The sequence below is a fragment of the Mercenaria mercenaria genome, chromosome 3 (genome assembly GCF_021730395.1).
Source record: "Mercenaria mercenaria strain notata chromosome 3, MADL_Memer_1, whole genome shotgun sequence".
NCBI lineage: Eukaryota > Metazoa > Mollusca > Bivalvia > Venerida > Veneridae > Mercenaria > Mercenaria mercenaria.
Window position 1 is genome coordinate 60,259,411 of NC_069363.1, and position 60,948 is coordinate 60,320,358.

Below are 60,948 nucleotides of genomic sequence, written 5' to 3' on the forward strand. Positions count from 1 at the left end.
ACACAGATAGATCTCTCTATTCATTTTCTTTTTCATACGTCTAACTGTAATGCGACGCTGTCGGCGCCGCTTCGCGGCGCCGGTAGCTCTGCTATTAACTTAAAGTCTATAATAAGTCGATTCTGCAGATCTAGATCTTTGTGACTACAAACAGTTAATTGATGATGAGGATAGCGACGTATTATCTCCTCTAATTTTTTCTTTTATTCGTGTTTTAGGAGAAATGAAGAAGGTCATTGTTTATTCAGTATATGCGGTCGGGATGCATCACCATGGCAACCGTCTTTTGACAGTTGGAGCAGGTTACTATTGCAAATGCGAACCAGATAATCCATTTGATAAACACGCAGTAGCAATTCATAACAATCAGCTATACACCCATTGTTGTGCATACTCAAAACGTTCAGACGCAGCTATGATATCAGAGATTTCTCTACAAAAACCTTATTGAAGGACCAATCCTACTAAAGCCCAAATTCGAACTACATGTAGTGTTCAGACGAGGGGCGGGGGCAGCTCAAAGATGTAACATTGGTTTCTATTGCAAAGATGTGAACGTGCCGAAAGTTGAGGAACTTTTAGAGAAGGGCAATTTTGCATGTAACATTATCTAAATATAAATTGAGAACTATGTAGATCACGGTGCACAATCACGTGACTTGTGACGTTTCAACTGGGGTATCACGCCAAGCAGAATTCGTAAACAAAACGTTGTTTTTGAAGGTAAAGTTTTTAAAGATATATTTTTGTGAAATGACACCTAGCTGGTGCAAGTCCTTATATCAATGTGTACCTCCGGGGATATAACATATGTCCGTGTCTGCTTTAGTTTTGCTGGTAACCTGGACAAACCGCAATGCTTCCACAGCCAGCGTATTTTCAAATGGCTTGAAAAACAAACCCAAGCGACTGTTCCTTGATAAACGACCAACTAGTTGTTACCGCTGCGTTCTGTTTGATATCTAAGATCATTTTGGTAGGATTTTTGCTCAGTAAATGGCGTATTTCTGGATAGATCGCCGAACTCGAAAAATGTCCGTTCTAAAGTCCAAAAGCTCTCACAGAAAGCACTATTTTAAATCATGATTTTCTCGTTCTTCTCGTTGAACGCAATGCCACAATTAACGCAGGTAACGTCTTTGCCCTACCAACGCAATACTTTGTAAAGTTTACTGCACGTGGATAGTGATATTTTCGAGAAAATGTGGGTAACTCAAAAACATGCTCCCACAGTCATTTACTTTAGACCAATGCTGTCACATGAAGCATAAATCTTTAGCTGACAGTTTAACCACTTCCTACTGTTAATTTTACCAAGAAGATAAAGCAAAATGATTCTTATGGAATCGTGCCACCGATTATTTACTGTATCTCGCACTTGTGTAAGATGTCGATAACATCCGTGGAGACCGATTGATTCTTCCATTTTCCCACCATGTATCCAACTGGCACGTGGCGCTTATAATGCATTGATCAAGAACTCTGTTTCGCATACGCACCAAAACTGAACTGGGAAAAGAAATAGAATGCAATGCAGCTAACGAGAGTTCCACAAATGGAAACGAAGCTGAAACAAAAACGTGCTTGAATTGAGAACAACTTCTCTGTATAAACATCCCTTTTTCCTAAAACTAGTCGAATTTTTCTTTGCTCATACAAATACAATGTAGTAAAACAATTGCACAGAATCCTCGTGACTCGCATGTTTATAAATCAGAAGTACCCATTTTATTATCCGGTGGCGACGTAGGGCCTTTGTATGATTGAATACCATGGCAGTAACATAAATATCACCGCCATCCATAGACAGGAATTTCTATAAATTTGTGAAAGCACTAGTCTCTTCCGAAACGTTTTTATAAGAAAATATATAAGTCGCTAGGAAACCCGGAATCATAATGATCCCCGACAGTCCTCGTTTATAAAACAGCTAACTTACTGACTGCAGTTTTTACACTCTTCTTCTGTGCAAAGATGTGACAAGAAATTGCTAGCCCAACATGTATTTAAGCTGTTGCGCACGTGTTTTGTCTTGGGTTTTTTTTCTGTCGAATTGTTTGGTTAGATTGCCAAAATCAATAAACTCTAAAATTCGAGAATATAATTTTTCTCTCAAATATTTATGTGAAGAAAACGTTATATTTCCATGATTGATTGATTTGCGAGGTGAATTTACCTTCTATTAGTTTCAAATCATATTTCGTCGCCTGATTAAAGCTAATGATAGGTAGCCCTGCAACTTTTTTTGCTTTAAACTATTATTGACAAAGCCAGCTATTTTACGATGAAGTAAAAAATTTGTGACGCGAAATATTTGATATCGTTTCCGAAGCATTACCCATCTTATTAATTTCTGTTATTCGTTAAGTAGTATGTGGCCAAAATGATCACAATGTGTTAATTTCGCATTTTAGCCATTTAATAAAAATGTAATAAAACATGATTATTAAAACGTGTACCTCGTGATATCATTATTCTAAACACTCGTGACTAATCTTTGATAAATCATGTCAAATGAAATGACAAGCCTTGTCGGCGTCTGGACATGATACATGTATGCTTTAAAATAATGCAGTTGGCTTAACAGGACTTTTCCAAAACCATATTTCTGTAGAAATTGTGCTAGATCAATATAGATCTTCTATACATTTTCGTCAACTGACCGGCCGATTTTCCGAATATTTGGTTGAGCGTGGGCTTAAGTTGTAAAGAGCCAGCCTAAACGAATGAAAACACGACTCAAATATGCGTAAATATCGTGCAATCTTATACGCCACAGATGGAGCGGGAAGCAGACGATCATTTTGGCGGAAAAACAGCACGTGCCTTCCGTGATGCTCCTTTTGTATTGACCGCATGTTAACAGCAAATTTAGTATTTGCGTTATATCTTTTTATTATTCAAGTGTTGTCTCGATACAACTAAATTCATGTGAAATCCAATACGGAAAGGACTATAATATTATGTCAAATAAGAATCATTTTGCTTTATCTTCTTGGCAAAATTAACAATAGAAAGTGTTTAAACTGTCAGCTAAAGGTTTTTGTTTGATGTTACAGTATTGGTATAAAGTAACTGGCTTTGAGAGCATGTTTTTGAGCTACCCACATTTTCTTGAAAATATCACTATCCAGTAAATTTTACAAAGTATTGCGTTGGTAGGAAAAACGTTACCTGCGTTAATTGTGGCATTGCACTCAACGAAAGGAACGAGAAAATCGCGATTTAAAATAATGCTTTCTGTGAGAGCTTTTGGACTTTAGAACGGGCATTCTTCGAGTTCGGCGATCTATCCAGAAATACGCCATTTTTTAGCGAAAATTATACCAAAATGATCTTAGATATCAAACAGAACGCAGCGGTGACAACTAGTTGGTCGTTTATCAAGGAACAGTCGCTTGGGTTTGGTTTTCAAACCATTTGAAAATACGCTTGCTGTGGAAGCATTGCGGTTTGTCCAGGTTACCAGCAAATCTAAAGCAGACACGGACATATGTTATATCCCGGGAGGTACGCATTGATATAAGGACTTGCACCAGCTAGGTGTCATTTTACAAAAATATATCTTTAAAAACTTTACCTTCAAAAACACCGTTTTGTTTACAGATTCTGCTTGGCGTGATACCCCAGTTGAAACGTCACTAGTCACGTGATTGTGCACCGTGTAGATCTAGACTTGAAACTAGGTTTTTGTAGAGAAATAAAATCGAAGAAGGTTCAGTTTATTCCAGACTTATGTTCTACGTGACCATTGTAACCATGATCAAAGTGGTCCTAAACAGTCCCCGGTTAATGCTTAATAAGGTTATATGACTTCCTATAAACATGACATACTAATACCTAGATCGACTATATTATACCAAAGTATCAATAGGTCATTCTTTATTTGAAGTCTTGTTGCCTAAATTGTATGAACCAGAGACTGTTATGGACCCCTTTAACCATGATCCCTTCAATAGGTCAAACTATGGATGCAAGATCAGCTAACTATCGTTATTTGTCCCCAAAATTATTAATTTTTGCAACTACATATTTTTTTCACTTATTTCATTAGTACTTAATCGATCAGATTGCGCTGATTCGCTGGAAGATCCAGAACCAACAGATCAGTTTTTAAAGTCAAATTGTTGGTTTTAGCATGACACGGCTCAAAAATGACCCCGGTTTTAAAAAGTAAATGCATATACGCGTTCACAGTAAGGTCGCAATCCTCATCAACACTTAACGCAAGTACGGCAGTTATGAAATGAACTATTGTGTTACAGATATGCCATCGAAGTATATCCATTGTCAAAAGGGGTAAAACGATGACGTATGACCAAGAATCCCTAGAGAAAGCTGTCCAAGCGGTTGAAAAGGGACTCTCCGTGCGACAAGCTGCTAGCCAGTTTAAAGTTCCAAGGTCCACAATTGGTGATCGCGTGTCTGGGAAACAATGTCTTAAACCGATCCATGGTCGCCCACCAGCACTCCCCGAAGAAGTGGAGTCCAAAATTGTTAAGAGCATTAAGATGGCGGCTAAATTAGGAGTTGGGCTAAACAGATGACAAATTCTCCAACGCACTAGTGTTTTGTGCAACAAAATGAAAATTCAGTCACGTTATACCAATTTTCATGCAGGAAAAGACTGGTTTGAGGGACTTAAAAGGGGATATCCGGAGTTGGTTCTCAGAAAACCAGAGAAATTGACATCAGTGCGTGCGCGTATGCTAAACCCAGAAGTTCTAGGTAAATATTTTGATGATCTTGGTAACATTATTGCGGAAGGCAATTTTAACATGCATCCAAATAGAATATGGAACTGTGATGAGACCAGTTTCAACATGGAACACACTCCTGTGAAGGTGTATGCCGATAAGGGTGAAAAGTCAGTTGTGAGCAAAGTAAGCTCAAAGTCTTCTAATTTGACAGTTATGGCTTGTTTGAGGGCAGGGGCTGACCGCATGCCTCCGATGTTTATAACGAAGGGGAAAACTCCAAGACCTGTACATGGGTATCGTACCGAGGATGCACCCGAAGGCTCTGTTTGGACATATCAGAAAAATGGATGGATTTCAGACGAAATCGGCGATCAATGGTTCGAACAAGTTTTTCTTAAGTGTTGCGACCCTGCAAGACCACAGCTTCTTCTAATGGATGGTCATGGTTCACATGAAACGCTAGCCATTATTGAAAGGGCCATTGAAGAGAATATTATCCTTATGGTTTTCCCCCCTCATTGTACACATTATCTTCAACCCCTAGATCGTACTGTCTTCGGTCCGCTCAAATCTGCATACAAACGAAGCCTGCTCGTCTTTTCTTAATGAGAATCCTTTGCATCAGGTGAATAAGTACACATTCCCATGTCTCTTTTCCAAGGCTTGGAACAATGCAATTTCGTACGTAAATATACAGAACGGATTCAGGGCTTGTGGAATTGTACCACTTAACAGGAGGGCGATTCCAGCGAAAGCTTTTCACCCGAGCAAACTGACGAATGTACCTGTATGTCCTCAGACAGAGGCCGAAACATTAACATCAACAAATGATCAGTGTGCACCTATACCGATGTCGCCCTCAATTGTTCCATTGTCAACTGACCCAGTCACTGATGCCCCAAATATTAGCTTTGATTCAGTATCGGAAATAAGTTTCGATACCAATATCTCTGTGCTCGATTTAAGTGACCCAAAGCAAATACTTGGTTTGCTGTCGTTTGGTGACGCTGTTTTGGAAGAGACTGTGGATAATGATGACAATGAAATTTCTAGCATTGTTAATACAGCCTCTGTAGACAGTGTTGTTGACTCAATTTTCTTACCACGTGTAATCAAAGAAAGGCCCGCTAGTCAATCTAAGCGTCCTTTGTATACCAGTCACAAAGTACTGACAAGTGAAGATGTTGTTGAACAGAAACGTTTAAAGCTAGAAAAGGAATTATCTAAAACAACCAAGCCGAAAAAAATCAAAAAAGAAAAATAACTTTAGAATATATGTTTAGTGCATCTAAATACTGCTACTGTAACTAAAGAAAGAATCCATGTTTTTTTAATGAACGATCTTTGTAGCCGGGCCAGTTCATAGCCTTATTAATTGAATGTAGTTCATACCTTTTTTACCACAAGATGTGAATGTATTAAACAGTATTTTTAAAAAAGAATTGACTGTCCGTATTTTCCCTATTGCAATCAGGATGTCCGAATTTTTCCGATTCTTTGTCCGTATTTTTACTACCGCGTCCGAGTTATACCGTTTTTGATTGTGGTTAAAAATATGCTGTTTACTATATTTTAGGTGCATGGAACGCTATAACCAAACTGTTATATCAAACATAAAGATATCCGAATATATATTTAATGTTCTTGTACCCGAGATAATGCGCGGTGGTAAGATGTGAAACGTCTAATGCTGGGTTGTACAAATCGTCCGTATTTTCCCGGCTGTACCCTACAAGCAATTGTGTTGATATCGATAGACAGTTCCATTTGTCACCTTTAAAAATGTTATAAATTTTTCTGAATTTCACAGGAATATTTCTTTATAATTATATTTTAGAAATCGCAATAAATATATGTGCGGTGTTCGGTCATTCATAATTTTATATTTTCTTCTTGATGTTTTTTTTTTTAATGAATTTGATATGTTTATTGTGAAATGCTTATTAAATATGTAATGTTTTACTGAAATATTTCTTTTCTTTCTTATTTATTACATATTTGAAATGCTACTGATAATCTCTGATGCCATGAGATATATTGTCTAATATTTTTGTAATTTTCCATCTATTATTTATTTTCAAGTAGTTCATGTAGAATCGAAGCCTGAACATCATCAAGATGCTAAGCGTTGCCGCTTCTTTGACCCATTTATATTTTGTTTTCCCAATTTGGCATTAATCAGTTTTTTTGGGAGTTTTTTTCGGTTTTTTTTTTTTTTAGATTTTTGGAATATCCTCGAGCTCGGTACGCTATAGCGCGCAATGGAGGTAAAGTGCGCAATGGAATCAATTTTTTAGGAACGATTATTGGGTAAACTTGTCGGCTATAGTTAAAAATGCTAAGAAATGAAAATGGCACACAAACAGCAGATACTTGTGCTAAGTAAATGGCGCGCAATGGAGGTAACGTGCGCAATTGACTCTTTTGACTTTTTAGGAGCAATAATTGGGTAAATGTTTAGAAAGATACTCCCAGCTATTGTTTAAAATCGTTTGACTTTATTTACTCTCGGTAAATGCTATTGCAATAAAATGATAGCTCATTAATTATAATTGTAATTATAACCAATTTTAATAACCCTTTTATTGCCCTATCTAAAATAAGCTGCCAATTCAATTCAATTTCTGTATTTCACTCAGATCATGCAAACAAACATGACAACATGAGGTAATAACATAATTATTAATAATATGCGAGGCTAAAGAAAACAGTCATTACAGTGCATATATATATTGCGGAAGAGCAAGTAATACAACAGTTTTCTACACACACACAGAGGTATATGATATTCGAGTTACAAATTACTTCAAATTAAATAGTAAGTGACTTCATTTGAACTTTATGATAATTTCTTTAACAAATAAACTTAGTTTCTTATATTCTGAAATGTTTACAGGATCCGCATTCATTAAAAAATCTAGGCTATGTACATTATTAAAACTAAATAAATTATTGCTATTGTATTGTATACTATATTTCTTTATATACTTAAGGTGTAAATAGCGCTTAATTCCAGCTAATAGCAAAAGAAGTACGTTCAAATATGTAATGAAATTCATCAACGATAGATTTTTGGCAGATTGCCGACTGATTAAGGTGTATAATTGGATTATCAGGATTATCACACCTATGCCAATTAATGTAAAGACAGTAAGTGGTTTGTTTCTTATAATGTGTGCCGAAAAATTCAATTTTTCACGGCTTCAAACAGAACATCAGTTATTAAAAACCACCACCTCTTACAAACTAAAATAATGATGTGAAGTAATTATTACTTTGAAAGTATAAAATGGCGGTATCTCTTGCTATTCTTACCATTTGTTCATTATCATAATGGACTGGTATACGCTCTGAATTCAGCAAGAATGAATCTACTGAAACTTATAAAATATTTTTTTATCAAGGTCAAGGACTATCTTCCCATCCGCACCTGTACATACGCTTATGTTTCTATCAGGGTTTTTATTTAAGATTGTACAGCATAAATAGTGTTCAGAAATTCCTGTTTCCGTTCTGTGGTGGTGGAATTAATAGTGTCGTGAACTGTGTTATATATTCAATTCAAGTAGATTTAAATAAGGTGCATGCATTCAACGGTTTTTCATTACCGGAGGGAAGATTATAAAGAAGAAGAAGAGTGGCAAAAAAAGTACGCTTGTTCAAGGACAAGAAAAGACTGATAATAAGTTAATTTCATATGAAAGCCATCCTCAAGTCTTTCATAACGCTGAAAGAATTTTTAAAATCGGACAACTATTGAAAAAGATATGGCAGATTGAAATTTAAGAAAATTGATGATCATGGAGGCAGCCATTTTGTGTGTTTATGACGTCATTTACACACTGCTAAATTTTTTATTTAGCAAATAACCTTTAAAATAGATTGATTTAATATGTTTCTTGAATGTAATATGTAAAACATGGTAATTTCTTTCATTATAGCTGGAAAAATAGAGAAATTATTTTACAGAAATAAGTAAATACAATTCAAATCTGTGTCTAGAAATTTAATAAATCCGCCATTTTCTTTTGTTGCCATGGAAACAAAATGGCCATCATTTTGATCAAACATTTAAATGCTTATAACTTTCTCATTTTTAAGCTGATTTTGAATTTTTTCACTTCTTTAAATGATTAAAGAAATCCCAGCAGATGGAATTAACAACAAAACAACATTGCCTTCCCTTTCAGTGTGTTCTGCTAACTGCAAAACGGATTGTATTTATTGTGAGGTAACTGGCTTATTTTTCTAGTAGTGTAACAATATACTGTCTCATCATTGTCCTTTGTATAACATATTTTTAACATTAAAACATTAACAATAATCTTTATTTTTCAATCAACAATACAAAGTATCAAGCATATATATTATTCAATTATTTTATTCACACAACTTAGGATTTCATTTGACGTAAGTTCTTCTAAAACTGTATCTTATGGATTCAAATCTATCAAGGGTCAAATCTTTGTATATATTGTTTTAGCATAATTTATATATTTTAATTCAGTTGTTTGTTGTTTTTAACATCATTTATATATTTCATTTCAATTCTCTTGTTTGTGTTTCAAGAAAATTTGATATAGAAAAACCCTTTTTATGATTTGTTGTCATGTTTGAAAAATACTTAGAGCCGCGTGTTTGTATATATGTTCCAACATAATTTATATCTTTTAAATACGTTTAAACTTAACAGAAAATTACCTAAATTTGTAAAAATATCTGATGTTTGTGTTTCCTTTTTACTTATTATCATTTAATTGCCATTCCAACGACATTTCCTTTAAATAAATAATCGTCCCAAAACAAATTGAGTCCATTGCGCACCACTGCACACTTTATCTCCATTGCGCATTATAGGGGTACCCGAATATCCTTAATTCTATTCCATTTTGACATAATATTGGTATGTACATGCTCATATTTATTTCATTAATATTGTAGCAAAAACAAATATTTTTAAATACAAAAGTCTAGCAATATTGCCTTGTTGTTGTTGTTTTGTAGTTTTCACCACTCCTGGAGCACTCAGCTGATTAGGATAAGACTTTTTTAAATCCATATTTTGTAATATTTCGTAATATTGAATAAGTAACTAATTTAACACAACCGTCGTCGTAACGACTAACTGCAACATATATACAGTCCGCATGTTTCGGCTAACAAGATTACATGTACTCATCCATTAGCGCGTTAAACACGTACGACCATCATTTTATAACAACTAGGTCATACATAGCCCTTTTAAGTATTTTGCGCGAGAGGACCTTTTTATATTTATGTAAAAGAAGGACTTGCATGTGTTAGATACCCACATTGCTGCAGGTGGTCTGGGTTCTTGTCATATAGACTCACAATAAAAAAACAATTGTGTTTTTCTTATACGGTAGGGCCTGGACCTAGGCATGAGCCGAACCCCTATGAGTCATATCTTAAAATATTTTTTCACAATTGAATAACCAATGTTTTTGACAACAGACGACATCATGAGTTTTAAAAACTTGCTGAAGATATAGTTGGTTACCTTTTATATTTTGTATGTTTATAGAGCCGATTCTAAGTTTACGTTCCGTTCTGTCAGTTCTGAGGCTCGGCCTCTCCCTAAAAAATGACAGGTTTGTTGTTTTTGTTCACTCGCTTCCGTTTGTACATTTCGCTCTTGTACGCACTGTGATTCATTAACAGGTGATGTCGTGACACGAGATTCTGCCTGAGTTGTACAAGTAAGATCAATAACCTTTTCGTGTATGTCCTGTCTATAGTGTTTTTCTACTGCGCTGTTATTGGTTGTCATTTATACTTGATTCAAGTTATCTAAGGCTCGAGATTGATTATGTATTCTCGGGAGATTTTGGCTAAGGCGGCCTGCTCTTGATATCTGCTCTTCGGCTCTTCGGCTCAATGTTCCAGTATCTCTGGTGGTAACCTACTGCTATCAAGTTGATCGCTCAGAATCTCAATGACAGTAATGTTCTGGATATTCGGAGACTGTATGGTGGTCTCTGCCGCAGGTTTTGGATCATCCATAGGCTGTGAAGACACGTGTACGGTTTGGTTCGGATCCTCTGTTTGCGTGGACTGCTTGGCTACCGTTCATGTATTCCATATACCACTTTTGGTGGCTGGCTCACCAGGTGGAAGAACATACCATTTGGCACTAGGTTGATTGGTTGTATGTTAGGTTGCAAATAGCTCATTGGCTGTATATGAGGCACATTTGGAATAATGGATATCTGAAATGTATTTGAACTGGCATTGGTAGTCGTATAGCGTGGTTCATCTGGCCGGCTTGTTGTTGGTACATAGTCGGGTTCGGAGACTGGAATGGCGTTTGTGGCAGGTATTGTTGCACTGGTAGTGTGTTTTGTAGTCCACTTGTTCGTAGCATCATGCCTTCCTTCTGTAGTTCTAGATTTGTACTTGAAGCTTAAGACTATGGTTTTCCATTTAATGTTGCACTTTGACTTCAATTAGATCCATCTTGTGCAGAATATTCATCTGGGTATTCATCATCGGATGGTGATTAACATCATTACACATGTAGGCTTGTTGTGGAAAGTGCGCAGATGGTTGACAATTATACTGTGGCAGGTAGAACCCAGGTGGTTGAAGAGCGTTGTACTGGTTTGGAAGTTGTACGCTATACTGCATGCTATATGGAGGCGCCGTAGGCTGGATGTTATACTGAGCTGGGATGAAGCCATCCTTAGGCTGAGAAGTATACTGGTTTGGAGGCTGGGTACTGCACTGTGTTGGAGCATAGGCGTTGTTTGGATTTGGCATTTGTACGTTGTCCTGTGTCGCAAATGAATTTACATTCTGTCTTAGAAGAGCAATAGTGTTTTGGAAGTCTTGTTTTTCGGTTTCTAGCATTTGTACTCTGGCTTTACACTCCGCTAATTGCGTTTCAAACACTGGTTATTTTTTTAAAAATCTGCTTTGGAGTTTTTACATTTGCATGACTATTTGAAGATCCGTCTACTTCAGTAGTTGTTTTAGAGTTCACATTGTCTTGTTTATTTTTCATTATAGTCTCAATATTTATTTTAGAGTTCATATTTTCATGCTTGCTATTTATAACACTGTCTTTTTTTTTGTTCACCACGTTTTCAGTTTGTTTGCTGTTTATTTTATTTTCACATAGAGTGTTATATTTTGTGATACTATTCAATAGGTCCCGATTGTCATGTCCATCAGCAAACAGTTGCACGTTTGCTCATTTATATGAGTTTTTTATGACTAACGTTCTGCTGCTTTGAGTTCGCAACCCTGCCTTTTTTTCTGATTGTCAAATTCATACTCTATATTTTTCTGTATTTCCATTCTTTTTTGTCCGGGATTGCATATACATGCGTTAGATACAAATGTATTGTCACACGATACCGAATTTTCACAGGATGCCACTTTTACATTAGTTTCAAAATAAGATGATATCAGCTGATTTTTGGTAGGTTTTCAGATACTAGTTCTATTTCACGAACCGAAACCTCCGTATGTTCATGTTAGGGATGTTTCCAGATTGAAATAACTGCCTTTTTCAAGTAATAAACACAATTCACATGTAAATTCACCTAGTTCATTAGAAGCATCATTGAGACTCTTCGCATTTAGGATTCCCGCAAAGTAAACATACTACACAACAGTTACCTTGTATGTCTTTGTTACATACTAGACAGAGGCGAGATCTCTGTCGTCTTCCTCAGTCGATCTACCGAAGGAGTCGTCTAGACAGTCAATATCTTCTATACAGCGTCTGTTAGTCGGATTCGGTACAATCAGCGCTGTGGGGTCCGCAGTCTCACTGTGTTGTTCCCCAGAGTCGTCCCGACTATCTCCTAGGTTTTTCTGAAAATATATTTCATTAACACTGGCCCTTGTATACTGGCCCTTGTATACTGATTACTGAGAGAACTACATATTTCCCTGATCTGTTGATTTAATTGGTCAATAAAATCGGTGTCTTTCAGGACTTCCCTGATTTTTGGAAAGTCATCATAAATAAAAATGTCATACTTGTGACCATTTACATCTATTGTGTTTGATGTGTTGAAGAAATTAATCCTAAAAAGTTGCCTTCTCACTGTTTTCCATCGCATTGATAGAGACTCCTCCACGACTAGGTCCGATTTCATACCTTTGCCTGTACTTGATTTATTGCTGATTTTGCATGTTTTATTTTCCGACATCAGATAATATTCAAATATTCACCAGGCCGCAGATGTTAGATTTTCTATTACAAGTGTTCCACCTTTATCTCTTACCTCTATTCCCTTCTTAGATTTTGTCGTACCTTCAATTTTCTTCTTGATTGTCTTGCCCGTATCGAGCTGGTATGAGACCTTCCGGGTTGTTGTTTCCCTAGTAGGTGTGAAACTTGTCTTTGGAAGTCGCCTTCTCTGCACCCTTCCTGCATGCGTGTACGTCTGAATAACCTGTTCGTCCGACGCCATGTCTACATAGTACTATAAAGAACCAGACAAGTAGCAACTTATTGTGGGTAGAGCTAATAGTGACCTAGTGAGGTAAGTAATACTGCGCGACAATGACAGACCCAATACAATGGGTTAGCGGGTAATTACTAGCAGCACTAGCGATGCAATCAAGTACTATTGTCTATAAATCTGCTAATATGTGATAAGTGTCAGTATAAATATACAACTAAGTGTCTATCGCAGTATTAAGCACTTGCTGATTCTATAGATCCATATTATGGTTTGATTAAGGCCAGAGCGCAAGATATATATCACAGTTCAGATTCTAGTCTAAAAGGCACACAAAACACCAGTATATCAGCTATTTCACAGTTAATTTGGTTAAATTTTTTGGCTAAAGTGACATTAAAATACACAGGATAAAAGTTCTATGTGTGTTACTATCTATGACACAGCACTTCTATAAGCATATCATGCACTCACAACAGTTACAGCACCGCATACATGACTATTTAAAAAGGCTCATAAACGTTAAAAACATATCTAAAATTTACACACGGTATCTATATCCTGTAGATAAAAAGCGATAAGATATCTTTGAGAACAGTTTAAAATTGTAAAAATCTTATTTGGTCCTCCAAAACGGTGGGTGGAGAAACGCGGTTTTCACGCTTCAAACCATGAATGTTCACTCTTTTCGGCTTCTGAATCCGTCAAACTGACGCCGCTCGTGTATTTACAAGTCGTTGACACAACAGTTATTAGTAAAAACGTCTATAAAACACTCTTAAACTATAAAACTTTGTTAAAAATTCTGTGCACAAATTTTGCGTCCACTCGCTTCAATGCCCGTATTTTCCCCCTCAATCATTGCGGCAGTTGAAATTGGGCAGCTTGATTTGAAATTTGATTTTAGATTAGCGCTAAGTGGGAGCTCCAAAGTGACTATTTCGCTCAAATCGCCCACTACTTCAAACCCTGGTTTACCATTATTTGCATAGGGTTTCCGACATAAAAGGCTAACCATCAAAATATTTCAACACTTTGAACCCTGTGTGCAGTTCAAAACGTACCAAAGCCAAATAAAAAATATCAAATTGTACCAACAAGAAGTCAAAATATACCAACTTGAGAAAGTAAAAATGTACCCACATTTTACACTACAATTCAAAATGAACCCATGTAATTATTTATCATTAATTTATAATTAATTATTAAACTATAGTTTTTAATGGGAAAAAACAAAATGTTCAAGACATGGGATTGATATGAATCAGACTTACTGACAACATCCAAACCTTAAAGGAAACCATCACGTTTATAAATGCACCTGTGTTAGAACAGTATGTTGTAATTTAGTAAATAAGAGTTATGCTTGAATATTTTTTTTTTGATATGGACAACTTTTTGCTGCAGACTTGTAAATATGTGTTGACCCTGTTCAGACTTAGGATATGGGTTAGGAGGATATGCGTAAGGTTGAATGTGGGACTTTATGTACCAGTCCACTTATGTACCAGCCCTTTATGTACCACTTTATGAGACTTTATGTACCACATATAAAATAAAATAAAATTTAAAAAAATCCAGCATTAATTGATCTCTATGAATTGTTCCTTATTCCAATTTTGTGAAATGCATTGTTAAACTGTTTAATCACTTTAAATATTTAATTTAAGTCAATTTAAAATGTTGGCCCATATTGTTGATTTAATCAACAATTTCACAGTAAATTATTTTTTCTTCTAAATTCTAAAGAAAAGGTAAAGATTATTTATGCTCCTCGTTCATGCTCATTTAATTTACATATCTCTTTATGCGTTTCCAATAATTGGTTTGAATTATATATTTGTTGACTGAACTTTTGATTAGATAATCTTTACCTTTGCTTTAGAATTTAGAAGAAAAAATAAACCGTTTAAAACAGACTTATGTTATTAATATTTGAAAAAATGACTTTTACATTGTCAAATTTGTGTAAGCTGTGAAAAGTACTCTGTTCAACTACTAATTTAATTAAGGAGGTAGGTTACCTTCATATTTGTATGTGCGCATGTCCAACCGGAAGCTAACGTGACGATTTACGACGACGTTTACGACAAACTAAATGTGTTTGTATATTCATTCTTCTGAAAACAAATCATGAACCTGTCTTCGATCTGATGCTTTATGGTTTAATAATGCAGAAATAATGAATAAATTGCCGCAGAAACGCTTCAAAACAATGTTGCCTTAAAATGACGTCACTGACGTCATGACGTTACGTGTCAGTTACCGCGCAAAATTAATAGTTTTTATCTTGAATGTACGTAATTCTGTGCGTTTTTTTTATTTTAACTATTTTCAAATAACCATTATTTGCTGGAAATATTTTTATGAGTCTTTTGCTCTGAATAAAAATCAATATTTTGCTTCTTTTATGTAGTTATATTGAAATGTTATGCGGAATGTAAGAAAATGGATGATGGTAACCAATGTTATTTGGAATATAGTTGGGTGAAAGGTTAGTTGTTACGGCCATTTTCAAATAAAAAATCTAGCAGTTCGATTTATAATACCTATTTTTCAGGTTCCGTTGATAATTTGTTACTTATATACTAAAACTAAGATCTAAAATTGTTCAAATTTCGGTAGAAAATTGTGGTTTCTTGAATTGAATTGATGTTACCATGGAAACGAAGCCCGTGACCTATGTATCTAAATGTAAAATTCAAAAGCGTTGACACTGGTCTATTTAAGAAACACAGCTTAGCTTTTTATTTTCATTTCAACAATATCCATGAGAATAATAGCAGCATGCTAAACGATTTTTCCATGAAAAATGCCAGACGAGGGGTACTGCTGTAAGTATTCTAAGCTGTGAAATTTGTTTGAATAAATGCAAATAACACGAAAATATAACTTACGTTAGAAATAATATGTTTTATAGCTAAATTAACTAGAAAGATAATCTTATTCAGTATTTTTTATACGAAACTACGACAAAAAGCAAGATATAAGCTATTTTAAACATCTCTGTTGCCATGGTTACTTTAAACTTTAAGAAAAATAGGGTACCATGTAAAGTGCTTGGTATTTTGCTAATAATATTACTCAAATATTCCATGTTGGTCATTAATAGAATGGCACTGAAGCCGTCGAAAACCCCTATTTTTATACATAGTTGTTTAAAAATGAGAGAAAATGCGTTACCATGGAAACACGAGCCCCGCGACATATACATTTTAAGCTTTTATTAGAAAGATAACGTGCATACTAGTAAAATTATCAATTATGCAGACTTCTACGGATATTAATGAAACTAAAATACACTGAAAAGTGTTAAATATCCGTATTTTCCTTCTTCTTTTAATATGAAATACCTTTGGAGGGTCATGTTCTTCAAACCTGGATAAAAATTGAACTTGAAGGGACAGAGACAAACGAAATTGAGATTGTAGCAGTTAAAACTTCATATTACACGAAATACAAAAATGTGCTGCGGTTCAACTAATTTGAATTTACCCTTGTAACAAGGTAACCTACCTCCTTAAATGTGTGATGATTAATTAAGTATTGTCTTTGACAATTAAGTCTCCCTGAATTAAAACCTTACATATTATCTACTAGATTTCATATCGACTTAATGGGTACATTTCATATTTTAAGAGGGTACATTTTTAATTTCCCGACCCTACCTGCCGTTTAGATAGCCAAAACCTATAAGTAACTTTCCTTCCTCTTTTTCAGGAGATTTTCAATTTTCGGTGAAGTCAGTCGAACGTGTTTTCTACCAAACGACATGAGAAACAATGGTATCGTAACAACACCGTAGTTATTTCCTGAAAGGCCATTAACTTTGCTGATATTTTGCAAAAGATTATTCATATTTTAAGATATTTTCGTTTTCTAGCGAGACGGGTGTTCGTAATTCGGATAATCCAGATTTTGGATAGGTTGGACATCTAGTCTAGCTAGATATACAGTTTGTTAAACGGTTCTGATGCGAAATATGCAGAAATATGCAGAATTAAAACCATGTAAACAGAGTGATATCACTAATCAAACCATTGCTTAATCATTCTAAGTGACAGTTCATCTAAGTGACAGTTCATAGAAATTTCATCTCCGTGTGTTGTTTTAAAGTTGGCAGTGGCTAGGGTTACGGTACCGTAATCCTAGCCTACCATTCTAGGATTACGGAAGTTCCGTATTCCTAGACAACCCTATGAGAATAGGCTAGGATTACAAAATAAAAGTTAAAATCTTTTTAATGAATATAGTAATGTTTCAACGTTTACATAACTACATCCAGGCCACATCACGAGGAGGCACTCAATTCATGGCCCATTTATTTATTTTTTTTAATTTCCATAAAAAATAATCGGGTTTTTTTTTGGTTTTTTTAATATTGTAATTTTGTTTTTGTTTAGAAACATTGAAACATTACTATATTCATTAAGAAGATTTTAACTTTTATCATTCATAATCAGTCATCAAAAGCGCATAAATAACTGTCCCATCTATATTTTACTTACTCAGAATGGCAGATCGATAACACGAAATAATACGACAGGCATGAAAAGTCGCTATTCTAAATGAAATAAGTAAGTTTACAACATCAGATTCATTTATGCATGTCCTAACATATATATTTGATTCCTCTTAAATACTTCCATAATCCTAGCCTATTCTCATAGGGTTGTTTAGAAATACGGAACTTACGTAATCCTAGAATCAGAGGCTAGGATTACGGTACCGTACCGTAACCCTGTTTTAGTTTTCTATACCTCATAGGCCTAGGTTTATCATTAAAAATATACCAAAATGTTCTAAATAAGTAGAAGAAACTTCAAGGTGGGTTATTTTCTATTAAACGGTATATTTTGTCCTGTATCACATGTAATTTGACGGTTCACGTTCTATTTTGTAGAACTAAGAAGATATCAAGCTTCTTTTTCAAAAGTATTTTGGCATTACATTTATGGTTATTGTGTGTCTAACATATTTCTCCAGGTACTCCGGGAGTTGAAAGTGTCACAAACCATGTACATTTCAAACAAATGCAAAAATTTGAAAATGAAAGTGAAAGTAGAGCTGTCAAAATGACAAAAAAATGTTAAAAAAGGTTTTAAAAATACTAAACTATTTTTCGTTTCCCAAATTATCAGATTAGTATGTTAGACACACAACAAAAACAAATTTAGAGAAAAAATATGTTTGAAAATAAGTTTGATATTTTATATAAAATAGAAAGTGGACAGTGGAAGTACAGCCTACAGGTGTTGTAAGACAAAATACATATATTACCAAACAAGGTGATCTTTAAAGAAAGTATTTTCAACTTCTTCTGAACAATTCCGTATATATACGTGTTCTGAATATTACGGGTCTGTCAGGTATAATTTCCAAAATGAAAATTTACCTGAGGGGAGGTCTCAAAAGCTTCACATGATCCTTAACAAAATAATATTTCATAGCTAAAAAATTCAGATTCAGAGATGTGTATATTATTTATATACTGACAGGTTTAACTCATTATAACTTTTTAACAGATAAAGCTATTAGAAAATGGTTTTCACCATTGTTTCTCTTAAAAATAGATCTTTCTAACAATATACAGCATGTGCCATTTATTTAAAAGAAAAAAAATTGCTTGTGATCGCTACATGGACTCACCTTTTGCTTTAAAATGTTTTGAATCCATTTTTGATCTGACATAAGATAAACCATGTAACACAATCTGAAGATGACATACGCACACAAGTGGGTAACACTGTCTGCAATATTTTTCCAACGCAGCTATGACATGATCATGCAGCTACTCTTAATTTTGAAAACAAAAAGGCGGTACAGAATCATTATTTATTGACCTTTCTTGTGAATTTAAACCATCTAGGGTATGTTTTGCATGAAATTTGTAGAAACATGTTATATTTATAATTCAATTAAATTCATACATAAATGAAACGTTGATCTTGAAATTGTGCTACGAACTTCGTGTTACATCATCAGTTCCTCATGAGAGTCAGAACGCAGATGTTGTGGTCTGACACTGGTTAGGTAATCAAATGGGGTGATGCCATAACTTAATGTATGCAACTATCACGAAATAAAAATAGCGTCAGTTAAGTTATGGTGGCCAGAACTAATTATTTTGTGTTGTGCAGATTGGGTTTAAATTGACCGTGTCAAAGTGACATGATTTGGAAGTACTGTTTACATGAAACAGTCAGTTTTTTTTGTAAGAAACAAATTCTTTTTCAGATTTTATATCAGATTGTACTTTAGTTTAATATTTTTAGCTCACTTGTCACAAAGTGACAAGGTGAGCTTTTGTGATCGCGCGGCGTCCGTCGTCCGTCCGTGCATCCGTCCGTCCGTAAACTTTTGGTTGTGACCACTCTAGAGGTCACATTTTTCATGGGATCTTTATGAAAGTTGGTCAGAATGTTCACCTTGATTATATCTAGGTCAAGTTCGAAACTGGGTCACGTGCCATCAAAAACTAGGTCAGTAGGTCTAAAAATAGAAAAACCTTGTGACCTCTCTAGAGGCCATATATTTTACAAGATCTTCATGAAAATTGGTCAGAATGTTCACCTTGATGATATCTAGGTCAAGTTCGAAACTGGGTCACGTGGGGTCAAAAACTAGGTCAGTAGGTCTAAAAATAGAAAAACCTTGTGACCTCTCTAGAGGCCATATTTTTCATGAGATCTTCATGAATTTTGGTCAGAATGTTCACCTTGATGATATCAAGGTCAAGTTCGAAACTGGGTCACGTGGGGTCAAAAACTAGGTCAGTAGGTCTAAAAATAGAAAAACCTTGTGACCTCTCTAGAGGCCATATTTTTCATGAGATCTTCATGAATATTGGTCAGAATGTTCACCTTGATGATATCTAGGTCAAGTTCGAAACTGGGTCACGTGGGGTCAAAAACTAGGTCAGTAGGTCTAAAAATAGAAAAACCTTGTGACCTCTCTAGAGGCCATATTTTTCATGAGATCTTCATGAAACTTGGTCAGAATGTTCAGCTTGATGATATCTAGGTCAGGTTCGAAACTGGGTCATGTGGGATCAAAAACTAGGTCAGTAGGTCTAAAAATAGAAAAACCTTGTGACCTCTCTAGAGGCCATATTTCTCAATGGATCTTCATGAAAATTGGTCAGAATGTCCACCTTGATGATATCTAGATCAATTTCGAAACTGGGTCACGTGCGGTCAAAAACTAGGTCAGTAGGTCTAAAAATAGAAAAACCTTGTGACCTCTCTAGAGGCCATATTTTTCAATGGATCTTCATGAAAATTGGTCAGAATGTTTACCTTGATGATATCTAGATCAAATTCGAAACTGGGTCACGTGGGGTTAAAAACTAGGTCAGTAGATCTAAAAATAGAAAAACCTTGTGACCTCTCTAGAGGCCATATTTTTCATGAGATCTTCATGAATATTGGTCAGAATGTTCACCTTGATGATATCTAAGTCAGGATCGAAACTGGGTCACGTGGGGTCAAAAACTAGGTCAGTAGGTCTAAAAATAGAAAAACCTTGTGACCTCTCTAGAGGCCATATTTTTCAATGGATCTTCATGAAAATTGGTGAGAATGTTCAGCTTGATGATATCTAGGTCAGGTTCGTAACTGGGTCATGTGCGGTCAAAAACTAGGTCAGTAGGTCGAAAAATAGAAAAACCTTGTGACCTCTCTTGAGGCCATATTTTTCATGAGATCTTCATGAAAATTGGTGAGAATGTTTACCTTGATGATATCTAGGTCAGATTTAAAAGTGGGTCACGTGCCATAAAAAACTAGTTCATTAGGTCAAATAATAGAAAAACCTTGTGACCTCTCTAGAGGCCATATTTTTCAATGGATCTTCATGAAAATTGGTCAGAATTTTTTATCTTGATGATATCTAGGTCACATGTGCTCAAAAACTAGCTCACTTTGTCAAATAATAGAAATAACGACGTCATACTCAGTTCAACACTGGGTCATGTGGGGATAGGTGAGCGATTCAGGACCATCATGGTCCTCTTGTTTATTTATGACAAAAAAAATATTGAAACACTTTTCAGACGCTGTTATACAATCATGTGTATTTTTAGCTCGACTATTCGAAGAATAAGTAGAGCTATCCTACTCACCACGGCGTCGGCGTCGGCGTCGGCGTCACACCTTGGGTTAGGCTGAAAATAAAATTAAGTTTGTTTGACCTTTACCGACCGACCCGAGATTTTGGCCCCGACTCAAAATATTTTATTGCAAAAATCAAATCAAAATTATTTTTATTCGGTGTCAGCGCGGTACCGCGATCCGTTGTCTTTCCGTGATTTAACCTTTGCGCTATTTTTTGTACTTTGCGCTAATTATCACATGGACGCCCGGACAAGCGTTTGTTAGAACTCAAAATGGATGTTACATTCGCTGTTTCTGTGGTAACGCCTGATAAAACTGTCAAAAATTATATTAGAAAAGTTAGCAGAAACGACAGGTGGTACGATGTATTTGACATGTGTACAGAAACTCTCGATTTGCCACAGAGATACTACGATGACTTTGAGAAACTTGTGGTAATCGACGTTTCGTCCTCGAGTACCAAGACGGAAGTCTTCCATCCAGATCCTTATGATATCATATCAACGTTAACAGACTTTGATAAAAAACTGAAGTATGTCACATTTAAATTCAGCTCGACAGAAGAAACTAGCACTGCCACTGGCACTCACAATGCTTTTTCAGTTCTCATGCAACAAGGAGGGGCACTGAAAAATGCCAAGAAAAAAGAGTCAAATAGTCTACGATTCACAGGTGTGAATATGCTTTGTGTAGTTTTTGTTCTATTTAGAAAGCAAAAATTTTTTTCTGGCATTTTCCAATGTCAGATTTATTTACGAGTTACGGAGTATGTCAAATGTTGATATTTTACACGTTCATAAGTAGTATTTAAGCTGGAATTTAGATAATGAGAAGACTGTGAAATATCTTAATTCCACTCTTACCAGGAGTTGAACCCACGACTTGCGAGCATATTTGGGACAAGAAGATTTGACAAAAATATGCAGCTAGTAGTATACTCAGAAATGTTGCATCGATCAAGAAATAACTCTGCTCCTACCAGATTTGAAATAAACACATTGCCTTGTATAGTATAAGGAGTGCAGTTAAAAATATAAAAAGCCAATGCTTTGATGCCTTTGCGGTTCAATATCAAGTGGTACTAAGTGTCTGCTAAAACCAACAAATTGCAATTTATTTAAACAGCCCAAATCATTGTGGTTGCCACGTGCAGCCATAAAAGTGGCGTGTGCCAAGAGAATTTAATATTAAAAGAATATATAGAAACTCCCTGTCAGGACTTTGATACATGTATAGCATGAAGTTTTGCTATGTCACAATTTTTTTTATTTTAAATATTTTTACATTTTTCAGCCAAAGACAAATTGTATAATGATGTTTGTACACATATGTGGGCATCAGAATGTAAGTTCCCTGCGTCAATGTTAGAAGAAACTGTGAAAAAGTATGTGGACATTGTAACAAATGCTATGTGGTACCTCGACGGCAATAAGGAGAAGATAAATGAACGTGCAAATCATTCTGCAAATGTGAAGCCTTTACCAGACAGGTTTAGTTTTATTAATTTATTAGCTCAACTATTCGAAGAATAGGGAAGCTATCCTACTCTCCCCGGCATTAGCGTCACAAGTTTGTGTACCACCCCGGCAAATATTTTCAAAGTCCATTGAGACATTGCTTTCATATTTTGCATACTTGTTTACCATCATAACCCCAGTCTGTAAAAAAGGAAGTGGCAGCTCTATCAAGCATTTTGACTGAATTTTGGCCCCTTTTGTACTTAGAATATGCTTAAAGCTTTACTCATAGCTTATATTATACTATCAAGCACTGAGAATAGTCAAGCGCCATGTCAACTGACAGCTCTTGTTGAATTAATAAGCATTTGTTTTTGAATATCGAAATTATTATTATAAGCAGTTTGTTTATTGAAATGATATAATGTGATGCTCAAAGATTAAGAATGTCAGATTTAAATATTTAATTTATCTCAAATAAAGTATTTCATTGCGTAACTTTTCTTCTGGTGTATTTACCTAAATATTAAAGTAAAATATTTCGACACTGTCAGAGGGTATAAAAATTTATAAATGCCCGTCGTGGCATCCAGAATTTAATACTCACCTTTTATACTCTTGTGATACTATTGCTATAAACGAAAGTATTATTCAGAATGGGGATAGTTATTATCTATTTTGTCATGATGGTTTACCTACAAATGTACAGTAAGGTAATCAAACCTGCAATGCCAGATATTTAAAATACAACTCCATGACTGCAATATAATTTAAGTACTGGTATCTTGTCTTGAAACATTGAATTTTGAACAGTGTATTTTGTTATATACCAGGGTATATTACAATTACAGTTTTAGACAGCTGAATCTGTCATATCATTTTTGTTTCTATATATATATTTATAGGTTTTTACAAAACTTCAATGACTACAATGACTGGAAAAAGAAGAGGAAAAGAGCCCCAAATCTTGATAGTAAGGATTTGAAAATGCACAGTGGTTTAATCTTCAAACTGATATCATCATCCTTCACAGAACAGTGGGGAGGTTTTAAATCCGATCTCGAGAAGTTGGCTATTTCTATTGATTCTTATGCTGAGTTCTTGAATCATGAATTAGGTATGCAGCAGAAGAGACATGCTCTTGACCATCCAGTAAGGCAGGTAGGAAACAGTTGTACACTTGAAAGTCGACCTTCTTGTGACACGATAAGTCCAAAGTATTCTATTTTAGATGGAATCCTTTCTATGAGAGAAATATACCAGTACATACTTTTTGATGAGGCAAGTCATGTTGCCGAAGAATTCAAAGACTACAATGAAAAGTACTTCTTCTTTCAAAAACTTCAGCTTTCTGTGCCAATAGATATATTACGGTACAGTCCAGGTGGTCCAGGTGGAAATGTAGTAATGCTTTGGAGAACACCAGTTGATCGATCTGAAAAGGAACTGATGAACATGTCACTTAGGGTAGTGGAGAATGTAAAGCCTTTACTGCCAGAGTATCATACACGGCAGATGAAATCTACGTTTGTGAATAAATTCCAAAACCTTCCAGTAAAGCTCGCACCTGCAATGTTACGCTTCATCTATTCTGAATTGACTTTAGATGCCTCGGTAGATCAAAATCCTGCATTAGATGAGAGGATTCGACAGGCCGTTATATCAGACGACACTGATTTGGTGACTGATCTAAGGAGCTTGAACAAAGGACGGCCAAATGATACTTTTCAGGTATTTTTTCAACACCTGGCACAGAAAGTGGAAGCTCTTTCTGCAGCGGATGAACGCAGGCATAATGTGGAACACTTGTCCCAGTTTATTAGTATCAAAGACTTAATTAAGCAAGTAGAAACAGATTTGCCAGACAACACACCAGTACCTAGTGAGTCTACTGTACTGTTCTCATTTGTACCCAAGAATTCCCATAGGAATGCTGCTAAGCTGTACAAGTCCCATATCCCACTTCAATTTAAGATCCAGACAAGACAACTTAGAAGTTCCCATCAGGACGATCATTATTGTGCAGCGCAGTTTAAGTATATCCGTCAGTATGCCATCAAGTATAAGGAGAATGTAACATTTCTTTGTGTGGACGACAAGGCGAAAGTAGATTTTGGGGAACCTGGGTCAGCTATTTCCACCGGAGTCCGTGGTAAAAAGTCTCTTGTACCTGTAACATCAACCTTGTCAGCCCTTGATCATGATCTCCAGTCCAAAGGGTCTATAACACCTAGTGTTTGTCTCAATATTTGTATCCCTGAAAATATCGAAAGCTCATTTTATAGAGGAAGAGTCACCGTGACATACAAAGACTCAGTGTTTCAACCAAGTTCACCTTTCAGACATGGAATTGAAATTCAACACACACTGCAGAGAGATCATGCAGTTGTGCCTCCAATTTTGATCATTTTTTCAGATGGAGGGCCGGACCATAGAGTTACCTATCATTCAGTCAAGTTGGCTTTGATAATTCTCTTCAAAAGACTTGATATTGACATTTTAATTGCAGGTAGAACGGCACCAGGTAATAGCTGGTTAAATCCAGCAGAACGCATTATGTCTGTTCTGAATTTGGGCTTACAAAATGTAGCACTTATGCGTGAAGAGTCGACAAGCGAAATAGAAATGACTTTAAAAGGGGCGAACTCGATGGCTGATATTCGAAGAAAAGCAGAAAGAATTAGAGGCTTGAAGGCGTCTTGGGTTGAGTCTGTTCAGCCAATCATCCATACACTGGAAACTAGAACTAAACGTCTGTCCTTAAAAGACAACTTGTTTCAAGTCCAAGCCGCAGCAACTGATGAGGAGGTCCAGCTCTTTGAGGAACAACTAAAACAAGTGGTTGATGGTACTATAACTCTTGGCCAGTATCAGGAGAAACATCTGAAGTCCAAACTAGGTTTGTTTATTCTTTAAAAATACTTTACAATGTCATAATAAAGACATGTACTTGAACATGTATTTCAAGAGTCCTTAGTCTTGAATTTAAATTTATTATTGAATGTTCATTGAGTCATTTTCATATATTGCAGGATTTATAAATATTGCTGCTTGCAGCCATGTTCAATTGATATATTTACAAAATTTATTAATTATGAGGAAATAGTAGATATTAAATGAAGGCAAAATTTTGTTTTAAAGTACTGAAAGTTCGGAAGAAAATGTCACAACTAAAGTATATTTAATTAGATAAATTTTGCTTAATTTTTCTATATTTTAAAATATGTTTATAATACAGTCAGATCATTTAACCCCTATCGTACTGAACAATATTGATTCTGCCTTTAAGACCAGTGTAGATCATGATCAGACTGTATATCTGTGCAGTCTGATCATGATCTGCATTGGATTATTTGCATAATAATATTTGTAGACTACAAACAGTTCCTGTCAGATCACTGTAGGGAGAGGCAATACACCTTCCAAATTAGGAAATGTAATGATGCTACATGCTGCACCCCACGGCGTAGTGATACTCAGTTTCCTTGGGTACCAGACCCAGAGTTATTACCTTCTGACAACAGCCATTATGCGAAGTTTGAAGACCTAGTTGGAAAGGACACGACTGAGAAAGACAAACCGTCAGGGTTAAACACTAGAGCATCTGTTGTTGCAGAGAAGCTTCAGGTATTTGTCAATTTTTTTATTAGCCAATATTTATTTTAAACTTTGTACTGGAGGCTTAATGAACTATTCATTTGTTATCAATGTATAAAATGCAGATAAACTGTTTTTAAACACTTCTCCTTCTTGCTTTGTACCAATATTTTCATCTCTTTATTAACATTCTTGTTAGTTGACGTGCAATGTCAAGGTCCCCAGCAAGGGTTTGACTGATGAATGGAAGATAGATAGATAGATTTAAAAACTTATGATACTTTAAATTTGTATTTCTGTATTAAACAAGCACCAATATTCAGTTGATTGTTTCATAACCCTTGTGTTTTTTTCATAGGGTATCCGTAATGCTGGATTGATAGCCCAGAATGTAAGAGCAGTGGTCACTTGTTCTGAGTGTGAGAAGCCTCGGTGTGTTTATTCTACTAGAAAGCTGGGAGCTAGAGAACTTCGATCTTTCACCAGAATGCTGGAAAAATATGACTATTCATGTGGTTCACAGATAGTCCCAGAAGGTATTTATCTGACATAAAGTTTCAAAATAACAGGAGATACACATATCCGGGAGCATGATTATTTTATTGTACAGTTTGGTGTTCAGTAGTTTATTAAGCTGTACCATTCAATGAATACATCTGGAAATTGATAGAATATTAAATACAAAAAAAAATATATTTGAGAAAATAGTTGATCCGAAGTGAGAAAATATTTCATTGTTTAATAAACTTTTTGTATGTTAAATCCTTTCAGCTTTGGAATTTGCTTTTTTTTAACAGGACATGTTCTGGAAGGTGTTGTCAGTGTGAGGCTTCAGATGGATTGTGCTACACCAGTTGAATTCCCCTTTTATGCTGACAAGAATGCTGTGAATGTGCGCAAAGATACATGTTGTCATACATGTTGTCATTGTGCTGCAGTTGGAGCTGAACGAAACACAGAGCTTCTGACGAAGTACCACGTAGTATTACCTGTCTGTCAACAGTGTGTTCAGAGTGGTAAACAGGCACCAAAAAGATCCCTAAGAAAATGAAAAATTACAGTATTAAGTATATATACAGCCACCTGTGACAAGTTTAATATTCTGATGTGAAATCCGTTTCAGACAATGTAGGAACTTATCAGTAGTTAGACAAATTGATTTTTGTCGGAACATGTTAACAGTGTGTTTTTGCAATTTCTGAAGTTTTTAAATAGCCAGACGTATGAATGTATGTATAGCTTCACAGCTCAATGATTTATTTCAATTTAATTTACATGTTTATGCCTGATAGGTATGCTTTTATTTTTTCTAGTCTGAAATTTTTGTGCCAAGTTCAGTATATTAATAGAAAGAAATCATTTAATCTCATGAAGACAATATAGAAAATTTAATAGTATCTGACAGTCTTTAGACAAATTAATTTTTGTAAGAACATGTTGACAGTGTGTTTATATATTTAAATGCCTGAAGTCTTAAAATAGCCAGATTTGTGAATAAGTGTCTTGTTTAACAGTTCAGTGATTTATTTTTTATATATTTTACATGTTAACATGCCTGACAGGTATGATTTATTTTTCTGATCAGAAGTTCTTGTGCCAAGTTCAGTATATTAATAAAAAGAAATCATTTAATCTTACGCAGATGATAAAGGAACTTAGTACTAGTCCTTAGACAAATTAATTTTTGTCAGAACATGTTGACAGTGTGTTTTATATATAAATGCCTGAAGTCTTTAAATAGCCAGACTTGTGAGTACGTGTCTTGTTTAACAGTTCAATGATTTATTTCTATTTATTTTACATGTTTACATGCCTGATAGGTATGTTTTTATTTTTCTAGTCTAAAATTCTAGTGCCAAGTTCAGTATTAAAAAGAAATCATTTAATTGCATTCAATGTTTTCTGCTTTTCAATGACCCCCTCCCACTTTTTAGAGACTTGGGACTCTCACAGTAGAATTTTAGCACTTTAATAAATGCCAAACTTTTGCTAGTATACACATGCAGAATTGTGCATACAGATCTACACTACAGATACTACATGCACAACTACAAAGCAGGTACAATGTGCAAATCTACTGAGGTGTGGTTAGGTCACAAGCATATACATTTAGTGTTAAAGATCTATATATATTAATAACAAGCATACATTTGATACAGCATCTTCAGAGATTAACAATAAGCACTGAATAGGTGAAAAATTGACTTTATTACTGAGACCACACAAAATCTAAAAAATTGAAATATAATAAAATTATTTACCTACCTACCTACCCACTGTAAAAATACTGGGTCGGTAAAGGTCAAACAAAGATAATTTTAATTTAGGCCTTAAGTTTTTCGTACCAGTCCACATTTTGACAAAGTCTTTTGAGATAAAGCTTTGAAACTTTCAACACTTGTTTCCCATCATCATGGCCAGTTATAGGCAAGAGCACATAACTCAATCAAGGATTTTGGCTGAATTATGGCCCCTTTTGACTTAGAAATCATGGTTAAGTTTTTCGTACCAGTTCATATTTTGACAAAGTCTTTTGAGGTAAAGCTTTGAAACTTTCAATACTTGTTTACCATCACCATGTCTAGTTATAGGCAAGAGCACATAACTCCATCAAGGATTTTGACTGAATTATGGCCCTTTTTGACTTAGAAATCTTGGTTAATATTTCATACCAGTTCATATTTTGACAGTCTTTTGAGATAAAGCTTTGAAACTTTCAACACCTGTTTACCATCATCATGTCCAGTTATAGGCAAGAGTACATAACTCCATCAAGGATTTTAGCTGAATTATGGCCCCTTTTGACTTAGAAATCATGGTTAAGTTTTTCGTACCAGTTCATATTTTGACAAAGTCTCTTGAGGTAAAGCTTTGAAACTTTCAATACTTGTTTACCATCACCATGTCCAGTTATAGGCAAGAGCACATAACTCCATCAAGGATTTTGGCTGAATTATGGCCCTTTTTGACTTAGAAATCTGGGTTAATATTTCGTACCAGTTCATATTTTGACAAAGTCTTTTGAGATAAAGCTTTGAAACTTTTAACACCTGTTTACCATCACCATGTCCAGTTATAGGCAAGAGTACATAACTCCATCAAGGATTTTGGCTGAATTATGGCCCCTTTTGACCTAGAAATCTTGGTTAAGTTTTTCGTACCAGTTCATATTTTTTGTAAAGTGTTTGACATATGGCTTTGAAACTTTTATCACTTGTTTAGTATAATAGTCTCTATCTGTAGGAAAGAGAACATAACTCTGTCATCTATTTTGGCTGAATTATGGTCCTTTTTGGATTTTGAAATTGGTTCTGTTTTCATACAAGTCCATGTTTTGTCAAAACTATTTGACATATGGCTTTTAAACTTCGAACACTTGTTTATCATTATGATTTCCATCTGTAGGCAAGAGTACATAACTATTTTGACTGAATAATGGCCCTTTTTGGACTTTGAAATTGGCTCTTATATTGCCATTTAGTGCAAGACTTACCGAAATCAAAGTAATACAGGAACATTGTTTGTCTAATCTATTTATTTCTTTTGTCTGAATATCCGTGGAAATATTTTGACCCCATTCTTCAGATGAAACTTTGCCTGGATGTTCCTTGGGCGGTCCTCTACCGGTTCCGCTTGGCCTCCAGAGCTATAATTAGAAGTTTTAGCTGTTTGGATTCTGCAGGGCTCAGTTTTAATTGGATTTATTATATTTTGGTCAAAAATCGCAAGTTCCACTTGCCTGGATGAGTGGATTTGTTGAGCCCTTGGAAAACATAACATAGCATGACATGAAGTTTTATTCTTTGTTACAGAATAGAAAACAAAGTAAATTGACAAGTTTGTGGGCAGATGACGGGGACGATGATGACTGTATTATCTTGGATCCTCTCCCTGTAACTTGTTCTTCAACCAGGAAGACAGATAAGCCAGTTATGAAAGTGTCAAGTACCAAAGTAAGTGTCCATTTTCAATATCTGTTTATGGGAAAAAATAGTCTAGTTGATCTCTAAGCTGTTGCTAAATGCTGTTAGCATTTTTGCACTTTTGCATTTGCTCTTGGGATTAGAATACTGTAGAAAAGAGCGACACGTGAATTCAAAACCTGCATAAATATTAAGAGCCATTCACTTCATAAGTACAACCAACTAAGAAGTGCAAATTCTAAAAAATGAAATCTGTTTTTTTTGCGAATAAAACTGCAAAATAGATGTTAGCAAAAATTTCCCAGTCTGCAGAAGCTCAGAAAGTACAACTTATGAGATATACCTTACTTCTTTTAGACTTAGATTTCCAGTGTAAAACTAGATGAGAATTTAGGGTGATTATAGGTGTGACCTTTTATGATCTAGTATACTTAACTGAGAATATCTTATTTGTGTATGCAAGTTGTAAAACCTTGAATTTTAATTTTGAACAGAAAGCCAGTCAGTGGGTGTCCTCGGCATTTGATGGCTTTGACGACATTACTAGTGCGAAATCCAAGCCACCGAGACAGCCCAGCTTTTCCAAAACTGAAAAAACATCAAGTCTGAAGAGGCCTCACCATGCTATGTCTAACGGACATGAAGGGTTTTCTGCACAGAAAATAGTCACACGTAGAGCTAATTCTTCACCAGACATAGCTTTGTGGTCAGAAAAATATGCACCAGGGAATCAGGTTAGACAACTATCGTGAAACCATTATTTATATTAGGATCTTGAGTCTAAAATCTATTATAACTGAATAAGCAGAGGGGCTACAGCTATCAAAATAGAATAGAATGATTGCCATGTTCAGTAGTTGAGTCCAGTTCGTGGGTTAAAGGTCAATGTCACTGCAAACATGTCTTTATGGTATGGCTGGATATTGCATAAAAATTCACTTTTCCATTTAAATAATGTACTAGTGGACATTTACTTTTTATGCCAGCATATAGATTTGCCCTTGTCCGTCCGTCCGTCGTCCTTCTGAGAATGTTGTGTCGCGCCTAGCTCCAAAAGTATTTGACGTAGAGTCACAAAAGTTTACAGGAATGTTGGTCAGCATGTGTAATTGTGCACCTGGGGTTTCGCGTCTGGATTTATTCAGTCGTGTAGGAGTTATGGCCCCTGACAGTAAAAATTTGGTCATGTTAGTGTTGTGTCGCGCCTAGCTCCAAAAGTATTTGATGTAGAGTCACAAAACTTTACAGGAATGTTGGTCAGCATGTGTAGTTGTGCATCTGGGATTTCACGTCCAGATTCGTTTAGTCGTGTATGAGTTATGGGCCCTGACTTGGTAAAAATTGGTCATTTTAGTGTTGTGTCGTGCCTAGCTCCAAAAGCATTTGATGTAGACTCACAAAACTTTTTCAGGAATGTTGGTCAGCATGTGTAGTTGTGCACCTGGGGTTTCGCGTCTGGATTCATTCAGTCGTGTAGGAGTTACGGCCCCTGACATAGTAAAAATTTGGTCATTTTGATGTTGTGTCGCACGTAACTCCAAAAGTATTTGACCTAGAGTCACCAAAGTTTACAGGAATGTTGGTCAGCATGAGCAGTTGTGCACCTGGGGTTTCGCGTCTGGATTCATTCAGTCGTGTAGGAGTTATGGCCCCTGACTTAGTTAAAAATTGGTCATTTTAATGTTGTCTCGCGTAGCTCCAAAATTATTTGACCTAGAGTCACCAAAGTTTACAGGAATGTTGGTCAGCATGTGCAGTTATGCACCTGGGGTTTCGCGTCCGGATTCATTTAGTCGTGTAGGAGTTATGGCCCCTGACTTAGTTAATAATTGGTCATTTTAATGTTGTGTCACCCGTAGCTCCAAAATTATTTGACCTAGAGCCACCAAAGTTTACAGGAATGTTGGTCAGCATGTGCAGTTGCGCACCTGGGGTTTCGCGTCCGGATTAATTCAGTATTGTAGGAGTTATGGCCCCTGACCTAGGAAAAAATTTGTGTCCTTTGTCATATAGTGGGGGCATCTGTGTCCCAGGGACACATTTCTAGTTTAAAAAGCAATCTTTAGTATATACCATCAAAGGAAATCATTATTCCCTATGCTAAATGTGACACTTCATTTATACACAAAGGCCTCTTGTCTGTTCCAGTTCTTGAAACCTTCCTTTTAATATTTGAATGTGTTTTTTTTTCTTCAACATCACAGCTACATATACATTTGATAACAGTGGCAAATTTGCTACTAGGTTGGAAAACCAACAGACCAGATAATATTGTCATTCTTTACATTAGATTGGGGAGTTGTGTTCTTTTCAATCAGTGTAGTGTAATAAATAGACTTCAGCATTTGATATTTTATTTCCATTGAAACTTTGAATTTAGACATGAGACATTTAAAATAGACATTTAACTCCAATTTGATATTTGCATTATACGATAATAATCTTTAAAACAGTTCTAAATGTTATTTTAACACAGGTGACTTGAAATAGATTTTAAGTCTTTTGATGTTATACTATGATTTCATCATTGTAGGGAGATCTGGCAGTCCACAAGAAGAAAATAGCTGATGTTGAACAGTGGATTAAGGGACACTTAGAAAGAAAAAAGGTGCTGGTTATTTTGTATCTGTCTGTGCTGGGAACATAACTGCATTATGATTGATTCAGAATTGATAGATCTCAGTAGTACTAAGTTAAAATCACCAGTCCTGCTACATTCTGCTACTTTGACACTTTCATGTAGAAATGACCATATATTTTGCTAGAATGGTATATATTACAGGAAAAAATATTATGTAGGATGTTTTAAATAAACATTCATTGTTTCATATTATGACAAAGTCTTGTGTCATATCAGAAATTTTCATGAGGGGTTACTTTTGATATATTGGCTAACTGTCAATACAGTACGTCCAAGATGAAAAGTCAATTTTTCGCGCGACCTCGGTGACAAAAAACGATTGACTGTGTCCTTTTGCGGTGTCCCAAACACGCTAGCACATCGAAACGGACACCGAGTCCGTTATCGGCTGCCTAGCAATCGCCGGACACGGTGCGTCGCGGTGTACAATTGCGGTGATTCTCCGTGTTCAGATCGTCTCAATTAATCCCGTTCTTGATTGTAGAAAGATAATTTTTGCTCCTATATTTTGTTTAAACAATATTGTTTTCTGTTTTCAGGTGAACTCTAAGCTTATAAGATGTGTAATTATAAACTGTTTTGTTTCCTTTGTTTATTTCATAGTTGTATGTAAAAAATGTTAAAACGTCCACTAACAATTACTACTAACATTACATGTTGGAATAAATGTTTTACTCACCTCTGTTGCAATTAAACTGCTTAAGTCTTTCTTTCGTTTAGCATGTTTGCCAATTTTCACATGTTGCGAAATTATTTGGTAAGTTACTTATGATTAATAAGTTCATGTTGGTATAACAAGTGCTAATTAGGTAATTGTCGACATCAATAAAGAGTATTTAAATTTTATAGTTTTCGAGTAAAACTTCTTTCTATAAAATGCAGTTTCAAACAGTTAATTTTAACTTCAAGTCATGAAAATTGTTCGATGTTTAAATCAATATCATTTTCACTTGTACATGTAGCCTAGTTTATTTTCAATTTGCAATGATTTATTATCGTAAAATTTACGATGAAACAAGGGATAAATCAAAAGTTATGAAGCAATTGTTTTATATTTCAGGTACACATCAACTACTAGTATATAATAAAAAATAGAAGAGAAAAAAGAAAACAGAAGTGAAGTTTCGGAGCAAGACGCGGTTGTGGCTAGTAATACGGTCCCGCACGGTCCTAAAGCTAGTCATACGTGAGGCACGTTCAGGTAGACAGTCTTGCTTGGACTACAAGAGTAGTGATAATCACATACGACTAGATTTTTGGCCGTCGTGCGGGACTGTTCACTACAGGATGTTTTAAAGCCACTAATAAATATGTATCATTTCCATATGGTTTATAATAAATAATGAAAGCGTAAAGTAGTTGTTATCTATACTTACGGGTACTGGTAGAAACTTTCAACAAGAGTGAAAATTACAGCACAACACCAGAGGAGGGAAGAAGCAGAAAACGAAAATCGGGCTTCTATATCTTTTATTAATTCACTTTTTTTCTATACAAAATTTAACGGAATATAATATTTATTAGGCAGCACAAACAATTCAAATAAATAAAGCCAAGAATGATTTACACTAGAAAGAAAAAAATATTTTGCTATGTTGCGTTCTCATATAATGCTTCCATTTGATTTTATTTCTTATTCATAACATGTACATAAATACAAACGATACCAACAATCGAAGATTATTTACACAAAATACAGACAGACATATTCTATAAATCATCATGTAATAATCACACACATAACGTGACAAATACACTTGCAGTTGTTAAATAACAGTATATTATTTCATATTTGTTCTGTTCCCTTTAGTTATACACAGAAATTTATGAAAAAGATCATACACTTATTGAATATGCAATATTCGATATGAAAGTTCTTAATCTTGGCGAAAATAATACAGAATGGAGAATAAACAATTTTTGTCAGTAGCGAATACATAATATGAATTATATAATAAACACAAAATAATTTCTGTAAGCATTGCCGATACACAGGTTTTTATTTTATATGAGGCTATAAACATATATGACATTTAATGCTAATAAAATTATGTTTACAAAAAAAATATTAAATTGTAAGTTGTTGCTTCCAAGGCTCTTACTCAGCACTATTTTTCGTAATCTTGCCCTGAAAAAAAAAAGCAGATAAAACATAATTTTTAACAGCTGTATATGTTACACATTAATAGTTTCCTGAAATCTGAAATGTCATGTGATATAATTCGATTAATTTGTTGTTTCAGACATGTAGACAAGCATCTAAATGTTTAAATGGATAATTACTTTGTTTACTTTAAGTGAATACCACTGTTTTCTTTCCCCAGCGAAAACTTTAATGCCGATATTCTATATTGCATTAAAATTAAATTTCAAATTCTTTTTTGATATTTACAAAAGCAGATAAATTCGTTACAAATTAACAAGTTATTCAAAAACTATTAATTTTAACTGGTAACTTACCTCTTAAATAATTATCTAACTCCATGCCAAACTGTGAACGAAGATTAATCGTTAGGGTTTTAAATAACGTAATCGTATTAAAGTAATTGTTTGTATAACAACAGAAGTTTGCAACAAACATACAAAACTGCAAAAGTGAACTCTAAATAAAACAACTGAATTTACAAGTTTTATTGTTTATGAAGCACTGTCTCGTCGTATACGCTTCGTGTCAAGTGCTGTACCTGCAAAATACGAAAAGTTTCCAAAATTACCTTGCAGACGAACATTGAAACTGAAAAATTACGATGATATTTTGTGTTAACATACACATAAATATATCTTTTAATTTTTGGTTAAAATAAAATGAAAAATAGCATGTTTTAAAACAATATCATGAACACCGCAATCCGCCGCGATTTCACCGCGAAACAGCGTGTTCGGCGAGCACTGTGTCCGGACACGCTGTTCACCGCGATTTGCGGTGAAATCACCCAGCTGGGTGGTCAAATTTCTTTGCTTGTCGCAAAGCCACTATGTTGGTTTTCCCATGGCGCGGCTCATTTGATTTTACTGTAAATATTTTTTCTTAACCACTTACAGCTTCCACCAATATTGTTACTGACTGGTCCAGCTGGTGTGGGAAAAACTGCTACAGTTAAAGTGCTTGCAAAAGAACTGAGATGTGAACTGCATGAATGGTCCAATCCTCTAGCTGAAGACTATAGTGAAGGCTTCTTGGCAGAAAATGATTGGAGATCTAGTAAGATATGATACCCATACTTACCAAAATAAGCTGAAATTTTTATCTGAACTGAAAAGGATCTTATGAAAGATCAGTACTAAAATTATATGAAGTAGTTATTCTCTGTAATCCATTATCTCTTAGAAGAGTCCTGGCAACTTCTGTTAAATCATTGATATTTAATTAATTTTAGTGGGTGAATGAATCCATAAAACTAAATCTTGGTGAATAAAAATTATTCCCATACATTTTATTTTCAGAATTTGAAACCCACAAATTGATATCCCCACAAAATAGCTGTTCTGGGTCAAACCACAAAATTTTGTGCCAGAGAAATTAAAGGACAACAGTTTTCTTCACTGTCATCTCTTAAGATATATTTTTATGTTGCCCTAATGGCAGATTTTTTCTTATCATCTTGGTCTATTTTCCAAAACTGTCGAACTGTATGTGCAGCAACCTCTGCAAAATACAAAGCAAGGACATGTATGCTGTATCACGGCTGCATTGGAAATTGAAAGGTGCTTTGTAATGATGAATTTGAATTTCAGGATCTCGTGTTGAAGCAGGGATCTCGGGATCCCAAAAGTCACAGTTTCAGGAATTTCTTCTGAGAGCGAACAAGTATAACACACTGGATATATTTGGTGGAGGAATAATGACTAGGAGAATTATCCTTGTAGAAGTAAGTGTAATCATTGTGTTAGTATAACAATTGTAGCATAGATAGTTTACCTTGTGTAAGGGTTTGAGCAGAAAAGTTGTGTAGATAATAAGATTGATTTAACTTTAATTTACTCGAAACCTTCTGAATATGTATCAGGTTCCTTTTGGTTTAATGTCTGGATACTTTGTATATCTTGCAAAGGTATTGTTCAGTGAAGTAACATTTTATGTTTCAGGACTTCCCCAATATTTTCTACAGAGATGCTACCCCATTCCATGACATTCTCAGGTGAGTGAAATGGCATGGTTTTCATTTGCAGTATTTCAGTCCTCATTTTCGCTGTAAAGTTAAGAACTCATTTATTATGGACATGATTTTCAACGAATTGCTTATATATTAGAGTGAAATATATCTGATTATTTCATGTTGAAAAATAATACATACATATGATGTATAGTATTTGCACAGGCCTTGAAAAGTCATTAAATTTGATGCTTATTTTCAATGATAGCATTTCTGATTTTATCAAAATTTAAAAGCTATTTTTATGCCCCCGAAGGGAGGCATATAGTTTTTGAACCGTCTGTCTGTCTGTCGGTCTGTCAGTCTGTCGGTCTGTCCGCAATTTTCGTGTCCGGTCCATATCTTTGTCATCGATGGATGGATTTTCAAATAACTTGGCATGAATGTGTACCACAGTAAGAGGACGTGCAGTGCGCAAGACCCAGGTCCGTAACTCAAAGGTCAAGGTCACACTTAGACGTTAAAGGATAGTGCATTGATGGGCGTGTCCGGTCCATATCTTTGTCATCGATGGATGGATTTTCAAATAACTTGGCATGAATGTGTACCACAGTAAGACGACGTGCAGTGCGCAAGACCCAGGTCCGTAGCTCAAAGGTCAAGGTCACACTTAGACGTTAAAGGATAGTGCATTGATTGGCGTGTCCGGTCCATATCTTTGTCATCAATGGATGGATTTTCAAATAACTTGGCATAAATGTGTACCACAGTAAGACGACCTGTCATGCGCAAGACCCAGGTTCGTAGCTCAAAGGTCAAGGTCACACAGTGAAATATATCTGATTATTTCATGTTGAAAAATAATACATACATATGATGTATAGTATTTGCACAGGCCTTGAAAAGTCACTAAATTTGATGCTTATTTTCAATGATAGCATTTCTGATTTTATCAAAATTTAAAAGCTATTTTTATGCCCCCGTAGGGAGGCATATAGTTTTTGAACCGTCTGTCTGTCTGTCGGTCTGTCAGTCTGTCGGTCTGTCCGCAATTTTCGTGTCCGGTCCATATCTTTGTCATCGATGGATGGATTTTCAAATAACTTGGCATGAATGTGTACCACAATAAGACGACGTGTCACACGCAAGACCCAGGTCTGTAGCTCAAAGGTCAAGGTCACACTTAGACGTTAAAGATCATTTTTCATGATAGTGCTTTGATGGGCATGTCCGGTCCATATCTTTGTCATTCATGCATGGATTTTAAAATAACTATGCATGAATGTGTGACACAGTAAGATGATGTGTCTCGCGCAAGACCCAGCTCCATAGGTCAAAGGTCCTAATCTCTAACATCGGCCATAACTATTCATTCAAAGTGCCATCGGGGGCATGTGTCATCCTATGGAGACAGCTCTTGTTGAGTATGAATTTTCGTTTGTAAATTTTTGTATGCAAGTCTGCATTTAAAGACTATGCCTGACAAAGCCCATAATGTCCCATTTTCTGCAAACAGTTCTTATTCTGAGGCTAACATACACTGTAAATGTTTCAAATTTGCAATGATACCAATGGTCTTTAGAGCGGGCTGGTCACTGTTCACAGGTGGCCTTACACACAGTTCTGCTGAAGTGCACGGGAAAATTTAATTGAAATAGCAGAAGGCCATATTGGAAATAAGTTGTATGTGTACTCTTAATATGTCACCTTCTTAAAAGAAAGTTATTATTATTATTATTTATAATTTTTATTATTAACTATTAATAATTTTCTATCTTTGTCAAAATACATGTGTTTATTTAGGAGGTATGTGCAGGTTGGAGGAAGCCCATTGATATTTATAGTCAGTGACAGTACAAGTGGTGAATCCAATGAGAGATTACTCTTTCCGAAGGAATTACAAGCCCAGCTGAATATAGAAAATATCAGGTATCACTTTATTAACAGTGATATTTACATTGTAAGACATTAAATAACTCTGTTTCTACTCCTGCGGTTTTAATGCTATTGATCTTGGTATAGGTAAATGTAGAACTTCGATTTATGATGGGGGGCCTCCTTGCAGGACTGGTACAAGATCGCTGACTTCAAATCACTTGCTCCTCACTGATGTGGGTTTTAACCTCACTGGAGGCATTGAATTCTTTATGTGTGGAAGCTGTGCAGCTGGCTTACAGAATGTCAGAGGTTCTATCTAGGCACCCGCCTGTGACGAAATAATGCATGGAGGGGCACCTGGGGTCTTAATCCACCATCAAAACTGGAAAGTCGCCATGATTATAACCTACCATAGATACTTGTGTATAATGCATAGTTTTTTTTTTTAAAAGCCCCGAATTGTGGGTGAGTATTATACACAGGTATAGGCGATTTTCCAGCTTCAAAATAAGTTTGTTTACGGTTTGCAACAAGTACTATTAATATATTAATATACAGAATACCTCTTAACTGTTGCTATATAAGGTTTATTTAATGGCAACACTTTCCTTGGTAGACAGTAAGTGTACATGATAGACTGTAATCATTTTATTGATTTAAGCTTCAATCCTGTTGCTATGACGAGCATGACCAAGATTCTGACCAAGGTTGCAACAGAGGAATCATTGAAGGGAAGTCATAAATTTACTGTGCCATCAAAGTCTGTGATAGAATCTATAGCCATGGCGAGTGCTGGAGATGTACGAGGGGCAATCAATGCACTCCAGTTTGCTTGTCTTAAAGGTACGATAGATTGATAATGATTAGTTAATTTTGTGTCGCTCTTGACAAAAAAAAACAACACACAGAAAAGTATTTTCAGACAAATGAAGGTAAGATTATTGTTTGCAAATTATATTTCAGTAATTAATTTTTCTTGAGATTTGAAGTTTGTAGATATTTGGTTTCTCATGAACCGCAGTCACATAGAAGTTTCTTATTCTGCTGTTCTTCAGAAGCTTGTCTAGGGACTCCAGTGATTTGTAGACCATGTGGGGAATCCCGGCTACATAATACAATAAAACTGCAGTTGAAGTAAGAGTAATGTAAATGATTTATGTTAAATTATGACTATTTCTTGAATAAAAGTACATTCAAAATATATATCAATGTTTATTTTATACTCTTTGGAGAAAATACTAAAAATTATCAGTGAAATAAAATTGATATTTTCACTGTTTCAAACAGTGAAAATATCATTTTTATTTTTCACTGGTACAGATCAACACTTGAATGCGTAAGAATATGAATTATAAATGATAGAAAAATCCTTGCAAAATATACTTCAGTAAGGATATAGATGTATAGAAATACTAACAGGATCATAAATATATACATTCTATCATAAAAATGTGTAACAGAAAAGTGTAACATGATGCCATGCACATGACATTGCGCGAACAAATCTAGATATAATTTGGTTAAAACCATTAAAAGAACATAAAATTAATAGAAAATTTGTTTGTTTCAGTGTAAGATCGAAATATTTTTCACTTATGAACACCATAATTTACATTTTCACTTATGGCTGTGCCACTCGTGAAAATATTGCATTATAGTGTTCACTCGGTGAAATATATTTCGGTCTTACACTGAAACAAACAAATACCCTCTATTTAATACATTTTACACATAAAATGAACACGACTAGATTAAAGTGTTATGCACTGGTTCAGTAAATGATACAATGAAATCATTTGAGAAAGCTGACCTGCAGAAAGAAAATGTTTCTACTCACCTGTTACAGAATGGAAATGTTCAGAAGTGCTCATGGGGTTGTCCATCATTAAAGCTTGAATGCTAAACACTTTTCTTGTCAGTGTGAGTTAAAATCCAACAAAAAAAACAACACAGAGTTAAATTATTGCTGTCACAACATGATAATTTGTTACTGTCTTTGTAGATACTGATGATATAGCAGCAACAAGTTACTCTAAAAGTAAAACAAGAATGTCAAAGAAATCGTCTACTGCGGGAAAGAAAAGTTCTTTCTCCAAGAAAGGTTTGAGCAAATCCAGTAGCATTCAGAAAGATGAGGATTTGATGTCCATAGGAGGTCGGGATACATCATTGTTCTTGTTCAGAGCTCTTGGCAAAATATTGTACTGTAAAAGTAAGTATTAGCATTTTGATGCCCCACCCTTGCCGTCTTTAAAGGAATAAATGTATATTGTTTTGCTAACGTTGTTTCGTCCATGTCTGTCTGTCTGTAGACACTTTTGAACCCAGTCAAAAACAGGAAACTGTTCTCAGTCTTGAGATCTTTGTTTAGCATTAAAAGTCTTGAAAAATAGGTTAAATCACAGTTACCTCGACTATAAACAATTTTCAGTCAATGAATTAGTCTTTTCTTTGTGCCTGCCAGTGCCTGAAGTAATGCCTGGAGGGGTACCTGGTGTTTTCTGCCAGCGTTGACAGCTAGAATGTCTCTGCTTAACCTGTACTGGTGGTGACTTAAAACCTAAACAAAAGTCATGTATTAAAAAAAAATAATAAAGTGTTTGTCTGACATTTTGTAGTTTTAAATATTTTTAGCTCCACTATTCAAAGAATAGTCTAGCTATTCTACTCACCCTGGCATTGGCGTTGGCGTCACACCCTGGTTAAAGTTTTGCATGCAAGTACATATGGCTATCATTTAAAGGCGTATAGCTTTGAAACTTGTTTTTTCTTTTTCTAGGTCAATTACCAACCTCACTGGGTCAAGCCCCATAACTCTGACATGTATTTTGAGCAAATTATGCCCCCTTTTGGACTTAGAAAACCCTGGTTAAAGTTTTACATGCAAGTTAATATCTCCAAAACTAATGCAGATATTGAATTGAAACTTCACATGTGTCTTCGGGGTTATAAAACTAGTTGATAGCATCAAGTCCCATAACTCTGACCTGCATTTGGCCAAATTATGCCCCCTTTTGGACTTAGAAAATCCTGGTTAAAGTTTTGCGTGCAAGTATGTACAGCTATTACTTAAAGGCACATAGATCTGAAACTTATTTTTTCTTTTTCTAGATCAATTACCAACCTCACTGGGTCAAGTCCCATAACTCTGACATGTATTTTGGGCAAATTATGCCCCCTTTTGGACTTAGAAAATCCTGGTTGAAGTTTTACATGCAAGTTACTATCTTCAAAACTAATGCAGATATTAAATTGAAACTTCACGTGTGTCTTTGGGGTTATAAAACTAGTTGATAGCATCAAGTCCCATAACTCTGACCTGCATTTTGGCCAAATTATGCCCCCTTATGGACTTAGAAAATCCTGGTTAAAGTTTTGCGTGCAAGTACATACAGCTATAACTTAAAGGCATATAGATTTGAAACCTATTTTCTTCTTTTTCTAGATCAATTACCAACCTCACTGGGTCAAGTCCCATAACTCTTACATGTATTTTGGGCAATTTATGCCCCCTTTTGGACTTAGAAAATTCTGGTTAAAGTTTTGCGTGCAAGTTACTATCTGCAGAACAAATGCAGATATTAAATTGAAACTTCACATGTGCCTTCTGGGTTATAAAACTAGTTGATTGCATCAAGTCCCATAACTCTGACCTGCATTTTGGCCAAATTATGCCCCCTTTTGGACTTAGAAACTTCTGGTTAAAGTTTTGCATGCAAGTTACTATCTCCAAAACTAATGCTGATACTGGATTGAAACTCTATAGCTATTTTAACATTTAGGGTAATATTTTCCTGCTTCTGGGTCAATTATTTGAAAAGTTGAGCATGGGCTGTCTTACGGACAGCTCTTATTTGTTTTACTGTGGAATAGCTGATTATCTAAATATAACAGAAAATCAGTCATTAAGAGTAATGTACTCGAGGTGATGTAAGAACTATTATTTCTCTTAAATTTAGGAGATGAGCCTTCAAAGGACGATGAAAATGCAGCAGTATTACCTACACATCTGTCTCAGTATTATAGGAATCCGTTACAAGTAAACCCAGAGGTAATGACTCATTCATAGATAGATGGAAAGTCTTTCAGTATATCAGATATTCTTCATCTGTTTATTTAGTTGTTTGTGTTTGTGTGAAAACAAGCATATTTTGACTAAAAGTTTGTTTATACTATTATAATTTTTATATACCATGTTTATAAAGTTGTTAGCTTTGCTTTCCATAAGTTTTATTTAAATAAAGGCATTACTGGTGTTGTCTGCTTAAGATAAATAGCTGTTTATCTCTTATATCTTAAATGAAACAACATACTTATAACAAATGTCTATTATGGACAATAAGAGCGTGTGTTATAAATTATGCTACATATGGCTATAAATTCAGTAGACAGAGCTTTGGACAAACAGTGAATTAAAAGATGACATTAAAGCCAAACAAAGTTATTTTTGAGAAGTTGTTCATGTTGTGTTTGTTACTATCAGATGCTTGATTAACATTAAATGAAGTATTTATTATCATCAGTTCCATGTTTAGACATCATCATTATAAACCCCTAGGAAATTAAGAAACCTAGGAAATTAAAGGCGTACGCTAGAATTCCCTGTATATGAGATGGGCGAAAATTTTCCCAATAACAGAATTTCTTTAAACTTTGGATATTGAAGGACAATCATCTAAGAAACAAAAATATGCAATAAAAATCATAGGTCACCGGTATCGAAAAAGAGTTATCTGCCCTTGAAAACGCCATTTTTGGGGGAAATGCAGTTTTCAAGGGCAGATAACTCTTTTTCGATACCGGTGACCTATGATTTTTATTGCATTTTTTTGTTTCTTAGATGATTGTCCTTCAGTATCCAGTTTGAAGAAATTCTGTTATTGGGAAAATTTTCGCACCAAATTCTAGCATACGTCCTTAAGAAAATTTCCTTTTATCTGCAGGATGTAGTGGAGAAGTCACATCTGTCCGGAGACTTCTTTGGTGCTTACCTACATCAGAACTATGTGGAATTTTTCTCCAGTATTGAGGATGTAGTGTCGGCCAGTGAATATCTCAGTGATGCTGACTACCTTACCATAGACTGGGCTGTATGTATAATAATGACATGACGTCTTTTACTAGCATATTATTTAAGGACTTTTTGTCTTCTTTTCAATTAGTCAAGTTATATTGAGATTTTTTGTCAGGAAAGAAAATATTTTTTATCCAGTTTCAGTTTGAAATTTCTTTTTTCAACTCATTTGATTTTTTGGGGGGGAAAAAATGCTGAGTTATTGTCATCACATGATCGGTGTCGGCATTGGTGTTGCCTGGTTAAGTTTTGTGTTTAGGTCAGCTTTTCTACTAAACTATCAAAGCTATTGCCTTAAAACTTGCAACACTTGGCCCCCCTCTGTCAAAGCTATATGTGTGTGTGTGTTCAGGCCTAGACCTTAGCAGTGGACCGTTGGACTGACGCAAGCAAAATATCGGCAGGTCCACTAACTATCAAAAGTTGGGTAGACCAACGGTCAACCACTTTTCAGTCACGGTCTGCAAATAAAATAAAACCCTTAAAAGTGAAAAAAAGGGGGAATAGTCGTACCCATATCGGCAAATTCACAAAACGAAAGTTGATTTTGCCTTAATTAAGTACGGCATTCTACAGTTATAAGCATTGGCGAGTTCAAGTCAGGATAGTACGAATGGACTACTCCATCGATCGGGCGAGTGGTTTTTACGTGGTAACTTTACCAAATTGAGAAATTACATCAGGCAAAACTACCTGGATTGACTAGAATTTACCCGCGAATCGTAAAAATATCAAAACATCATGCTGGTAATTTTCCTTTCCACAAGCAAGTGCACCCTATCGTAATATCTAATTTACATCGCGGTTACTTTTGACACAAAAAACGCGTGTAGTGCATTCATTTTTTAATATAATCGCTTCAAATTTTCAACACCGCTTGAGAACTAATACAGTTTGAATTCTAGAACAATTTTGATAAGATATCGACAGGAATGTAGGCAAAATTCTTTAAAAACGATGAAATTTTCATATAATGTTTTGTAAAATTTCAAACAGCGCAATCTTGATTGTTTATTTCTTTCTTAAAGTAAATAAACGGTACATACTATGATAATAAAATTCAGACTTTTCGGGATAACAGATTGCTACTGTCTTCCATTTTTAATTATTTTAGAAATAAGTCCTGTTTCTTTGAGTCATATGAAGTTATGATGTCTACAACATCACAATTTATGTGATAGAATTGGAGGTCCGCTAAAGTCTGAGCAGGTCTACTAGATTTTAGCAGTTGATGGACCTGCTGGCAACTGCTGAAAAAAGTTAAGGTCGAGGCCTGGTGTTTAACATCTTTTTCAACAATCTTTTAGTCATATAAACAATGGGTCAAAGCTGTTGCTTTAAAACTTAGAGCAGGTATTTGCCATTAAAAGCTGACTCTACACAGCAAGTACTGTTACTCTACATTGCTTTTTGCAAGAATTATGGCCCCTTTTGGACTTAGAAAATCAGATTTCTTTGTTAAGTTTGGAGTTTAAGTCAGTTTTTCTCCTAAACTATCAAAGCTATTGCTTTAAAACTCGCAAAACTTGTTCACCATCAAAAGCTGACTCAGTACAGCAAGAAACATAACTCCACCCTACTTTATGCAAGAATTGTGGCCCCTTTTAGACTTATACAGAGACAAAAAAGTCAGATGAGCATCTGCACCTGCAAGGTGGTGCTCTTGTTACAGAAATGGTTTTATTAGAATAACAACCTCTTTGATATATTTTGTGTAAAGCTTTTCTAGTAGATTTCTGCATTACTTCATAAGATTATTCTTCCACTTATCATCATTTTCCAGTTCTGGTGATGGAAACATGGAGAACATGTAATACAATTTAAATAATGTATATTTTAATGTGTTTTAGTCCAGGTCAGCACTGCAACACTATGCAGCCTCAGTTGCTACCCGTGGTATAATGTTCTCCAACAGTAGCAGAGCCAGACATACAGACAGTGGGGGAGGTGGTCTGGGCTGGAAACCCTTACATAAACCACAGTGGTATACAGCCTCTAAACAAGTAAGGCCACTCTTAAGTAAATGTTTCAGTTACTGTGGAATCATTAAATGTTTGTTGGGGACTGATTTTCGTGCATTTCATGATTGAGTAAAACCACAAAATAAAATCTCAATGAAACACTAGAGGGAGTCAGTGGCGCAGTGGTTTGCAGGTTGGACTACAACGCCAGCGGGCCGGGTTCGATTCCCGGTCGCGGCTGATATCCCGACAGGTGTTCAGTGCTGGGTGATATGCTTAAATTGGTACTGTTTCCAGCAGTATCGGCCTAGACTGGATGCTGGGGAGGTAAATATGACACCTGCCGTGGGCTCGGCTGGAAATAAGTTGTTCCATCCATTCCAGGTGGGGATTTTCGTCGACTACCCACGTTAAACAAGAAACTTTACTTTTACCTTCATGTTCTCGCTCATTTTATTTTTAAAAGTAAAAATCCACAAATTATATCGCATCAATATAGCCACTTTGACCAGAACCACAAAAATCAACCCGCCCACTTAGTTCAATAAGGAGAGCGCAGATTTAAGGATCGCGGAGCCGTGAGTTTGATCCCTGGGTGCGGCGTATGTTCTCCTTGATAATTTGATAAAAGACATTGTGTCTGAAATCATTCGTCCTCCACCTCTGATTCATACATGTGGGAAGTTGGCAGTTACTTGTGTGGAGAACAGGTTTGGTACAGAATCCAGGAACACTGGTTAAGTTAACTGCCTGCCATTACATAACTGAAATACTGTTAAAAAATGGCGTTAAACCCAAAACAAACAAAATTTCATGCCAACAAAATTAAATGATTCCACAGTATTTATGGATACATAACAAACAATAATTATCAAACTAGCAGTAAAACGCCATAATTGCATTTATAGTAAAACAAAAAGTGACTAGAATATCCTGGAATCATTATTGATACCCAGTGTAACTATGACCGTATGTCGTAAAGCAAGTCATTTCAGATTTGATGCTGTTAGTTATGGTTGTACTTGAAAAAGATAAAATAATCATTGGATGTCAAAATATTTGAATTAAGTTATATAATATTAAAAAGTTACCCATGTATGCTGATTTTCTAATGTTAAATCTGCTGCATGTGACATTTAACAGTATATAAAAACTGAACTTGTATTGTTTTCAGGCCCGACAGAATTCAGATAGTGCTAGATTTCTGTTTCGTGGTGAGTTTTTGCAAAACTATTTAACCATCATATAACTCCCTTTTCAAAATTTCAGACAGACTGATATGTAGAGAATGTTTTTACTTGTGTTACTGTCTTTATGTACTTGAACTTTATAGGGCGAGTTGGAGCAAAGTATGTGGCAATGTGTTTAGCCGGGCCATAAAAAGATACACTAACCTTAAGTTTTATTTATCCAGTAACCTGCTGAGGGCAACATATTTTTGAGCTATTGTGATCACTCACTGTCCGTCGTCCGTTGTCATAAACTTTTACTTTAAACAACATCTCCTTATAAACCGCAAGGCCAGTTTCATCCAATCTTCACAGGAATGTTCCATGGGTGAAGCTGTACAAAGTTGTTCAAAGATTGAATTTCATGCAGAACTCTGGTAGCCATGGCAACCGAAAGGAAAAACTAAAAATCTTCTTAAAAACCAGAAGCCCTGGAGCTTAGATATTTGGTGTAAAGCATTCCCTAGTGGACCTCTACCAAGTTTGTTCAAATCATGACCCCGGGTCAAAATTGACCCCGCCTGAGGGGTCATATGATTTTACATAGCAAATCATGACCCCAGGGTCAAGCTTAAATGCAAATCTTCATGGCAACCATTTAACCAGGTGAGCAATATAGGGCCATCATGGCCCTCTTGTTTCATAAAAATTTCTTATTTGATGCAAAAAAGGCCAAATTTTCATTCAGTTTATTTTTATCTAGTTAATTCCTGTTCTCCTTGCTTTATTCAGTTACGCTTGATTTCTTTCAGATGTCAATGATAAAGATATTAATTCTTACTGTACAATTTTGGTTCTGTGTGCTATAAATCATAGGTACAAACTGGTCATTCACCAAAATATGTATTTGGAGAAAATACTTCCACAATTAATGACTTAAATCCATAGTACTTACAATAAATCACTGCTTAAACAGGTTAAAAGGGTATATTTCTAACCACAAAATTAATGTAGAAACACTACTAATACACAAAATTGCATTGAGACTTTAAAAGCTGTCACTGTACCATCTCTCTTATGGAGGTATATTAGTAGCTTCTTCGATTTGTTGGAGTGGCTGTATAATAAATAGTTGAACAATATTTACATCTTCTGAACTCTAGACCAAGCTGCTATATATGTGCTTGAAAAATATGTTAGTAAAGTATGTGACAAAAAAGGTATATATTAGGATAAAGCAGAATTTTATCTGGTATTTTTGTTTTTTGTATTTTAAATAATTTGTACTATAAGTTTCAATTGAGAATGAAAATGTTTTTAATGTATCATAGTAACAGCAAAAAGCACTTGCTTCAGTCCTTAAAGTTCAGCTGAAAAACTAGCATTTGGCAGCTGTCACACTTCGTATAAATTACTTTCACCTTTAAAGTAACCAAACAGTCTTGATCTTGGCGCCGACAGTAATTAAAACAGGTTTTGCTCGGCCCATTCTGCGGGGCCATTATAAGCCGGAAACCAGACAACCCTGCCTCATAGAAGAGTAAGTAAAGTTCCACTCTGCTGTTAAGGAAGGTAGGATTAGTAATTACTAGAGATGCCCTGGTCATTGAGCTGAATTCAGTGAGCTCTTACACAAAGCTTTATTTGAGTCTGAAATGTTTATGTAACATACCCTCTAGAACTTCAGCCTCCACCCAACTTTCCATGTGAGTCAGTCACAAATGAAAATTATGAAGCATTGATTTATTCCATAAATGTTTGGGCAAGCAAGATAGAAAAACAGGCCTATTATCACTTTACCAGAATTTTGTATATTTCTTTGATTTCGAAAATTTCCGTCTTGGTACAATCCTACAATGACCTGTTCTAATTACTGTCGGCGCCAAGATCATGACTGTTTGGTTACTTTAAAGGTGGAATAAAATTAGAAAAAAATACTTCTAGCTATTATCTTTCTATCCTCTAATGCTTAAAAGCTGTATAAATGTAAGTATTCAATCACAAAATATTTTTTTTTAAATAAAACACATTATCAATCCTATTGATCACAATTAGCAGGAGAAATATTATAAAAAAAAATTAAAGCTTTATGCAGTTGGAAGTAAATATCGTTATTCTCAATATCAGTTTCAAAATGTTTTATGCCACTAATTGTTTTGGTATTTCAGGGCACAGAGCACCTCCAGTTGTGTTACAGACAGAGTTGATACCATATATCTCACTTATAAATACAACACTTCATGACACAGGTCAGCCTACTCTTTATATACATGTGTTTGTTTAGTAACTCTGTTGGGAAAGAATGTGAATCTTCTGTTTAAGAATATGTCAGTCTATAAGGGATAACTGCTTTTTTGCACATATTATAGACTTACAAGTGTCAAGAACTTGGATATTGTAATGTTAGGACTGTTTTAAAACATGACATGATAGTAGAATGCATGTTTAAGACAAAAGATAATGCGTAAATGAAAGTCTTCTTTAATCCGTTTAGTGGTGTCATTTATGTCTATTTGTAAATGTAATATAGTATTTTAGATTTTGTTGGTATGAAATTTAATTTTCCTTTTTATACGCCCGTTTTGGAAAAATAGATAGTGCGTATTGTCCATCCTTCATATTTCGTGTTGGGAGCATAACACAATAACCAGTCTAGTTATTTACTTGGCATATAAGTAGATGGCAGTGAGACAGTTTGAAGAGCACATGAACCAGGTTGGTAGGTCACAGGTCAGTATTACAAGTGGAAAGGTCAAATTTGTCCTTCGTGTTTTGTGTCTGGAGCATAACTTAATAACCATTCAAGGTATTGACTTCAGTCTAGTTACATATGTATGTGGCAGTGAGACAATGTGCAGAATGCATGACCCAGGTCTGTAGATTAAAGGTCAAGGTCACAACAAAGTCAAATTTGGTCAGACATATTTTGTGTCCATAGCATAACTTTATAACCATTCAAGGTTTTACTTCAAACTTGGTGCATAGTTTGGTGGTGATCAGACAGTGTGCATAGCGCCTGAACTTTGTTCAAAGGTCAAAGGTCAAGGGTCACAAATCTGTCCCTTGTACTTTGTGTTCAGAGCACAACTTCAAAACTGTTCAAGGTATTGACTTTAAACTTGGAATAAAAGTTGGTGGTACTGAAATGGTTTGAGGCATGCAACAATCCACATTACTGATCCCCACCACATACCCATTATCCCCCCCCCCCCCACACACACACACACACACCTCCTAAAGAGAAAAAAATCATTTTTAGTTTCTTGTGCCTTGGTATTCTATGACCACTGCTGCATAAATCCCCAAACCCCTCAACCTACTGCCACTTTACATTCTTCTCTACCGCACATACACCCAAAAACAAAATTTTTTGTACCCCCCCGACAACAAAGTTGTAAGGGGGGTATACTGGTTTCAGGTTGTCTGTCTGTCCGTAGACGCAATCTTGTGCGCACCATCTCTCCTTATCCCTTTGACAGAATTTAATGAAACTTCACACAAGTGATCAGTACCAACAGTAGTTGTGCATGGGGCATGTTAGGTTCTTTTAGAGAAAAAATTTGCAGAGTTATGGGACTTTGTTTTTTTGTTACTATACTATATACATGGACACAATCTTGTGCGCACCATCTCTCCTCATCCCCTTGACACAATTTAATGAAACTTCACACAAGTGATCAGTACCAACAGTAGTTGTGCATGGGGCATGTTAGGTTCTTTTAGAAAAAAAAAATTGCAGAGTTATGGGACTTTGTTTTTTTGTTACTATACTATATCCATAGACACAATCTTGTGCGCACCATCTCTCCTCATCCCCTTGACACAATTTAATGAAACTTCACACAAGTGAATAGTAACGACAGTAGTTGTGCATGGGGCATGTTAGGTTCTTTCAGCAACAAAAATTGCAGAGTTATGGGACTTTGTTTCTTGTTAAAATACTATGTACATACAGTCTGCATATGCAATCTTGTGCATGCCTAATCTACCAAACCCTTGCACACAATTTAATGAAACTTAACACAAGTGATCAATACCAACCCTAGTTGTGCATGGTGCATGTTACATTCTTTTAGATAAATATTCTGCATAGTTATGGGACTTTGTTTTTTGTTACTATACTATATACATACAGTCCACATAATTATGCAGTCTTGTGTGCGTCAAATTGCAATGTACTGTGTCAGTGCATGCGGGGGGTACATTCATCACCTTTAGTGATAGCTCTAGTTTTAAATGCTACTTCCTTGTCCTAGAACTTTGGGGAATCTTCCCCTCTTTGCAGAGCTCTTGTTTACATTTTATATATGCAAATTTTAATTCTATTCCAGGTCAGATATCATTTATTCAAGAAATATGCAGATTTTCTAGTCATAAAATTGGCAGGTAAGTTCACAGTTCACACAGTGATATCATTTTTAGCTCGACTATTCAAAGAATAGTAGAGCTATTGGACTCACCCATGCGTCGGCGTCCCGATTTGTTTAAGGTTTTGTATGTAAGCTGATGTCTCAGTAACCACTTTGGGAATGGATTGAAATTTCACACACTTATTCATTGTGATAAACTGACCTACATTGCAAAGGTTCCATAACTCTATTTTGCTTTTTTACAAAATTATGCCCCTTTTTCGACTTAGAAATTCTTGGTTAAGGTTTGTTATGTAAGCTGGTATCTCAGTAACCACTTGTGGGAATGGATTGAAACTTCACACACTTATTCACTGTGATAAACTGACCTACATTGCACAGGTTCCATAACTCTTTTTTGCTTTTTTACAAAATTATGCCCCTTTTCGACTTGGAAATTGTTGGTTAAGGTTTTGTATGTAAGCTGGTATCTCAGTAACCACTTGTGGGAATGGATTGAAACTTCACACACTTATTCATTGTCATGATCTGACATGCACTGCGTATGTCCCATAACTCTACTTTGCATTTTTTTCAAAATTATGCCCCTTTTCCGACTTAGAAGTTTTTGGTTAATAAGCCTACGTGTATACGATCAACCAACTTATCACACAGAAACGTGTATCACCAAGAAGAATGTTTATATACGAATTCCTTCCGTTTTTCTTGAAGACTCGGCTATGTCTTGAGAAGCGACTGACTAGACAGACTCGGGTTGTGGCTAGGGGACCATTGTGGGCTAGCTCCAAGAAATCGCGACTCTAGGAAAAAAAGAGTCCCTGAAAAATAAGAAAAAACCAGCAGAAAATTGTTCCATAAGGGGAGGGTGGGCGGGTGCGTTCAATTGTTTAGCGGTTTTTTGGTTGTTCCAGCAAGTTCCCGGATTGTGATAATATTGCGCCTCCTTTGAAGAGTATCTACGGCATTGCTAAATTCCGTACCGTACCGTACCATTACCAAAAACGCACCGACCCACCCACCAAGTGATGTATTTAAGAAGGATTATCGAATACAAGATTCTAGATAATCCCTATTAAATCCATACTTCTAGTATTGAAAACTGTGGGACGGACAAAGAGGGATCACTTATACATTGATTTCTCTACTAGACTTAGGGAGAATACACATATGTAGTTCTTGTAAACGATGTCTATAATCTGACTCCTGACAATCATATGACTGATTTCCACAGTGTGTCCCACAGGCACATATGTGTGCAACCAGAACCAACAAATAAACAAGATTTTAATTGTTAGACATCAATACTTTTATTCAGGCTAGATAAGACCTTGTGGCGGAAAATTGGCTGCAGACGGGGGCTAAATCCCAAAATTTTATACAGTCCCAGGGAGACAACTAACTGCCTTCCCTTAATGGTACACTGGCAAGTCAGTAACCCAGGTTGGAAACCTTGGTGTCAGTCCCAACAGTTGCACACCCTGATGTGGACGGTTGTTAGCGGGCAGCCCGAATTACATCTGACTCCTGAGCTACTGCGGTCCTGGACGTAACTCTGCCCTGGGCCTCCCCTCCATACATAGAGGTGGAGGGGGGTGCCAACGTTACCCTGGAGTGCACCCCACCATAACACACAAAACTAATACACACAATGAACCTGCATGCCTTCAAGCAAGTCAGGCCAGGAGAAAGAGCCAGGCTGATGTACCCGTAACCCCCTTCTTCGTCTCCCCGGGCCATATCATTTTCTGTGGCGGCCCGGGGAGACGAAGAAGGGGGTTACGGGTACATCAGCCTGGCTCTTTCTCCCGGCCTGACTTGCTTGAAGGCATGCAGGTTCATTGTGTGTATTAGTTTTGTGTGTTATGGTGGGGTGCACTCCAGGGTAACGTTGGCACCCCCCTCCACCTCTATGTATGGAGGGGAGGCCCCGGGCAGGGTTACGTCCGGGACCGCAGTAGCTCAGGAGTCAGATGTAATTCGGGCTGCCCGCTAACAACCGTCCACATCAGGGTGTGCAACTGTTGGGACTGACACCAAGGTTTCCAACCTGGGTTACTGACTTGCCAGTGTACCATTAAGGGAAGGCAGTTAGTTGTCTCCCTGGGACTGTATAAAATTTTGGGATTTAGCCCCCGTCTGCAGCCAATTTTCCGCCACAAGGTCTTATCTAGCCTGAATAAAAGTATTGATGTCTAACAATTAAAATCTTGTTTATTTGTTGGTTCTGGTTGCACACATATGTGCCTGTGGGACACACTGTGGAAATCAGTCATATGATTGTCAGGAGTCAGATTATAGACATCGTTTACAAGAACTACATATGTGTATTCTCCCTAAGTCTAGTAGAGAAATCAATGTATAAGTGATCCCTCTTTGTCCGTCCCACAGTTTTCAATACTAGAAGTATGGATTTAAGTTTTTGTATGTAAGCTGGTATTTTAGTATCCACCTATGGGAAAGGATTGAAACTTCACGCACTTGTTCACTTTATGAGCTGATAAGCACTTTGAAGGTTCCATAACCCTTTTTCCCATTTTTACAAAATTATGCCCCTTTTTCGACTCGTATTAATTCAATTGACAAGGCTGTTGAATAGTCGAGCCTTGCTGTCCTCCGACAGCTCTTGTTGTTATTTATTGGCTGTTTTCCTAGCCTAAAATAGCTCAAGTTTCTCTCCCTTAAAAAAGGACCTGTTGTCTTGTTGGAATGACACATCCACTTTTGTTATAACTGTACTTCTGAATGGCATGATAGGAAGCAGTCAGGTATGTATAATATAACTTGACCCTTTATTAAGCAGAACCTGTTGGCGTGATGCAAAGTTTGAAAACCTGGGTTTTTAAGGAATTTCCATGTTTTCTGTTTACTACATGTTTGCCTGTTGTCATATGTGCATATTTTGTAAAGGATATTGATCATGTGTCATCTACCACCTGAGTTTCTCTCCTGTTGTTTATGTTTATTATTGAAATATTACAAAGCAAGTTGATTATTTGTGATTTGATTATTAAACATGGCAGATGATGTTAATTTAGTAACTCTTATCAGTTACACTAACGAGGGTGTTCAATAAATACCCAGAAAAGTGCTCTCAATTCTTCATGTATCATCAAAAATAAATGAAAATGCTACAAAATGTAGACTAGGAAATACTGAGTTGATATGTCAAAATTAGATTGTCTTTGGATAAATAATATGTAAATGCGAGTCCCCGTGGCAACGTCATGTGACGTCATCCAGCCCAATTTTGTCTCTTTTTCTATTTTACATGTGCTAAAACATTACTTGCCACTTACCCATTTTTCAAGCTACCTTTTCTTAAATTAGGTGAATATTGATATGAAAAGTAAGCGTTACGCCAATAATGTCAAATTACAAATGTGACATCATTAAAATATTTGGCAGGCATATTGAGTTGGTCGTCACTTGAAAATCAGTGTTGAACGGATATGTGAGATAACATTATGTGTTTTGAATCGAAAATCAAGGAAAGACAAATGCTATGCTGAAAAAGGTTTAAGGGACAATGCCCTGAAGAAAACAAAATTTTATTAGTGGGACGTGACCTTTAAAAGTGGTCAGGAGAATATTGCTCACGACTTGTGTTACAGACATGAAAAATAACGTTCAGTCACATTTCATAAATTAAAGAGCTCCTTGATAGGGCCTCAGTTCAGTGTCCAATTTCTTCAATACGACAGGAACATCATATGAACAGTATTTATTTATTCTTAGGAAGGTGTAAAATGCATTTAATGGTGATAAACATTGAATCAATGGTAATCACGAATAGTATTGATTAATAGAGTGTGATATGACAGCATCATAATGACGTTGGGCCGCTTTTGAGGTGATGGCATTGCCTGGGAGATGACAAATAAATATTGTGCATGTTCTGAAATCTGTAATTTAGGTATTTGAATTCAGCATGTTCATATCCGTCATAGTTTCAAATTTTAGCAAAATGAGACTAGAAATAAAGAAATGAGAGCACTTTTCTGGGTATTTTTTGAACACCCCTCGTAAAACAAGTTCAAAGCGATGTTTTCTTCTGGTTATATCACATATTTTTGCAACCCTGATATTTCAAGGTTTTTTTTAACAGCTCAACATTGGTTTAAGAAAAGTAGACAAATTATGTTAGATATGTAAAAAGAAACCAGTTTAGAATTTCTATCCATTATTTACAAAAGCGTTAATGGAAGACAGATAAAAGCTGAATTGATTCATTTTTGGCAGGTTCTTATCTATTATGCCATATAGATCTAAACAGATCAGATAAAATACTGTTGTGAGTCAGACTTCCAATCAGGTGCTAAAGTCCAAAAGTACATCCGCACTGTGCATGTCGTCAGAAATTACAGCGCCTTGGTTACAGTTTGGAATTCCCATTTTTTAGGGCACCTGTCACATAGTGACAAGGTGAGCTTTTGTGATCACCCTTCGTCCGTCGTCAGTCCGTGCGTCCGTCCGTCAACAATTTCTTGTCTGCACAATAGTTGTTTCATTTATGATATTATTTTAACCAAACTTGCACACAACTTGTATCACCATAAGATCTCGGTTCCTTTCTTGAACTGGCCAGATCCCAATATGGGTTTCAGAGTTATGGCCCCTGATAGGGCCAAAATTAGCTATTTTGACCTTGTCTGCACAATAGCAGCTTTATTTATGATTTGATTTTTACCAAACTGGCACACAACTTGTATCACCATAAGATCTTGGTTCCTTTCTTGAACTGGCCAGATTCCGATATGGGTTCCAGAGTTATGGCCCCTGAAAGGGCCAGAATTAGCTATTTTGGCCTTGTCTGCACAATAGCAGCTTCATTTATGATTTGAATTTAATCAAACTTGCACAAAACTTGTGTCACCATAAGATCTCGGTTCCTTTCTTGAACTGGCCAGATCCCAATATGGGTTCCAGAGTTATGGCCCCTGAAAGGGCCAAAATTAGCTATTTTGACCTTGTCTGCACAATAGCAGCTTTATTTATGATTTGATTTTTACCAAACTGGCACACAACTTGTATCACCATAAGATCTTGGTTCCTTTCTTGAACTGGCCAGATTCCGATATGGGTTCCAGAGTTATGGCCCCTGAAAGGGCCAGAATTAGCTATTTTGGCCTTGTCTGCACAATAGCAGCTTCATTTATGATTTGAATTTAATCAAACTTGCACAAAACTTGTGTCACCATAAGATCTCGGTTCCTTTATTGAACCGGTTAGATCCCATAATGGGTTTCAGAGTTATGGCCCCTGAAAGGGCCAAAATAAGCTATTTTGACCTTGTCTGCACAATAGCAGCTTCATTTATGATTTGATTTTAACCAAACTTGCACACAACTTGTATCACCACAAGATCTTGGTTCCTTTCTTGAACTGGCCTTGGATTCCATGACAAATCAGATCCAATCGTAGGTTCCAGAGTTATTTTATATCTGATTACCTCCCCTGATTGTAATCAAAATGAATTTATATCAGTAAGTACTTAAAGTACTTATTTGAAATTTCATTATTGTCATTAGTTGGACTGAGCCAATCAGGGTAGATAACAATGGACTTTTTTTATGTCAAATTACCTCCCTTTATTTCAAATTAAAATGGGTATATCTCCATAACTAATGAAGATACTGATCTGAAATTTCATTAATGTCAACAGATTTATTTGGCAGATCCTTCTTTTGTTCACTTACAATAATTTTCTTTTTAATTACTTCCCTTTTGCACTACTATAAATAGCTTAGTTTTAGTAACTTTTTTATTACTAGCTGTAGGGAAAAACCGAGACCACTTTTCTGTGGTACAACATGGATGGTACCTCCAATTTTTAGGTGTATTTTGACATATCTGTACCTTTAAAAAAAAAAATTTCTTTTTGGTTAAATTTCTTCCCTATGTTGTTCCTGTCCTTTGGACTTAGATATTTTTTCTGAGGACCTTCTTGTTCTCAAGTGCAGTGATAACAGGTGAGCGATTTAGGGCCATCATGGCCCTCAAGTTTTAGATTTGTTGTGCTATTTTTTTCCTTGCAAAAGTCCACATTTTAAAAAAAAACACTGTCACCTAAGAAATTATTAATTTATTGGGTAGATATTCAACTGCAAATAAATTCCTTGTATCAGATTACTGATAAACTTTCTTTGGGTATAATATTTTACCTGGTATTTCCTGGTGCTGTATCACTAAGCAACATAGAATATGAGCAATTTTGTGGATGCATACAACAAACATAATGTCTATCAGTAGGAAACAGCTTATTTTGTAACAAGTGACATGAATAAGTTTGATCCAATATACAGTGAAACACCGCTCGCTTGAGCATCGATGACTCGAGCACCGGGGCTCGCTCGAGCAGTTCATGTGGTCCCGGCCGATTTCCTTCTATTTTCTATGTGAAATTACCATGGCTGGGTCGAGCATCGATAACTCGATCGCTCGAGCATGACACCTGGTCCCTGTGTATTAATTTACTCTTTGTTGCTTATGGCAAACTGGAGCAGAGGTGTCAAAAATTTTCACACCTTTGGCGGTCAGAATGTATCGGTTAATTTAAAATTTTCGCATGTCGTGAGAATTGCATGGTCTATTCCCCGACTATCTTAAATGTTTGTTTGTCGGTATATTTGATCTGATAATGAGATTAATTATTGATGTAAGGTGGAAGAAAAATTTTATTGATCAAAATTGTTATTAATTATTAATTTTTTCTGTGGGATCGTTAAGATAATTATGAGATCTTAATATTTTAATCAACAGTTGTTTGCATGCAAGTAAAGGAAATAATATAGCCTTTTCATAAAATTGAGACAATAATTATGAGATCTTAATTTGGAGAAGAAAATTGCAAATTCGGTTACAGTATTTCAAATAAAAAAAAAATGTCTTAGCTGTTTCTTCACATGTGCCATTTACGATCTATCATAAATAATGTTTGTAATACGTTTTTTGAAAATGTCACGAGTGTGTTATTATTACGCATCACCATTTCCTCTGCAAATGGTCTCGATGACAATTGGTAAAACAAACTTCAATTTTTTTCATATGTTGGTCAATGTTTGGGTCGCTCGAAACCATGGATAACTCGAGCATTTTGCTCATCCCCTTGCAACCTCGAGCGAGCGGTGTTTCACTGTAGTAAATACTTCCTGTTATAGAAGTCTGTCAAACTTCAGTCTAAAGTTATTTTTGAGGTTGATTGCCTGTTTTGCAATTTAACTGTCACAGGAGTTTTCAAGTACCTAGTCTTGCATTGAGATTTGTTTACTCTGAAGTCAAGTATTGCCCAACCAGCAGTAAATATTTACTTTTCTGAACATTTCAAATAAATATTTTTGTTTACCTAACATTATATATGATGAATGCCATGTATTACTTGAAGGGCTGTTAGCTCAATTCTTGGTGATTTAAAACAAATAAACGTTTATGCAGCTTATAAAAGTACACAATGGCAATGTTTGAATCTACAATCTACTTTGATTAACTTCTGGTGACTGAGTTTTACAGATTTTCCTTTCAATAACACTTAACTAAAATAAAGCAAACAAATCATCCATTGAAAAAAGAAAACTCTTATGGAATGTTAGTTCAAGATAGAAAATTTATTTCAAAATAAACTGCAATACCATTGCTGTTATTTTTAATGTTGAAGTGTAGTTTAAATAAAAGCTTTGAAAAATTACATATGCATTGCCAAGTAACATTTAACTTTGAAACTTTACAGACTTCTTTATGAAAACACGGTAATGTGTAAAGGGGTGGTGGTGGTTGGGGGATGACATTTACTGTGGGCAAAATGATTTATTGGTCAATTATAATCAAGGGTTGTATTTGAATTAAACTATTAGTTACTGTCTCTCTGAGAAATGTCTTCTTAATTTATGAAAATTTCAGGTACGAAAAACTTGATGAGAAAGATATAGATATAGAAGATGATGATGCCTCAACATCAGCCAATCAGAAGACAGTACAATCTGTGTTGCCTGGAGACACTGATGATGTCATCAGCAGCAGCCAGTCAAATGTGAATTCTACACAGGAAGAGGAGGAAGAATACACTATAGATGATTATGATGACTGAAGTGCTGCTGAAATTATATGGTGTGGTAGTTTCCATGTAAAAAATGTTACTACAATTGAAAAATCCATCTTTTATCTCATATTTCATTATTTCTGTTTAAACTATGAAAAAACAATGTCAAAAAGTTTGGCAGAAACACCTGATAGAAAAAAAAAACAACATTTTGAATAGGTTGTGAGACTTGTTAAAGTTTGTTATAACTAATTTGCTGTGGTTTTAAAGGAAGTGACCTGTACTGCTGAAAAAAGTTCAATTCTGTTAAATATTTTTCTGTTACTTAAACTGTACCTGATTGTGTAAAGAATATCAGTGTTATTATTTCTGTTGCTGTGATATTCTTTTTTCCCTTCAGTTTACACTATTTGCTATGCAAGAATGAAATAGAATCTCTACTGAAACAATGTGATAATGTTAAATTGAAAGTGTCATTAAAATTGTTCTATATTTTTTCCTTGTTTTCTGTTGCATTTTATATTCATAAAAGTCATATAGATGTTTCTATATTTAAAGTGACTTTCTAGCAGTAGTCACATTGGTCAGATAGCATGTTTTAGCAGTTTCTATATTTAAAGTGACTTTCTAGTAGTAGTCACATTGGTCAGATAGCATGTTTTAGCAGATTGAACACCCTTCTTCAAAGAAAAATGAGTATATTTATGTCTCCCACCACACTGGTGTGGGAGACATACAGATTTACTCCTGTCTGTGTGTCTGTCTGTCTGTCACAAAGCTTGTCCACACGCTAAGTCGAACATTTCTCATCCGATCTTCACCAAACTTCAACAAAATGTGTCTGCCAATAAGTGCTCAGCCAAGTTCGATAACTAGCCAAATCGGCCTCGGCACTTCGGAATTATGGCCCTTGAATTACCAAAAACACTCAGATTTCTTGCGCAGTTTTGCCCCCAAACTGGCACCTATGCTACTAGTAGTATAGGCGTCCTTTTGGTTCAAGAAAGCGCATGCACATGTGGATAAAGTAAACAGTATATAAAGACTGACTTACTATTTAGATGATTAGGCAGTTGTGGAAGACATGCGCTTTTCTCAAAAGCATCTCTAGTGTTTTGTTTGTGTTAGCTAGTATTTGGTCTGCCAGACGGTAGACATTTAGGTTTCAGATAAAAAAAAAACAGAGAATTCTTTGATCTGCAGTTGTCAAACTTCAAAGGATGATTGCCTTTGATCACTAGGTGATTACTGTTGTTTTAGAGATTAGTTTGTGAAAAGTCAAAGACATTGTGATCTCAATACTGAAAACAGTTTCCAGTCAATAACTGGAGAATGCTTGGATCTGCGGAAGTCTACCTTCATACAGTGACTGCCCTATAGATGCTCTCAAGCTTACATGATCTTGAAACTGAAAGTGGTGTCTGATCTGTTCTAAAAAGCTTTGGCCTACAGTTGTCAAACTTCAAAGGATGATAATGCGGTACTGAGGATCACTTGAGA

General features: G+C 35.6%; 1 protein-coding gene across 1 annotated transcript; it reads left to right on the top strand.

Annotated features, from left to right (window-relative positions):
* The first annotated feature begins 16,833 nt into the window (after positions 1-16,833).
* Positions 16,834-59,940, top strand: LOC123524601 (cell cycle checkpoint protein RAD17-like). The gene is made up of 17 exons (XM_053538697.1): positions 16,834-16,923; positions 30,119-30,259; positions 30,724-30,963; positions 32,763-32,837; positions 35,913-36,072; positions 36,606-36,739; positions 36,957-37,009; positions 38,768-38,893; positions 39,504-39,685; positions 40,845-41,054; positions 42,802-42,893; positions 43,786-43,932; positions 45,767-45,919; positions 47,052-47,091; positions 49,215-49,295; positions 51,378-51,432; positions 59,310-59,940. Exons 1-17 carry the CDS (start codon positions 16,921-16,923, stop codon positions 59,494-59,496), a joined length of 2,079 nt encoding a protein of 692 aa, XP_053394672.1. The 5' UTR covers positions 16,834-16,920; the 3' UTR covers positions 59,497-59,940.
* Positions 59,941-60,948: the final 1,008 nt, after the last annotated feature.

Bases quoted from the DNA above. Each gene is read 5' to 3' on its own strand.
- LOC123524601 (XM_053538697.1), top strand. The intron at 30,964-32,762 runs GTTAGACAACTA...TCATCATTGTAG, and splicing joins AATATGCACCAGGGAATCAG to GGAGATCTGGCAGTCCACAA. The intron at 45,920-47,051 runs GTAAGGCCACTC...TATTGTTTTCAG, and splicing joins GGTATACAGCCTCTAAACAA to GCCCGACAGAATTCAGATAG.